Consider the following 72,089-nt stretch of genomic DNA (forward strand, 5'->3'; position numbering starts at 1 on the left):
GCTGGGTAATTTATAAAGAAAGAGGTTTATTTTGGCTCATGCTCCTGAAGGCTATACAGGAAGCTGGTAGCAGCATCTGCTCTTGCTGAGGGCCTCCCAGAGCTTCCAATCATGTGGGAAGGGGAAGGGGGAGCAGGGATGTCACACGGCAAGAGAGGAGCGAGAGAGAGAAGGGGGGGTAATACCAGGCTCTTTTAAACAACCAAGTCTCTTGGCATCTAATACTGTATATTGTTTTGTAAAGGAAAATTAAAAACAAAACAAAACAGATCTCTCATGAACTATCAGAGCAAGAATTCACTCACTGCCAAGGGGGTGGTGCTAAGACATTCATGAAGGATTCACCCCCATGACCCAAGCACCTGCCCCAGGCCTCACTTCCAACACTGGAGATCACATTTCAAGGTGAGATTTGGAGAAAATCATCCAAACCACATCAGTGACATCAGGCTGAAGAGGCCGTGCGCTCATCCCAGACTCGAGGTCAAACAGCTGACTGCAGCCTGGGGCACATCTGCCTCTGCGGAGTCAACATCACACCAAGAGAAGGAGGGATTAGGTCTCTAAACCCAAATCCACGCGCCTTTGCTGCACATTCTGGCCAGGGCCACCGCGTTTCAGACCCCAGACCCAGGCGGCACACTGCTTCCCACTCCACTACCCCTCCATTCAGTCAATTCATTCCTTTGCTGTTTACAGAATTTAAAAAACAGGGCCAGGAGCAGTGACTCACGCCTGTAATCCCAACACTTTGGGAGGCTGAGGTGGGCATGTCACCTGAGTCCAGGAGTTCAAGACCAGCCTGGCCAACCTGGCAAAACCCCATCTCTACTAAAAATGCAAAGATTAGCTGGGGTGTGGTGGTAGGCGCCTGTAATCCCAGCTACTCGGGAGGTTGAGGCACAAGAATCGCTTGAACCCAGAAGGCAGAGGTTGCAGCGAACCGAGATCGCCCCACTGCACTCCAGCCTGGGCAACAGAGCGAGACTCTGTCTCAAAAAATTAAAAAATATATCAAAAAAAAAAAAAAAAACAGAAACAAAAACAAAAATGAGTGGCCTCTCCTGGCAGGCTCTGTTATCTTTAAACTCGAAAAGCAGGTTGTGGTGGAGAGTGCAATGCAGGGCGTTGCCGGTGACCCCCAGAAGCCCTGTCTCTGGGCACGGTCACAGTCTCCAGCCTCCCATCCCTTCCTGCCCACACCTGTTCATCACCAGCTTCAACACCCAACCTCACGGAGCTTAGGCCTCCTTCCATATCCCTAGGAGGTGCACACACTGGGAATCTGCGCAGACACTCCCTGGTCAACTCGGCATCCGGCATAAAAGGATGGGCACCTAAAGGTTAAGAATATTTATCTTTGGGCAGAGAGCTTATGGATGCTTACATCTGTATTTTAAGAAAGACTAAAAACTAGTTTTGAAGCTGGAGCTTTTAAACGTTACCACGGAGTAAAAATTCAGGGAGACAGCAACAGTGACAGAAAAGAAAGGGCCGAGCATGGTGGCTCATGCCTGTAATCCCAGCACGTTGGGAGGCTGAGACAGGCAGATCACTTAAAGTCAGGAGATCGAGATGAGCCTGCTCAACATAGTGAAACCCCCTCTCTACTAAAAACACAAAAATTAGCCAGATGTGGTGGCACTCACCTGTAATCCCAGCTACTCGGGAGGTTGAGGCAGGAGAATCGCTAGAACCTGGGAGGCAGCGGCTGCAGTGAGCTGAGATTGTGCCACTGCACTCCAGCCTGGGCAACAGAGCGAGATACTATCTCAAAAAAAAAAAAAAAAAAGGAAAAGACACTTCCTACTCATTCCCAACCCCTTTCCTAAGAGGTGGGCCTCTCTCTCTCTCTCCAGATGCTCTGAATTCTGGCTACCCCAACTCTGAGTGAGTCCTGACGGTGCCCTCCTGGCTAAAAAACGCTAAAATGACCACTGCTTCCTGCAATTATCTCCAATCTCTCTCTCTGTGTGTGTGTGTGTGTGTGTGTGTGTGTACATATATATCTCAAAATACGTATATTTTTTGAGACAGGGTTTCACTCTGTCATCCAGAATAATTTTAAAATGCAAAGACAGCCCTTCCCAAAGAGGACATGCCACCTAGAGCGGACATGGTCTTCCTGCCCATGAAGAACCAGGAGTTACACTTGAAAAGTTTGGCTGGACGGGAAATTCAGAAATAAGTCATTAACTGGGACCAGCACTGGCGCAGTGGCTCATGCCTGTAATCCCAACACTTTGGGATGCCAAGGTGGGCGGATCACCTGAGGTCAGGAGTTCGAGACCAGCCTGGCCAAAATGGTGAAACTCTATCTCTACTAAAAGTACAAAAAAGTTAGCCAGGCATGGTGACAGGCGCCTGTAATCCCAACTACTTGGGAGGCGAGGCAGGAGAATCACTTGAACCCGGGAGGCAGGGGTTGCAGTGAGCCAAGACTGCGCCATTGCACTCCAGCCTAGGCAACAAGAACGAAACTCTGTCTCAAAAAAACAAAAGAACAAACAAACAAACAAAAAACAATAAGCCATTAACTGGTATTTCTCAAAATCTCCTTTTCTACCAGCACTGGGGCTCCTGAAACCTTCCAGAGGCCCTGGGCACTGTACCCAAGAGGAACCAGAAAGGGCATTTCAGGGTCTCCCAGAGCAAGGAGCACCTGGGAAATCTGGCAGAGCTATTCAAGGTCAAGAAAACACAGTTGTATTTCAATAGGAAAACAACTCACGAACACAACAAACAGTGGGAAATATAGACTGCTGAGAAACCTAGGGGCCAGGCAAAATTCTCAAACAAGCCAGGAAAGCAGGCCACGCGGGACCTTTCCCAGCCAGAAGATTCTTTAAAGGTCTTGTCAGTAGTTACAATCCCCAACGTGCTGTGTAAAGGAAGCAGGACACTGTCTGCAGAGCTGACTGCAAATTCCAGTGAATAATGACATGTATGACATTCTTGATCTATAATTTACCCTAGTAATCTCCAAATCAAAGACGGATTTTAAAGGAACAGAAAGATCACCATTTGTATTACTCTGTGAATTTAACAAAATTCAGAAATTTTTCCACCCAGAATGCTCTGCACGGAATGACTTTTCCACCCAGAATGCTCTGCACGGAATGAGGAGACAAGAAGTGTCTGCTCAGTTAACAAGTGAAATCAAGGTGAGTCTATTATCACCACCATGTTTCTGTTTGGGTAATACCATCTCCCTACAAATGGCTCAAAAACTATTCAATTCAAACCACTGACTCATCCATTCAAATAAGGATTCTGTGAGCATTTAAACTGCGCTGGAATTAACTAGAGATGGAGCTAGACAGAGTAAATGTGTTTGTTTTCATGGGACTCAAAACTGCCACCCTGGTAATTTCCTGCCTCCGGATCTGGTTGCTAGTTACACACGTGAGTTCATCCAAGCTGTATGCCGACAGGCCGTGCATGGTATGTGACTTACACTCCAACAAAACCCGTCCTCGAGAAAACTCCTTCACTCAGGTCTTTCCCAGCCAACCACCCCTCCTGTCCTATCAGGAATGGGAGGATTTGTCCCCCAAGCTCTGCTTCCTCTGATGGAAGAGCTTTGTCACATCTCTTAGTGGTCTGTGTTGTTCACGTATAGAAACCATACTGTACAGCGAGAGTCCTGCACAGCCTTACTCTGACAACACAAGTTGGAAATGCTGCAACACCAAGGCCCAGGACAGTGTGTGGATTATCACCAAGAGACCTCAGTCTGCAAGGGCCTTCAGGTCACACGGGCCTGTGCACAGCATCCTCTGGCGTCAGCCTCTGCATGGACACAAGGAGCACACAAGATACTCGCTCGCGGCAGCCCTGACTGCTATGAATTCAAGGCCCAGACATCACATAACATCTGCCTCCACCTTGCCTTCCACAGGGGAGTCCAAATATTTGGGGAGGTCACAGCCTCTTCAGGTTCAACATCCCGTCTCTTTCCCAGCTCCACACACACCCAGGGGGTTGCGGCAGGGGGCCCACCTGCGTCCTTCATGGAATGAGTTTGCAGAGGGCCAAGTGGGTGGTCTGGTCGGTGCAGAGTGCAGCAGGCTTCTCTCTGCCCTCTTCTGGATAACATGCCCGTATGGTGGGCTGAGGGCCCACCCTGTTCACGTGTAAGCACGCGCGCACGCACACACACGGTGGTGTTGACTTACACTCAGCCAACGGCCGACCTAAATCCTTACATTTACTGTTTTTTCCAGGAGGGGTTTTTTTCAGCCACTTCCCCAACCTGCATCTGACTCGCTCATGAAGCTCCTAAATCACCTTCCCACTCGAGCCCAACACCAAACCTGCTGCCAGAACCTGTCTAAACACACTTGACGGCTGCAATCCTGAAACCTGAGAATTTAACTGATTTCTCCAAGTAGGTTGGTTTGCCAATGCATGCAGGATTCACTGGGTTTTTAACAACTCACCTGTGCTCTCCAGGCCCTCCAATTAAACAGAAAGGGTGAGACTGCCTTTATTTCGGGTCCGCACAAAATAATAAGCCAACCCTGCAGCAGAAGGTAAGACAGTGGCGGATGGTAAAAGTCGGCATGTGATCGGTTTGAATGCATCTGTTGGTTTTTACCTGCAAGTTTTTCTAAAGGTAAAAGTACATTTAAGTAAAAATGGACTCAAATTTCTGTGGAGCCTTTTTAAGTACCTCTTCCCAACCCTAGATTGAATCACCTGTTCCCTGCAGATGATGAAGTAATGATCAAAATGAACGTGAACTCAAAGAGACAAAATACTAAGCCTCAGAACGCATTCAGGCTGCACAGTGGCCCCCAGAGATGCCCACAGACTCATTCCTGGAACGTGAGAGTATGTGGCTCCACGTGGCAAAGCCACTGTGTGGGTGTGATTAGGTGAAAGACTCTGAGATGGGGGTTTTGCGATGAGTCTGGATTACACAGGTGGGTCTAATGTAATCACAGGGTCCTTCCAGGAGGTCAGGGTCAGAGCAGGCCACGCAGCCACCGCGGCAGAGGCCAGAGCGATACAGAGCTAAGGCCAGGAAGGCAGTAGTCACCAAAGCAGGAAAAAGCAAGAAAATCGAGTCTACCCCAGAGCCTCCAAAAGGAGCACAGCCTTTGATTTCAGGCCTGTAAGGCCCATTTGGAGCTTCTGAGCTTCAGAACTGTAATAAATCTATGCTGTTTTAAGCCATTTAGTGTGTGGTAATTTGTTACAACAGCAATAAGAAACGAATCCACAGCCAAAAGAGGGAAAGACCAGAGCTAAAGAAAAATGTCAGAGCTACAAGAAATTCACGAGTCTCTATCAGAGAGTCAGAAAGAAGGCTGCAAGAAGCCAGGGGCAGCAGCAGAAGCACCGGACCTCAGAGGCTCGGGGGGGGACGCCTAAAAGGAGTTTTTTGGTTTCGGGTTTTCTTTAAAAAAAAAAGAGGTAATGGCTTAGCCGCAATACACTGGGTAACCACACAAGAGCCAACAGCCTCCAAGTTTCCACCGAGAAAAGCAATAAAAGCAGAGACCACGTGGCAATGGGAGAGGGAGGAGTGAGCAGCAAATAGGTACTCAGAGGTCATGGGTAACTCTGGGGAGGGTTAGCACTGCCGTAATCGAGTACCACGGACCAGGTGGCTCAAACAGCAGAAATGTATTCCCTCGCAGTTCTGGAAGCCAGAAGTTCAAAAAATCCAGGTGTCTGCAGGACCGTGCTCCTCATGAAGGCTGGGGGAGGGGATCCCTCCTTGCCTCTTCCTAGCACGGCTTGCTGCAGCCTCTGCCTCCATCGTGACATGGCCCTTCCTGCCTGTTGCTGTCGCAACCTCCCTCTTCTCAGATGAACACTGGTCACTGGATCAGGACCCACTCCAATCTAGTATGACCTCATCTTAACTAATTACAGGCAAAGACCCTGTCTCCAAGTGCGGCCACACACACAGCTACCAAGGTTAGGACTTGAACATCACCATTTTGGGGGACACATTTCAACCCACAACAGTCTTTCCTCAACCCTGTTCCTATAAGAACAAAGAGTGTAGAACTTAAATCACTCGCTCGTTAATGTAATTATTACATTCAATGACAGGCCTGGACGCAGGCCTTCCCAAGGCCTTCTTCCTTCACAGATTTCCATGCAAAAAAAAAAAAAGTGGCTTATTGAGGGTCATGCTTCATGTTCTTAGTGCGGCAAGGCTGGAAGACGGCCTGATGTCATGCTCTGCAGAAACCCCACGGTATCGTGAGCTACGTCTGCACGCTCCAGGAGGCTCTGCCACTACTGTGTTTTCAATCCTGATAACGCAATGTGGGCAATTCGACAATTAAAAACAGGCCCTGGCCAGGTGTGGTGGCTCATGCCCATAATCCCAGCACTCTGGGGGGCTGAGGCAGGAGGATCATTTAAGTCCAGGAGTTCAAAGACCAGCCTGGGCAGCAAAGTGAGACCTCATCTTTTTTTGTTGTTTTTTTTAAGACATGATCTCATTTTGTCACCCAGGCTGGAGTGCAGTGGTACAATCTTGGCTCACTGCAACCTCCGCCTCCTGGGTTCAAGCGATTCTGCCTCAGCCTCCTGAGTAGCGGGGATTACAGGCACACCACCACACCCAGCTAGTTTCTGTATTTTTAGTAGAGACGGGGTTTCACCGTGTTCGCCAGACTGGTCTCGAACTCCTGGCCTCAAGTCATCCACCTGCCTCAGCCTCCCAAACTGCTGAGATTACAGGCATGAGCCACCACACCAAGCCTCTGAGACCCCATCTTTACCAAAAAAAAAAAAAAAAATTAGCCAGGAATGGAGGTGCACGCTTGTGGCCCTAGCTACACGAGAGGCTGAGTATGAGGCTGAGTATGCTCTCTTCCTATCAGGCCAATAACCACCGGCCTGAAGCAGCCGCATAGCTTCAAATGAGTTTCTCTGGTAAGATCACCATGGCCAGGGTTCTGTGGCAGTGAGACTAACCCAGGCAGGGGACCCACACCTGATCCTGGCCCCCTTGGAGTTGCCCCAGAGCCCCTGGCTTCTGGCCTTTCCCTTTATGAGTCAAGGACAAATGAGGATTATTCTAGAAAATGCAGCTGGTCTGAAAGTGGCCAATTTACTAGGGAAAACTATTTCAACTTTAACACACAGGGGTCCTTGGCAGGTTACGAGCCAAATCCCCAACAACGTAAAATGAGTGGAAAGCAGCCCTACAAGTTTCCTCCCGATTCCGGAACATGCTCCATCAAAGGCTCACCAAAATCCTTGCCAGCGCTACCTCCTGGAATCAGTCAGTACTAGAAAGCACTTTAGGAAATGCGGCAGAAGGCTGTGATCCCGGGAGGCTAGGACGGGAGACACAAGTGTCAACTCCCGCTAACAGCAATGAGAGTCCAATAAGGACCACGAGCCACCGCGCTCTGACTTCTCCCGGGCTCCTTTGGCCATCGCTGCGGCAGCTAAATCCTTCCTTCTGAAGTACGTTCCGTGCTTTTGTTGTAAAACACTTCTAAGAAGTATTTATAGGTCCTCCCCCAAAGAATCCTTCTTTTATATCTGAGAAGCCCAAAATGTGGCAGCCCTTTAATCTCAAGGCACCAAACCTTACCACATAATCACACGCATGACCAACCAACCCCACCATCTGACTCAGCAGGGCTTCATCAATGCAATGAGCTCCATGATGCCTAACGGGACAGCCATGCTTCTCAATGAGGACTCATCAGCATTTAGGGCCAGTCACTTCTACACTGTGTGGCTCCTGTCCAGTACACTGCAAAGGCCAAGCAATCCTGGTCTCGGGCTTTAATGACAACCTGAATGCCAGCACACAAAGCCACACCACCTCTGCAGGCAGCACCACGCAGCTGGGTAGAAAGGCTCAGCACACTCCTGCACCTGCCAAAGGTCAGGCTCAAGCTGGGGCAAGAATGAGTCAAAACCACAATCATGCGCTCCAGGACTCACATCTGGGGACCAGGGGCCCCACGAGGATCCAGGGGTCTCTCTGCTCCTCGTACAGGGCAGACAGCCCCACAGCATCACTACAACTCCTGCCTGCTGCAATCATATCTTCCCTGGGTGGAAGGAACATTTCATATCTCCTAAAGACGGCGTTAACATGTTGGGTTGCTGAAGGACATCAACACTCAGGCCTTAAGAATTTCCTGGGGTCAACACAGAACAATAAAACCTCCCTGGGTGCTAATTCAACAATCATAGTCCAGTTTTCTTCTTCCAGGTTTCAAATTTTGACACCAATCACTGTGATGTTTGAGAACGATCATGTGACTGCAGGCTATCCATGGTAACCTTGTTATTTTCTTTCTTTCTTTTTTTTTGAAGATGGAGTCTCACTCTGTCGCCCAGGCTGCAGTGCAGTAGCACGATCTCAGCTCACTGCAACCTCCACTTCCCGGGTTCAAGCAATTCTCCGGCCTCAGCCTCTTGAGTAGCTGGGATTACAGGCACACACCACTATGCCCAGCTAATTTTTTGTAGTTTAGTAGAGACAGAATTTCACCGTGTTGCCCAGGCTGGTCTTGAACTCCTGAGTTCAGGCAATCTGCCCGCCTCGGCCTCCCAAAGTGCTGGGATTACAGGCATGAGCCACTGTACCCGCCTATTTTCTTTTTAAATGGCCTCTTGGAATATATTTCCACCAGTTTCACACTCAATCCATTAAAAAAAACAGAACAATATAAACAATCATATTCATGATCGAATTCTTATAAAGCTGGGGACAAAGACCGAGCCAGAAGTCCTGCACCTCCACTGAAGAGTGTGCAACCTCCAAGTCTCTATCTCTTTTTTTTTTTTTGAGACAGACTTTCACTATTGTCACCCAGGCTGGAGAGCAATGGTAGGGTCTGAGCTCACTGCAACCTCTGCCTCCCAGGTTCAAGCGCTTCTCCTGCCTCAGCCTCCCAAGTAGCTGGGATTCCAGGCACCCATCACCACGCCTGGCTTTTTTTTTTTTTTCTTGAGATGGGGTTTCACCATGTTGGCCAGGCTGGTCTCAAACTTCTGACCTCAGGTGATCTGCCCACCTAGGCCTCCCAAAGCAGTCTCTGTTTCTTAAGCCTCCACTCCACACCTCACGGATTATCATAAGGATCAGAGGATGCAATAATATATACAAAAGTGCTTTGTAAACTGTCAAGCCATGTGGTAAACACAGCAGTCACGAGTTATTCACCACACGAGGAGCAGGGCCACATTATGCCCTAAGGTCGAGAGCAAGAACCCACTGCTCAGAGACAGGATGATCACCTCTCACACCAGGTCAGGTAACATCCTCTCTAGATTTTTCTCTTTCCACCTTGAACTCAGGCTGTGTGATTTCATTCACTATTGCAATTGCTGACTGTCATCTAAGTGCCACTGTCAAAATATCAGAGGCCAAAGAAGTCAAGAAGAACTAAACACAAAAAGATAGCTATCATCAGGTAACAAAACCATTCTCAATAAACTCAGCTTCGAGAACTCCTGTACATGAAAATGCCCAGTCAGGCACAAGCAGCTGTGTTTTCAGATGTTAATGTCATTTATTCTAAGAGGGAAGCACTCTCAGATACACTCAACTCTACCTCTAGGAGACACTAGAATGGCGGAGTGGAAAGCGTGCCCTCCTCAACCGCTGTCTCCAACAAGCACCAAGGGAAAAGCCACCGCTGCCACTGTGAAGGAGATGCAAGAAAATGAAGAAATCAGCCCAACAACATGTAAGCGGCTGGCATGTCTTCATTCTCACCACTAATGGGGAGAACAGTATGGCGGTTCTTCACAAAGTCAGATACAATTACCTTTCCACCCAACCACTCAGCTCCTAAGGATGTACTCCAAAGAAGTGAAAATGGTAACTCAAGCAAATCCCTGTACATGCACGTTCATAGCTGCATGGTTCCCTGTAGCCAAAAGATGGACACAGCCCAAACGCCCATCAACAGATGAATGAACGAACAAAATGTGGTCCCTCCATACAGTGAAATATCATTCAGCTGTAGAAAGGAATGAAGCACCGATGCGTGCCACAACCTTCGATGAATCTCAAAAACATTACACTAAGGGAAAGAGCCCAGTCACAAAAGGTCACATGTTGTATGGTTCTGTTTATATGAAATGTCCAGAATGGGAAACCCACAGGAACAGAAGATGGTCAGTCATCAGGGGCTGGGGAGAGGGGGAAACGGGCAATGATGGCTAAAGAGTATGGGGTTTCCCCTCGGGAGTGATGAAACTGTTTTGGAACTAGACAGGGGTGGGTGGTTACATCACATGGCACATGCACTAAATGCCAGGTAAGTGTTCACTTTTAAACGGTGAACTTTATGTTATGTACATTTTGCCTCAATAATAATTTTTAATGACACCAAGAAGAGCCAAGTCACCCCCCTGGGATTGCAACCCACAACTGTATTGATCACGCCCAAGAAAGATTTGTTTTGTTTTTTAACAAAAAGGCTGGAGACCTCGGGGCATGGGAAGGACAGTGAAAGGTCACGTCACACCAGGAAGGACTAAAGCAAAAGTGTCGCCTGGTAAACGGTCAAGTACTGATGAGCTGCCTCAGAAAGTGGCCTGGCCGCCCCAGGATGCTACTGTGTGGCATCGGAGTGAGACCTTCAGGGGTTTCCAAGGTGCTTCCCATGCGGAGAAAACCGGAGCCCGGCTCTGCAGAAGCCAGCTGGGTGTAAATAGAAGTGCCTTTCAGTTCTGAAGCCCTCAGTGCGCAGGGGCTGACACAGTGCGCCCTTATACGAAAGTTTGACGACAGTAAACAAGCCACAGAAATGAGCGCTCCACGGTGACACACGCTGGGGAAGGCTGTTTCAGGATGATAATTTGGTTTCCTGGTTTTCTTTCCATGATGATTAAACTGGGTACCTTTTAACCGTAGCCAGTTATAAGAAAATCTTTAATTCTTCTAAGACTTAGACTAACAAGAGAAAGAAAGAGAAGTAATTCAAATTACGTATCTACATCCGTCTGTATGGCTGACAGCTAGAGGGGCAGGTAGACAAAGGTAAAATTTTGACCCTCAACAGTGAAAAACTATTGGGCTACACACAAATGTTTAAACAGCTTATTGTAAAAAAAAAAAAAAAAAAAAAATTTTTTTTTTTTGAGACTGAGTCTTATTCTATTGCCCAGGCTGGAGTGCAGTGGCACAATCTCGGCCCACTGCAACCTCCACCTCCCAGGTTCAAGTGATTCTCCTGCCTCAGCCTCCCAAGTAGCTGGGATTACAGGCACCCACCAACACGCCCAGCTAATTTTTGTATTTTTAGTAGAGATGAGGTTTCACCATGTTGGCCAGGCTAGTCTCGAACTCCTGACCTCAAGTGATCTGCCTGCCTCAGCCTCCCAAAGTGCTGGGGTGGCATAAGCCACTGCACCCAGCCTGTAATTTTTTAAACTACGGCAAAATACACATAAAATGCACCGTTCTGACCACTTTTAAGTGTGCAGCTCAGTGGCACTAAGTACCTTCACACTGTCACATGCTTACTATAATTTTTGAAGGTCTTAGTCACATCACTGACTTCTCCCAGAACACCTGGGGGCAGGTAAGGGGAATAGGCATCGTGGTTCTTGGGTCGTGGGTCGGAAAGGAGAGGTCAGATCCTTGTCCACAAAGGTGTGGGGCACAGTGCAGGTGGGACCCGTGGAGCTCAGGCTGACTCTGACGATGGCAGTTTCATGACCTGGGGGCTCAGCTCCAATGGTGGTGGCCAAGTCCTTTATAGCTCTACTGATCAGTGGTGGTCCCACAACTGAGGCCCCTCCGGAACTCTTCCCTCTGCTCCCAATCATGCTCGGACCCTCAGAGCAGCAGGCAGGATAACAGTGGTACCCAGCTCCTCACGAGGGGCAGTCCTGACGGCGGGGCCAGCACAAGCAGGTACCTGGATGGTGTCAGGTGCGATCCAGGCCCCTCCATGCAGACACTGCTCCCTTCTCTGCAGCAGGAGCCTCAACCAACAGCCCCGCTCAGACCAGGCTCAGTGTTTGGTTTTTTTCATCCATACAAAGGCGAACTATCAGGTCCCAGCGAGCAGACATGGGGCTTTTGTGCAGCGCTGAAGGAGGGATTACATTTCAGGAATAGCAAACCTACTCTCTCTCCCAGGGGAGGCCAGCAGACAAGCCTGTGCTGAATGCACTTTTTGTTTACTGGTTCAATCAGCCAAGCCTTCGAGGGGATGACGACACACACGTTCCACTCGGGGAATGTTCCGAATGCTCAGAGTTAACTGCCCAAACAAAACTAACCAGGGGAAGTGCCATGCAGTCAGGCAGCCACACAGCCATGCTCCGGGCAGCAAGGGACTCTCAGCTACCACCGACTCCAGCAAGCGACCAGGGACACAGGAGCTTCAGATCATTTCCAAACAAACACAGGACTCTGCTCCGAGCAGGCATTCAGTGAGAGGCAGCGTCTCATCTGGCAAAGGCTCTGGGCAGAAAGTCAAGAGAAAGGGGTTTAAATCAAAACCCTAAGGCCGTGGTGTCCAATACAGTAGTTCCAGCCACAGGTGCTACTGAGCATAAAACGTGGCCAAATTGAAATGTGTGATGAACGAAGGTTACACAGCACCACCCAAAGCATCAGTACCGAATAGGATTATAGCACACCTCGTCCACAAATTCCAGATAATTGCAATGAAAGGATAATATTTTGGATATGTTGGATTAAACAGAGTTTATTAAAATGAATTTCATCTGTTTCTTTTTATTTTTTCTAATGTAGCTAGTAGAAAATTTTAAATGACCTCTGTGGCTGGCATTCTACTTCCACTGGACAGAAGTACAAGGGGGTTCAAGAAAGTCTGATATTTCAGGACAACAGAAATGCTTTCCGGGGTGGAGACGCGGAAGTGGAGTTTGGCATTTGGGATATGGAGGGAAGATGGATACCTGTGGAAGGAGGGGAGGAAGCAGAACTGGCCACAGAGAGGCGGAACTGCCAGGCAAGCCTGAGGCCACCTCGCCAACCCAACAGGGAGCAATGGAGAGGCCACCAGAATTGTCCCATGATGGGTCCAGATGGTCCCACCCTTCTGCCCTTCACACCCTGGAAGAACAGTCACGGGAAGACGGTCTGATAGGATGGGCCCTTAAGCTGGGCATCTCTCCGTGAGGGGCTGCAGCTAATGATGCTCCCAGCAGCAGGGGCGACAGTCCTCCCTCAGAGGGGGCCCCGGCCAAGGCAACCCTCTCCTCTCCAGAGTTCCACCTTGTTGCCTGCGGGACTCGAACCTGCCCTCCACGGCCTCTGAGGTTCTAGCAGCCTTTAGGGCACAGCACGACCACTTGGGAACACTGCAGTCAACCAATACCTGCAACAAAGTTCTAAAAACCAGATGCAATAAGTCAACTCATAAAAATCAGGCAATGCTTCCAGCATACCGACAGTAGATATTCCCCAAGCACCACCTGCCTCGTGACCAGAACATACCATACTCGCCAAACTTCAGGGGAAACAGCAAGTGAGGACACAGCGCACTAAGAAGCACGTGCTGAGTACAACACACACAAAAATCATCAATGCATCAGCTCCGAGTGAACCAGGTTAACACCTCCGGGCCCCCAACACTTTTATAGAAAAGACTGGAGAGTAAAATGAATATGGCGACTGACGAACTGGACAAAGACTCACAGCACAGAGGCGACCAAAGCCCCCATCCTACCTTTGCCACTGGGGACCTGAGGCCCAGGGTTGCGCCAGGTATGGGCCCGGCCTCCTGCCTGGTGCCCTCCCAGCCTGGTGGCTCCTCCTGTTGCGGCCAGGCTCTGGGGAGCAGCAAATCACCCACAATTGGTCTCTGCCACAAAGCGGCTTATCGCAGGCTGTGCATGCACAGTGACACCCAGAGAGGCTTAGGTCCCTAGGACAAGAGAAAGGGACCCAAGAAGTTATGTGAGGGGACAACATGTCTTATAAAAATGCCGCTGTTTTTTTTATTTTTTTTTCCACATCATCTTTTGAAAACAGAAAAGAAGGTAATGTCTTATCTGATGTTGACAGGAGACAATTCAATGGAGACATACTTCCCTCCCCAATCTCAGGAAAGAGGTGGTTATTTTACAGAAAGAAAAAGGACATCAGAAACAAAAGAAAGACATATCTCCATTTACTTGAAAAGAAAAAAAGCTGAAAAGAACCTTTGCAATAAAAAAGTGCTATAATTTTAGGCATGCAAACTTGTGCATTCACACCTTTCCCTACGGCAGCCCTTTCTTCCAGGTTCCAGGAATAGAGCCGAGGGCGCATCTCTGGACACCAGTGTCCAACGCCTGGCCACCCACAAGCACAGCTCACAGGGGAGGCAGAGCAACAGGCCGAATGGGTATCTGAAGATATTGTTCAACAGTCTAGAATCACATTCGTCCTTAAAGGAGAAAGCCTTCAAGTTTCCTTGGCTCAGCTTTTCCCAAACTTCATGCACCACCTTTGTGGCTTCTGCCACATTCAAAGACCACCCAAACTATCAACTACTTCACCTCTTTTCAACTTTAAATTCTTTCAAACCTTAGGTTTATCCTAAGTATTAATATTTATGAACTCACACCTTTGGTGTCTTTTTAATACACATTAAAACATATACAAAGGCCGGGCGCGGTGGCTGACACCTGTAATCCCAGCACTTTGGGAGGCCGAGGTGGGCGGATCACGAGGTCAGGAGATCGAGACCATCCTGGCTAACACGGTGAAACCCCGTCTCTACTAAAAATACAAAAAAATGCCGGTCGTGGTGGCGGGCGCCTGTAGTCCCAGCTACTCAGGAGGCTGAGGCAGGAGAATGGCGGGAACCCGGGAGGCGGAGCTTGCAGTGAGCCGAGATCGCGCCACTGCACTCCAGCCTGGGCGACAGAGCGAGACTTTGCCTCAAAAAATAAAAAAAATTAAAACATATACAAATAATCAACAAACATCACATGTAATTTAGGAATTTAGGAAACACTCATTAAGCCAAGCTACATTTTGTACAACTATTGAGCAGCTGGAAAAATACCCACAAATCCAACCACCATCTCTTTATTCTCAATGTCATCTTTTTCTGGTTTGTTCTTTTTGTTTTTTTAGGCAGGATCTCACTCTGTCACCCAGGCTGGCATGCAGTGGTACAACAGTGGTTCACTGCAGCCTCAACTTCCCAAGCTCCAGCGATCATCCCACCTCAGTCTCCCATGTAGCTGGGACCATAGGTGTGTGCCTCCACGTCTGGCTGATTTTTGTATTTTTGGAAGAGTCGGGGCTTTGCCATGTTGCCTAGGCTGGTCTCGAACTCCTGAGCTCAGGTGATCCACTCGCCTCGGCCTCCCTAAGTGCTAGAATTACACGCGTGATCCACTGTGCCCAGACTCAACTAAGTTTAGATTCTAAACCAAAGGTCTCAGAAAATATTCAAAATTAGTTATTTGGTCTTGTGTGATTTTTTTTTTCTTTTTTTTTTCTCGTTCATTCCCTCCTGGTGTACTTGCTCCATTATTCCTCTTAATACATTCTCTTTAGAAAGCAAAAGGCCTTCCTTTTAGGGGTCAAATGTGCCTAGCTATTCATTAACTGTTACACAGAACCAAAAAGGACCTAAAAGAATACTGCTTGACTTTTTGAACAACCTGGTAAAAACTACCAAATCAAGGAAACCAAAGATTTCAGTGGTGGGAAGTGTTTAAAGAGATTTAAAGGTATAATCTGATCACAGCTATTAAAAGAGAAATTACACTGCCAAAAACGGCTCTTACCAGTGGCTGAGATTTACTTTATCAGATAATGCACCTCCACTAATTACATTTTGTTATACAGTTTATGCATTTAGCAAAGAAGAAAAAATGCTTCACACATACAATTAAATCAATCCATTGAGGCCTTTCCCGTAAGGTAAGGGAACATTTGCAGCTCTTCTGTTCGGAAGATTTTAATGCCTGATGGCAGGAGTGGGGGTGATCTCAGAGGCGTTTTTAGTATCCAAATGGTAAAACAACCTGAAAAGGTCCGTCCAGGCCCTGATGCTTCAGGTTCCAGAATGTATTCACAGCTGAATGCCCAGCTTGGGCTGCGTGCTGCTAACGAAGCTGATGACAACTTTTAGGTGATGTCCCTGCAGGCTGTGGACCTCAGACAGGACAGGCCCCAAGGCACCCAGGCCCTGCCCTCCTGACAAGCTAACAGCCAGGGTCTGGTGAAGCCAGCAGGCTCCTGGCCAACACAGGAAGGGAGGGGTCAATGAAAAGGTTGCGCAGACAGCAGGAGAAAGCTGAACAGAATGCCACCCCGCTGGGAGGCTCTGCCAGGAGCCAGCTCCAGCCATGAACACACGGGGTCTCCAGCCTCTCAGCTGGCCAGGCTCAGCACTGGGGCGAGGCAAGCATTTGGATTTAGGAATGCATGTTCCATGTGGTAACAGCTCTCCTGAGCAGCCACCCCTGACCTGACTCTCCAGATGAGCCGAGGCACACCTGCCAAGCCCACCCGCTGGTGACGGGGTGCACCCACGCCGCTTGCAGAGACCAGAATTCGGTCCTCCAGTGCCAGCAGTGTTGTTGCCACACTTTCTTCCATACGCTTCCTTCTAACTATAATTACCTCACTTAAATATCACACAAATCGATGAAATTGGAGCTTTAATAACAGTAACTATAATGACATCATCTGATTAAACATCATACACACTGACTAAATAAGAATTTAAATAAGAGGATTTTTTCCTCCGAAAATTAAGTTGAATGTCTTAATAAGTCTCAATGAAGACAAGTTGCTTTAAAAAAAAAAATGTAAGTGTAGGCAAGACAGTTTTAAAGATGGAGCAGCAGCCGGGTGCAGGGGCACACACCTGTAATCCCAGCACTGGGGGGGGACTGGGGGGGGCTAAGGTTAAAGGATCACATCAGCCCAGGAATTTGAGACCAGCCTGGGCAACAAAGTAAGACGCTGTCTCTATAAAGAAGTAAAAAAGTATCCTCCAGGTATGGTGGTGCACGCCTGTCGCCCAGCCACTCTAGGATCGCTTGAGCCCAAGGAGATCCAGGGTGTGGTGAGCTGTTTGTGCCACTGCACTGCAGCCTGGGTAACAGAGCGAGATACTATCTTAAAAAAAGAAAAAAGAAAAAAGAAAAAAAAGATGGAGCAGTGGGGGGAGTCTGACAGCAGCTCTCGTGCTGCTTCTCAATCACGTTCTAAAAGGAGTCTCAGGCAGAACGTCTGCTTGCCTGACCCCAACGCCAGAAGCTCCTGCAGCCGAGCTGGTCCTGTTCACGTGTGTAGCCTTGCTCGAGGCTGGGCACACACTGGGCACACAGTAGGTCCTCCTTCATGGGGCTGAAGTCAGTGTGATACACACAACAGCCTGCCAGAGCAGGAAGACTCTAGGGGCAGCTGCTGTGGCGTTCCAAATTGAGGGGTGACTTCTAGCCAAGGTGATGGGGAAGTTGGCCACTATTTTCTGGAGAGGTGAGATTTTAGCTGGGGCAGAAGCCCAGGCGCAGAGAAGTGGGCAGGAAGCCCCTATGAGAGGGACTTCAGAGATGAAAACAGCAAGGGCAGGGGTGACAGGACCTGTGGGGTGTGGTGCAAAGGACGCAGGAGGCAGGACTTCTAGAGGACAGAGGAGCACCCGCCGGGGAAGGGCGGTGGTGCCCAGTGGTGGAACCTGGCTGACGGATATCACTCCCATTGCCCGGAGAACTCCCCCACCAGTGCACAGCAACAGGGAGGTGCCACTCATGGGGCTCAGTCACTCCGTGCCTGGTGCCCTGCAGGGGAAGCCAAATGCACTCAAATGCCACTCCCGAAATTATGTGCATCCAGAAAGTCCTAAGTCACACAGCCATGCTGGGGTGCAAGAGGCTGTCAACAAGAGCCAGCTGACACACACAGGGCACGGCACGCAATCGCCCCCACCCTCAAGGGCTCTCAGTAACGCACCTGGTAATGCTTTCGTCATTGCATTTGCTAAGCAAAGCTCAATAACGTTCAGACCCAAATTAGAGGCTAAGCCCCGCCAAAGCCAGGAGCAGAGCTGTGAGCTTTGAAAATCAGGTAGGATGTTTTGAGAAGTTTCAATAAAGACGAGTTGCTTTAAAAACACACACACACACACACACACACACACACACACACAAGTGTGGGCAAGACAACTTTAAAGATGGAGCAGCAGCTGGATGTGGCAGCAAATGCCTGTAGTCCCAGCACTTTGGGAGGCCAAGATTGGAGGACTATTTGAGCCTAGGAGTTTAAGACCAGCCTGGGCAACAAAGTAAAACCCTTTCAGAGGGCCACTTTGTTGGGGAAGTGAAGCCCCTTTCCCTTCATTGAACACTGACTATATACTACAGTGTCTGCCTCTTCCCTTTCAGCAAGTCATCTCCCAGGTGAGTTGCCTTTAAAATGAAAATTCACAATTTCCCTGTAACACAAACAGCTACCCAGGCAATAAGTATTGGGAAAGAACCAAGGAAATGGGTTTAGATACAAAGGAAGTATAGGTGGTTAATATTTTAACCTTAGCTGAACAAGCACTGGCCAACAGAACTCTCAGCCGTGACAGAAACTTTTCATTATCTGTGTGGTCCAATAAGGCAGCCATCAGCAGCACATGGCTATCAGGCCTGGAAAATGTGGCTAGTGCACCCAAGGAACTGAATCTTTCATTTCATTTAAATTTAGCCACATGAGGCCTGTACTGGAGGATACACAGCTACAGCATATAGAGACAATCATTCATAAAATGCTTTACTATGCATAAGACACTGATATGGTGTGAATCCTGTCCTAATCCCAAACTTCATGTCGAACTGTAATCCCCAATGTTGGAGGTGCAGCCTGGTGGGAGGTGACTGGATCGTGGAGGTGGATCCTCCATGAACGGCTTAGCACCATCCCCTTGGTGCTGTTCTTGTGATACGGAGTTCTCACGAGATGTGGTTGTTTAAAAGTGTGTGGTACATCCCCCTACAACCCCCTCTTACTCCTACTCCAACCATGTGATACGCGGGCTCCCTATTCGCCTTCCGAGATGATTGTAAGTTCCCTGAGGCCACCCAGAAGCTGAGCAAATGCTGCCATGCTTGCTGTACAGCCTGCAGAACTGGGAGCCAGTTCAACCTGTTTTCTTTATAAATTACTCAGTCTCAGGTATTCCTTTATAGCAGTGTGAGAACAGATGAATGCAGATACCTAAGATTTCTCGAGCAGCAGTACTTGCCAGGCACCGGCCTAATCACCTACACGCACTGTCACACTGAATCCTGATAAAATGTTTTCAGATGTTTGCCATTATCTCCACTTCACAGAGGAAGAAACCGAGGCTCAAGGAAGCTGGAACCTAAATGGTCTTTGGATTTAAAAGAATCTTGGGACACCCAAAGAAACTTCATTTTAAAAAACTAGTCTCTAATGCCGAGGCCAAAGATGAGCACTAAAACAACCACCAAACACACCTAGCAAGTGATCAAAAGAACGCTCGATGAGTGCACTGCTTCTTCTCAAAGTCTCTGCAAAGACAGACAGGAATGGGAGGCTGCCTTTATATGGAATGTGCTTCCCACATTAAAAGGGACCCAAGCATATTTGTGTCATAAGTCTTTGTCCTCTTTTTAAGCAGGACTCTCACACACATTATAACTATAAGATAATGATCTGGCTTTAACATTCCTTTTGGTCAGCAACAAGGAGACCAGCATTAAGCAACCTGTTGTTTTCTTGAAAGGAACCTCCTGCCCCTACCTAGGCCCCACAAATAAATGGCTTCCTAGTGGAGGCGGAGGCTTGTAGGCGGCAACAGCTGCTGGTTGGAGGCTGCTCAAGCCTTCTCCACCGGGGCAGTAGCACCAATCATTGCTTTCGGAAGAAGAAATGTAACGACTTCTTCTCACGGAACTGGGCACAGCAAGTAAAGCAAAGGCTGCGGGGAAGCCTGGGAACTCACTGTGAAGAAAATGAAAATAATTTCCCTTTGATTCCCTCTTCAAAAAGAAAAACCCAAACTGAAAGAAACAGAGAGAAGGAAAGAAAAAGAGAACTGACAGAGTTAACAAAGACGACAGGCGGTGCAAATATTTTGGATCCCGGGCCAGTCACACCATGTTTTCCTTAGATATACAATTCTGGTTTTCATGTTCAACTCTATAAACATTCTAAATTTTTGCTGTTTTCACTAAGCAAGTAAAGAGACCACCAATCAGAAAAACAATAGCATCCACTTTCAGCTACTGATTAGCAATGGGGATTTGGGAGAACTCCAGAGAGCCTAAGAAATAAAAACTACCCAAGGCTCCGTCTTAGAACCTACAGGCTCCATACAAAGACCTGGATCTCCTGTGAGGGACAAAACCCAGAAAGGGTTTGGCAAAGGTGTAAGACTGCAAACCCTCACACAGGGGGCACAGTCCCTCCAGGGATGTCCGTCCCTTCGAATCCCCCGAACCTGTCCCCAGGAAGGTTTGCTCACAGACCATGCTCACGTGGGCAGAGGGCAGAATTCAGGGCTCAGAGGCATAAGAGGCCAGGTTCGTTTTCCATTTTGCCCTGTACTGCCTATAGAGCCACCAAAAGTCTCTCTGTGCCTTAGTTTCCCTATCTGTAAAACTGAATCCCGAAAACTACTTTGGAAGATTGCTGGGAAGATTTAAGGATAACATACACAAGGGGACACCTGGCCAGGAGAGGCATCCACTCGGGGTCATGTACTTACTCCAAGATCCTTTCTAACAATGTGAGGGAAACTGAATCATGGGTCGCCCAAAATGTCCATGTCCCAACACCCAGAACCTATGAATATCCTTATACGGCAAAAGGAACTTTGCTGGTGTGATTACATTAATGGCATTGAGGTGAGGGTGCCTTGGACTATCCAGGGGGGTTCAATGTAATCACAGGCATCCTTGTAAGAGGAAGCAGTAAAGTCAGGGGTCAACATGATGATGGTACAGAGGGACAGAGAGGTGGGAAGATGCTCCATCCACTGCCGCCTTTCAGGATGAAGGATGGACCCACAAGCCAAGGACTGCAGGTGGCTTCTGGATGCTAGAAAAGGGAATGAAATGGATTCTCCCTGCACCCTCTAGAAAGAACACAGCTTTGTGGATGCATTTAAGGACTTCTGACCTCAAAGAGAATGACGTGTGCTGTTTTCCACCACTAAATATGTCATAATCTGTTATAGCAGCAGTAAGAAACATCTGCAGTTGCTTCCTCTTACAACCGGCACTGAGCCAGCAGCGATCCACATCCTCCCCCAACACACACACAGCTTCTCTTTCCTGCCGTCTGGGTCTCGGTTCTGCTGTAAGTCCATGCTCATCCCACGCATGCTTGCCAGGTGCCCGCCACATGCTAAGTGCTGGTGGCTTTAGGACATGGCTTCACTTCATCAAGGAGCTTCAGTTTCTTTCTCCGTAAAACGGAGACAAACTCTGGTTCAATGGGTTGTTGCGTCAACAGAGTAAAAGAACGGGCGTCCACGCTCCACACTGCGCCTAGCCCACGGCAGGCAGCCCACAAACAGCAGCAGCTCAGATCCCACAGAGCTGCTCATCAACCTGCCAGCACCCCTTTGCCCTCAAGTTAGCTGGCAGAGCATCACCAAGCCCAGTAAGGAATGACGTCCATGTGGGCCTCGATCTGACAACCTGACACCTTCAGGGGCCTCCTTTCAGGCAGGCTGCAGCTCAGGATGCTGTCCAGGGGCCCTGAGGCCACTAGAGACATCACAAGGTCAGTGTGGAAATCCCCACTGAGTCTGGAGGGAACCAGAGACTGGAGGGAACTGGCAGTGACACCCAGCCCACAGCACAACTTCCCAGAGGGCATATACTTGGCATTTCTTAAATACCAGCAAGGATGCTGGCTCCAAAGCCACCTTCTGGAAATGCCTCAGTTCTGCCCCAGAGCATCCTCTAGTGCACAGCCCTCCTGTTCTCAAGGCCCTCCGCGTATTGAGAGGCCACTGTCACCTCCCCCTTTCCACCTTCATCTTTGTCCTTTCCTCTCTCCTCCCCCACTTCCCCTACAGGCCCAGACCCCTCGGCTTCCTCAGCCGCCCCCCACAGTGGACAATTCCCACCCTTCCCACCCCAAGGCCACCTTCCTCCTGGCCACCACCATCAGATGCTCCTGCCCTGCAGCCCCTTCTCCCCACCACTCCCCGGGCCTCTAAATAGTCCACCAGTCCCACAGTATGCGATGGGCTGGGAGGAAGCAGGTTGAAAACCTGGGGTTCACAGCTCCCCAGCTGCATACTGGCACAGACCTGAGACCCATGAAAAGACAGCTCCCATACAGATGAACAGCATAAGAACAGACACAGCGGGAGAAGCAAGGGCGCAGGTGTGAGTGGGGAGCTGTGGAACCTCTCCCAGGGACAGCGACTGGGGCCTGGACAGAAGGATGACCAGGTAGGTGCTCGAGCTAAATGACACTCAGGGCCCATCTCCCAGCTGAGGGCAGGGCCCACTGGGGCTCTGGAAGGGAAGGCCATGGGCCAGCTGAGGGCAGGACAGTCCTCTCCCGTGAACAAACACCGCTCTGCCTTTTCCCGTTCTCATGTCTGAACATCCTTCCAACTGAAACCGGGACAGGAAAGAAGAGAGGCAAAGACATCCGGCCCACACATCCAAGCTCTGTGCACACCCTCCGCCAAGGGCTGCCTGCTGGCCTGGGGGTGGGCACACTGGCAGTGTGCTCCCTTTAGGGGGACAGACCCGTGGGAGAGGTCCACACAGCCCCCACAACCAGGCTCAGGCCTGTACTGGGGTGAACAGTGTCCTCCCAAAGTTCACACCCACCCAGAAGACACACGCCGGGAAGAGGACACGTGATAACAGAAGCAGAGACCGGAGTGACGCAGCTGCAAGGGATGTCCAGGATTGCCAGGGGCCACCAGAAGCCAGAAGAGGCTAGGAGGAATCCTGCCCTAGCTTCTGGAGGGAGCACAGCTCTGGGCACACCTTGATCTTGGGCTTCAGGCCTCCAGAACTGTGAGAGAATGACGTTCTGTTGTTTTAAGCCACCTAGTTTGTGGCTGTTACGGCAGTCATGGGAAACTGACATAGGACCCCCTTCAGGCAGGGAAATCTAGGGTCCACTCATGTTAACCCTAACAACTTCCTGCCTGAATACACATACTGTGTTCCTCAAACAGCCTCTCCCTGGTCCCGGCTGGTCCTGCGGGGTGAGGAAGGTGCTCAGCATACAACATAAATACGACAGGCAGGAGACAGACCTGCCCACTCACAGCACTGGTCACCTAGTCCTCTGTTGAATAAAATAAAGTGCTGGCCAAAACTCACAGCACACTCATGATTTGTGCTTTTCACTGTTTATGAATGCTTATCTGGAAATTAAAAAACAAATCAGAAAATCAATATTGATCTCGAGTTAATAATAGCAGCTATGGATGCGGCAGTCCTTCAGTCTGCCGTTGACTTTGCAGTGCACTGAAAAATAATACAAGGCCGTGCGTGGCGGCTCACGTCTGTAATCCCAACACTTTGGGAGGCCAAGGCAGTCTGAAACCAGACTGACCAACATGGAGAAACCCCATCTGCACTAAAAATACAAAATTAGCCAGGCATGGTGGCACATGCCTGTAATCCCAGCTACTTGGGAGGCTGAGGGAGGAGAATTGCTTGAATCCCAGAGGCGGACGTTGCAGTGAGCCTAGATCACGTCATTGCACTCCAGCCTGGGCAAAAGAGTGAAACTCTATCTCAAAATAATAATAATAATAATAATAATAATACAATCGAGGAATGGACAAATGAAAGATGACACAAGCAGAGGAAAATATTGCTTATAGAATCTACACAGTGTACAAGTACTCACTATAAAACTATTTCCACTTTTCTGTATGAAAGTTTTCATAATGAAATGTTGTAAAACAATAGTTCAGTGGCAAAACATTCTTTAATAGTTTCTTAATATCTTAGGAGATTGAGGTGGACAAACTGCTCACCAGCCTGGGCAACATGGTAAAACCCGGTCTCTATCAAAATAAAAAATTAGCCAGGCATGGTGGCATGCACCTGTAGTCCCAGCGACTCAGGAGGCTGAGGTGGGAGAATGGTTTGAGCCTGGGAGGCCGAAGTTGCAGTGAGCAGAAATCATGCCACTGCACTCCAGCCTGGGTGACGGAGCCGACTCTGTCTCAAAAAAAAAAAAAAAATTCCAAAAAGTCTTTTAATGTCAATGACATGAGAAGCTTTCGGTATTGACGCTTTATAGCAGGCCTTTTAAGAGTATTTTCATCACAAATAACTAATGAGGTAAAGGGTCTTCACAATAACATTCATACACAGGAATCCCTGGTCAGTTCCTGTGAGCCCCGCCTCACCTTTCGTAGGTCACACTGTTAATTATGCTGGGTGGGCACGAGTGGTTAACTGCACAGGCAACACTGGAGACGAGAATCCTAAGATGAACCTGTTAAAATACCTGCTTCATTCCTATAAAACAGATACCACATAGCTAAGTGGGACCTCTTCACCTTGGTTTAAAATGCTGACAAGGGACAAAGAGCACCATGTGGCATGGGGCCAATGCCAGGCTCACACCTGGCCCTGCGAGGACGCTCCTGGCTCACACCTGGCCCTGCGAGGACGATCCTGGCTCACACCTGCCCCTGCGAGGACGATCCTGGCTCACACCTGGCCCTGCGAGGACGCTCCTGGCTCACACCTGGCCCTGCGAGGACGATCCTGGCTCACACCTGGCCCTGCGAGGACGATCCTGGCTCACACCTGGCCCTGCGAGGACGATCCTGGCTCACACCTGGCCCTGCGAGGACGATCCTGGCTCACACCTGGCCCTGCGAGGACGATCCTGGCTCACACCTGGCCCTGCGAGGACGATCCTGGCTCACACCTGGCCCTGCGAGGACGATCCTGGCTCACACCTGGCCCTGTGAGGACGATCCTGGCTCACACCTGGCCCTGCGAGGATGCTCCTGGTTCACACCTGGCCCTGCGAGGACGCTCCTGGCTCACACCTGGACCTGGATGGATGATCCTGGCTCACACCTGGCCCTGCGAGGACGCTCCTGGCTCACACCTGGACCTGGATGGATGATCCTGGCTCACACCTGGCCCTGCGAGGACGCGCCTGGCTCACACCTGCCCCTGCGAGGACGCTCCTGGCTCACACCTGGCCCTGTGAGGACGATCCTGGCTCACACGTGCCCCTGCGAGGACGATCCTGGCTCACACCTGGCCCTGCGAGGACGATCCTGGCTCACACCTGGCCCTGCGAGGACGATCCTGGCTCACACCTGGCCCTGCGAGGACGATCCTGGCTCACACCTGGCCCTGCGAGGACGATCCTGGCTCACACCTGGCCCTGCGAGGACGATCCTGGCTCACACCTGGCCCTGCGAGGATGCTCCTGGTTCACACCTGGCCCTGCGAGGACGCTCCTGGCTCACACCTGGACCTGGATGGATGATCCTGGCTCACACCTGGCCCTGCGAGGACGCTCCTGGCTCACACCTGGACCTGGATGGATGATCCTGGCTCACACCTGGCCCTGCGAGGACGCGCCTGGCTCACACCTGCCCCTGCGAGGATGCTCCTGGCTCACACCTGGACCTGGGTGGTGGTTCAGACTCACAGCTGGCTGTGGGTGGTGGTCTAGGCTCACACCTGGCCCTAGGAGGATGATCCTGGCTCACACTTGGCCGTGGGTGGTGGTTCAGGCTCACACCTTGGCCGTGGGTGCTGGTCCAGGATCACACCTGGCCCTGTGAGGATGATCCAGGCTCACACCTTGGCTGTGGGTGCTGGTCCAGGCTCACATCTGGCCATGGGTGGTGGTCCAGGCTCACATCTGGCCATGGGTGGTGGTCCAGGCTCACATCTGGCCATGGGTGGTGGTCCAGGCTCACATCTGGCCATGGGTGGTGGTCCAGGCTCACATCTGGCCATGGGTGGTGGTCCAGGCTCATACCTGGCCCCCTGGCAGGCTCAAGGCAGGCAAGCCCTTAACTACATGTGAACTGGATGAAAAGTAGAAGAACCTTAAATTTAGGAGTAGCACTTGAAGATATACTCAGAAGTATAGACAGCTCCATGGAATTTGCAGGGAGCTAGTCTCGGGTATTTGGCCTGAGCAACTAAAATCCTTCCCCCACCGAAGGTACCTGCAGGCCTCCCTGGCCTACTGTACGGCAGAAGGAATCAACTTCTGCAGCAAAGAACGCTCAGTAATAGTAACAGTATCCCTGGAGAGTGTGACTGCTCCAAAGGCAGGCTCAAGGCTGTCATGTAAGCCAGGTTTCTCAGTCCAAGGAAAGCAGCCCGGCTGTCACCCCTGGTCAGCAGTAGCCAGATCACTTTAGGATTAGATGGATAAAGGCCAGGGTCATGATCATAAACAGATTTTAAAAGGTTGTGTGGGCTAAAGAAAAAACGTTCATGAGAAAAGGTAATTGAAAAGAGGAAGACCTATTGACTGGTCCAGAGACATTTCCTCCAAACGCAGAGCCACGTACTCGCCACGACACACGCACTCTCCCACAAAGAGGCTCCGGGAGCATCTGAGGATGGGTTTGGGAATCACAGACCTGTCCATACCCACCACCCGGCTTCCCAGTGATAGCCACGTGACCTGGAGCAAGCTTCTTAACCTGCCGGAACCTCAGTGGCCCCACCTGTAAAAGAGGGTAACAGACCCACTTCACAGGGGTGTGACAAGGATTAAATCAAACAGTCCAATTCAGCAGCCAGCACAGAGCCTAGCATATACCAGACCCTCAAGAAACGCTCGCTTCCTTCTCTCTCTCCATGCAGAGGTCCCTTCCCAAGCCACAGCAAAGTTCATTAGAATCAAGAGAATACAGCAAATTCCTAGAACTTACCCAGAGAGCCAAAATCACCCTATCTAAGAACAGGACGATCACTTTCTGAACAATCCAAGTCCCCCGGCCCCCGGCTATAATTTACACAGGAGAACGTTATAAAACGACAACTTCCTGTCCAACTGTAAAAACAGCCCAGTGTGTGCTGGGGACCCTGGATCCAATTAACACATTACTTTCCTCCACAGAAGGAACCGAGGCAGCTTAGTTTCTGTGTGGGCGGAGGAAAGGGGGGCTGATTAGCGGAGCTCGGGAAGCTTCTCGGGGGGGGGTCACCTGGGCAAGAGGCATGGCAGTGTGAGCTCAAGTCACAGCCAGGAGAGGAGGGCATGGAGGCAGACACAAGAGCAGTGATAAAAGAACCAGACACAGCAAAGGGGGGAAGGATGGAAAGAAATGAAGTGCTGGGGACGCCCAGTGGGCCAGGGCTGGGGGGCACGGCCAAGGCCAGGCAGCTCAGGGGGTGCGAGGCATGAGAGATGCTGGAACTGCACGCCTCCCAAGGACAACAGACGTGCTGCATTCAGCATGAGGCAGGTCCTGTTTGCAGACTCCCCACAGGAGCCCCAGGCCAAAGTGACTGTACTTATTTTATTTTTATTATTTTTTGAGATAGGGTCTTCTTCTGTTGCCCCAGGCTGGTGTGCAGTGGCATGCTCCCAGCTCACTGCAATCTTGGCTTCCTGGGATCAAAAGATTCTCCCGCCTCAGCCTCCGCAATAGCTGGGACTACAGACGCACACCCTCATGCTGGGCTAATTTTTTTGTATTTTTTTTTTTTTTTAAAGAGACGAGGTTCTCCCTATGTTGTCCAGGCTGGTCTTAACCTCCTGGGCTCAATCAATCCTCCCACCTCAGCCTCCCAAAGTTATGGGATTACAGGCATGAGCCACAACACCAGCCAGTATCCCCATTTTAAAGATGAAAAACACAGAGGCATGGTGACTTGCCCAAGGTCGCCCAGCTGCAAAGGACCGGAGCCAGGACCGAACCGGAGCCGTTTGGCTCCAGAGGCCCTGTTCTTAAACAGGACTAAGGGTTTTCACAAAAGAAGGCATGTGGAGGAGGGTTTTGCGAAGGACTCAAAGATAGTCCTGAGTCTGCCAGGCCACCAGAAAGCGTGGGGCAGTGGAGAGAAGCTGGACTGCTGGGACTGGGGAGGCACCTTGGCGAGCTGACGGCAGGAAGGGAAAGCAGTCTCTTACACGCCGTGCTCAGAAACACGCGCCATCAGTGCTATTCAGGAACAGGGCGCTCTGCCCCAAAACGCACAAGAAGGAGCGGGCTTCGGGGAACCATCTCTCTCCAAGGTTAGTGCCAAGTGGTGCAAAAAAAGACACGCTTTCCACTCCTCACACCACAGAGGCAAAAAGTACAATCACATGCTATAATCACTTGATTGCAGTCATAATATGTTATGATTTGACTACACTGCTTATCAAGGCATGAGAAAATAAAGGTACAGTTTCAATCATACTTAATGTAACACAGGAATCAAAGAATTGCTTTAAATCATGGTGAACAGCCTTCAAAGTTAACTAAAAACTGACTGATTTCCTTTAGAAGATTGCTTGACATAATCTTTTACATGCAAAAGTATAACACTACACATACCCCAATCTCTCAGCTCAAATATTTCGCGATCATTTGTTAAGATGTGTGTTTTTGCTATTTTGACAATGTCAAGGTATGAGCTGGTTTGCTTTGGAGAAAAACCTCAAGATAGTCCATGGAAGAGCCATAAATCTAAGTTAAGTTAAAAGCCTTGAATTTTGTAAAACATGACAGAGGTCCAACTGGGAAGGGTATAAAGAAACCTATGTTTCAACTTGACTGGAAGTCACGGCTTTCCTCTACAAACAGAAGCAGCTTAGGCTCTGATCTGTCAACAGTTTTTAAATCAAAGGCCTTAGTTTCTGCCTTAAACACTAAGTCAATTACAGTTCTAATCCACAGAAGGTATGTAATGGGCCTCTATTTAAGTTTACAGATACTTTTTCCAAATACTGAATTAGCTTTGTAATCCTCTCAACATCCTCCCCAGCTAGGCAGACAGCAATAAGCCTCAAGAATACTTGCCTGGGGCTGGGACTGTCCAGGGTTAGCCCTAAACCTTAGAAGGAAGCCAGGTACACCCATCCGCAACCCTCCAGCCCTCCCCTTCTCCCAGCATCCCTCCAGGTCAGCAGCCAGAGGAAGCCAGAGATAAATGGTGTAACTATTAATAATTACACACCTGACCCAACGAGTAGGAATAAAGAAAAATTCTACCATGTCGGAAAGCCCTCCCAACCTCACCCCCAAGTCAGTGGAAGAGCTTAGCAAGCCCTCCTGCCCTTCCCCGCAGCCCCTGACCTACAAGGTTTCCAAAAGGTCATTTGTTTGTGGGCAGTTTAAAAGTGGGGATACCCTTCCCTAAGGAAATAACATTGGAAACAGCGACTAGGTCCATGGACAACTCACTGAAACCTCCCCATCCCACAGTGAAACCGAAACTCTGTGCTCACATAAACAGCACAGGTGAGGAAGCAGTGAGACTACGGAAGCCAACACAACAGAGAAGGCTAAATCGAGACCCTAGGCAGGGGTGCACCCAGCACCAGTCCTGGGAGACCTCGTCCCACACTCTCCCCTGCAGGAGCCACCGTCTCCTGCCGCAAGCCTTCTGTGCGTGGCCGAACAACCAGGCAGTGGCACCCACTCCAAAGAAACCCTCGCACCTTTATTGCCTGCACTGATATTCTGGACAACATTTTTTATGACTTTTCAAGGAGACATGAGAAACTGACAGAGGGCAGAGCATCTGGCTGTGACCTGAGGTTTCCTGGAGCATCGCTTGGCCTAGTGGAGAAGGCAACATCTGAGGTTTACAAGGCTGGAAAGGGGAGGTGCACTCATCTCCCACTGCCACGGTGACCACTCAGCTGACTGGCTACGAATGACGTGATTTCACTGTCTGACAGTTCTGAGGGTCACAAGTCCAACGTGGGTCTCACCAGGCTTACTCAGGTGTCAGCAGGGCTGTGTGCCCTTCAGGAGGCTCCAAGTTTCCTCACCTTTTCCAAAACTTTTAGACGCCATCCACAGTCTTTGGCTGGTAGCCTCCCTCCATCATCAAAGCCAACAGTGCTGCAACTCTCTCGCCCTCCTTCCACAGTCCCCTAACTCTCCTCTTTCACTTCCCTCTTCTACTTTTAAGTACTCTCATCATTTTGTTGAGCCCACAAGATCATCCATCTCAAGTTCTTAATCGTATCAGTAAAGTCCCTTTGGCCATGTGAGGTAACATCATCACAAGTTCTGGGGATTAGGGGACAGGCATCTTGGGGCCATTTTTCTATCTACCACAGTAGGGGAAGGGATGGGGAGGGGAAGGGGGAGGCAAGGAGGGAGGGATGGGGAGGGGGAGAGGGGAGAGGGGAAGGATGAGGGGAGGGGAGAGGGGCGGGGAAGCAGAAAGAGAGAAAGAAAGAAGAGCAATCAATCAATCAATTGATCTAAGCATGCTGATACAAAGACAGCCAAATACGCTGTGGAGGGGAAAACAACCTGTACAATATTAATAGAATTTCATTCTCCTTTTAAAAAATTGACAATTACCCCATCTTATAGCATATACAAAAAGTAAGTCAAAATCAAAGACCTAAATGTAAAATAAACCATCAGGAAACTGTCAGAAGAAAACATAAGGAGTATATTCTCATGACCTTGGATTAGGCAGTGATTTCTTAACTATGACACCAAAGTCCAAATAGCCAAAGAAAAAAAAAAACAGGTAAATTAGATTTCATTAAAATTAAAAGCTTTAGTACCTCAAAGAACAATATCAATAACATTAATGGACAAACCACAGAAAAAAAAAGAATATATTTGCAAATCATACATCTAATAAGTGTCTACTATCCAGAATCCATAAATAACTCCAAACACTCAACAATAAAAGACCCAATTTAAAAACAGTCAAAAGATTTCAATAGGTATTACTCCTAAGATATACAAATGGCTGATAAGCATATTTAAAAAAAAAAAAAAAAAAAAAAAAAAAAAAAAAAAAGGTCAACACCTTCAGCCACTAGGGAAATGCAAATCAAAACCACAGTGAGATACTACATCATACCCACCAAAATGCTAAATTTCAGGGGTATAGAAAATTTCTGGGAGGCCATAACATAACCACGTAACAGTGGTCATGTCTGGGGATCTGGATGAGGGATCATGAGGGATATCCTTCAGCTTTGTATCTCCTGTGCTAATTTTTCCTACACTGAGTACACATTACTTTCATAATGAAAAACTGACTTTCAACCTTAGAGAAGAAAGTTCACAATGAGAGATACTGACACTAACGTCAATCAACCCACTGGCATACGGCAAGCACCCACCAGCATCTGCAGGCGTGCTCATCACAGAGGCCTCTGGCTTGCCGCAGAGAAGCCCATCAAGTACAAAACATCAGCACCTGCTTCTCAGAACAACCTTCCAAACAGTCTTGGGATATCCAAATCACCCCTTCATTGTATTTTTATAAGGTCTAAGCTGGCAAGTTTCTAAAAAATCTTCAAGCCAGCTGTGGTGGCGGCTTAGGCCTATAATCCCAGCCCTTGGGGAAGCTGAGGCGAGAGGATCGCTTAAGCCCAGGAGTTCAAGATCAGCCTGGGCAACATGGCAAGACCCCATCTACACACACACAAAAATACAAAATATTAGTCAGGTGTAGTGGCGCATGCCTGTAGTCCCAGCTACCTAGGAGGCTGAGGTGGGAGAATTTCTAAGCCGAGGAGTTCAAGACCAGCCTGGGCAACATGGCAAGACCCCATCTACACACACAAAAAAATACAAAATATTAGTCGGGTGTAGTGGCGCATGCCTGCAGTCCCATTTACCCAGGAGGCTGAGGTGGGAGAATTTCTTGAGCCTGGGAGGCAAAGGCTGCAGTGAGCGGAGATCACACCACTGTACTCCAGCCTAGGACACAGAGCAAGACCCTATCTTAAAAAAAAAAAACAAAAAAAAAAAAAAACCTCAATGACATGTAATGAACTTTTTTTTTTCCTTATTAAGAACAGACATGTTTGAGGCTATGGTAATGATTTCACAGCACTCACATTTGTAGATGTTCTCCTTCTACCCACAGTACCTTGGGGCTCCTCAGGAAATCAATTTGCACAGTGTTTTTATGGCTGAGGGTATAACGGCATTATTGTAAGTTGCTGCGGCTGAAAGCGGTTGCATCTTTCTAATCGCACATTTCAAGGCAGAGTCCTTTGTGAGGAATGCGGTCCCCATCCCATAACATTGTTCCTATGGGAAAACCAGACTGAGCTTCCTGGAACTCAGTGTGGGGGAAAGTGGGCTGGCCTCTCTGGGGTCTTTTTATTTCTCCTGAAGGCTACAACGGGAGGGTAGAGGGGTTAAAGCAGAAAGGGAAAGGAAGTGGATGGAGACGTGAGAACATTCTGGAAAAGCTCTGAGTATTTTCAAGGGCTTGAGAGGTCAGATTTCAAAACATATGGCTTTCCTGGTCACACTTGATTCTTGGAATCAATCATACACATATCTCCCAGAGATGCTGGGAGACAGGGAAATCGGAACCAAGAAAGACACACAGAGGTCTCCAAAGCACAGAAGCCTGTCAGGGAAAGACAACAGGGGTGATGAGAAGGAGGTGACAGAAAAGAAAAGGAAGAGGTGACAGTACTCGAGGAGGAGAGCCTGGTCCATCTCCACTGAGCATCACACCCCCCATCTACACACAGCCCATGCAGAACCGAATAATTCCCATAAACGTGGGTCTGTATTGCATACCCTGCAGGGCCAGGCACAGAGCAAGGCCCCTTCCACACAGGGAAGGCTGCCAGCCTCCTACTCGCCATCCCCCTTCTCCACAGCCCGTGCCTGGTACTCTTCCCACTCACAGATGGACTCTGCCCCAGGTGTATCTGTCTCTAAAGACCACTTTGTTCGTCTAAACCTATCATTTTACAAACAGGCAGCCTCTGGAGGGGAGCTAACCTGTCCAGGACCTCACTCACATGGGGCAGGGCGCAAGGAAGCACCAATAGGTTCCTCAAACGTCATTTAAGCATCAGCAGTTAACTGTGGATCTAAAGTGTCTAACTTCCCCTTGTCGAAGTGTAGCCAAGTCCGTCGTTTTCATAAGGCTCGACCCCAGCACGTACCATGAAGGTGCACACAGCCACAGGGCGGGACCTGAAGTGCCCGCTCTGGGGTCAGGATGTCTGGGTGGACCACAGAAAGTTCCTCGACCCTCTGTGCCTCAGTTTCCTTATCCAGACAGTAGGGAAAGTTCTAGGACAGGACGCTGGAAGGATTAAGTGGGCTTCTTCAGGTTAAGCACTGAGAGTTATTGGCACAGAGAAAAAGGCCAATAAATGTTCACTGACATCATTTCTCATTTTCCATTTTTTATAAGTTCTCTTTATATAAGTTCTCAAAAGCCAGAATCTTTGGAATGAACTCAGACTTCATGCCTTTTACCAAATCAAGATGACTCCAGAGTCCGTCCCCAGCACCACCGTCTTCGGAGTGATTTCCCTTCCCAACGGTGACACGTGAACAAGCCTTTCCAGCTTCAATAAAATCAACACGTGGTGAGCAACAGCTTCCGAGGGGAATGGACTGGGATCCCATGAAAGAGCCGGGCTCTGGGCATCCCCACGACCAGCCCAGCTCGGTTCCAGCCTTCCCCTCTCATTCCAAGTGGCAGATGTTCCCAGGGCTTCACCTCCCAGGATCATGAATGGTGGTTCACGTCCCACAGGCTCTGCTATGGAAGCAAGCAGGAGGCAGATCCGGTCAGCAAGACAACCAGACCCACGGGCTCCAGAGCTCATCCCAGGACCCAGTCCCGTAAGTCCCCAGTCCCACGCCAGCTGGGAAGGCCAAGCCTGCCTTCAGGATCCGCCCCCGCAACCTCCAGAAAGCCCTGTGTTGCACAACAGAGGTACGCACTAAATGCTGTATCCTCAGAAAATGATCAAACCTGGATCTAAAATAAGCCAGCCCTCAGTCCAAACCTGACTTCTACATTGACAGTGAAGAGCAAAAGACCACACAAGCTTCGGTCAGGAATTTAGCCAAAAGACACTTCCAGTAACACATTCACTCCAGGGTAAATAAGCGCCACTTCTCAAATATACAATAGGCCACGCCTTTTAGATTCATGACCTTACGGTCTGAGAAGTTTAATAGTCATCTTACTGTACTTTCTAAGGCAGGAGACACATATAACTATCTTACATCCGTTTGTGTTAATTTACATGTAGTAGCATATTATTTACATGCACACAGGGGAGAGAGGGAACCAGAGTATTGGAAAGGAAGACCAGCTTCCACTGAACTCAGCAGAAGGCTCCGGATGCCTTCCCTCCCACCAGGTGCCTGGTTAGAGCAGAAAACAGATAAAAGGTTAGGCACTCATGGCCCTCTACTGAAATCCTTCTCTGGTTTGTGTCGCGTGAGTCCCCAAGACTGCCTTGTCCCATCCTGAAGACTTAGGTGTGGGCAGCCTGGACGAGACTGGCCTGGGCCTTGGGGTCGGTGTCTCTCCTCTCTCTTCTGTAGCCACTGAAGCAAAGGGTGAGCCTCAGAATGCAGACGGCAGGTGTAGGCCAAGGACAAAGGGGACCCAGGGGGTCACAGGCTTGTTCTTGGACCTGGACCTGGGGGCTGATCAGTGGCCTGGACAGAAAGGGTGCTCTGTGATCAGTCGAGGCACGAGGAGGCAGCTCTGAGGAGCTGCTGCAGGTGTGCAGGCCAGGCCCCACCAAGCTGGCTCCCTCCCACATGCACAACCCTTCTTCAGGTCTCAGTCTCCCCGTCCATCCTTCTGGAGGCTTCCGGAAGTCAAGCTGGAGGCATCGCTCTCCTGCAGGATGCTGTTTCTCCCTCACAGCTCCCAGGCAGCCCACAGGTAGAAACACAAGGACACAGCAGCCAGGTCTACATCGCTTTGCTTTTGAGGTCTAAGTATTGCTTTGCCTCGTTGTGTACCTGGCCCAGAGCAGGTGCCCCAAATATTCCTCAGCCAATGAACCAACCGACCAATCAATGCCCTGCACAAACCTGCAAACTCAAGTCTCACACACATGGCATGCCCCCAAATCAAGTCGCTATTGAACTTCTGTAACTCAGAAATGAGTGATGACCTCCAAAGTCTCCCCTCCTGAGCACTTCAGCCAACCAGGGCTTCACTACGGTCTGAATCACAGAGGGAGACTGACAAGGCCAAAGCAGAAGTTCAAACCATGGTTTGGGCCAACTTCCTTATATTCTGTCAAAAGGAATCTGATGAAAAGGCCCCAAGGCCTGAAGAGCTCACGCACAGCCCGGCCTCCAAACATGACTACCTCTTCCTGCTGCAGCACAGCTGGCGGCGGCGGAGGGAATGACATAAGCTGCCTTCGCTTGCAGCCAGTGACCCCCATGCCGGCCCCAGTCCAGCCCTGGATGTGCCTGGAGAGTGTGCCCCACATGCCTATTCCCTGAGCTCCACCCACCCACCTGCTCCAGGTTCACGTGTGTCACTGGCAGGGACCAGGCATCTATGAGCATCTTCCTGTGCACGTGGCCAGGCTTTGCAGACTGGACTGGGGACTGCCTTTACTCAGACACTAGAAATGGAGACCAGTGAACACAGAGACAGGGCAGGGTGGCAGGTTCTGGGTGGGGACGGCAAGAAGGATGGCACTGCAGAGCAGGCAAGCCTCTGGCTCCTTCAAGAGAGACTTCAGAAACATCCATCTGGCAACAAGAATCAGCAACCCCTGTGGTTCTGCCTAGGAGCATCCAGGCTGACTCTGGCGGCCGCACTGTCCTCACCCCAGCCCCACCCCACAATGCTGAGAAGCCAACTGCTCCACGACCTCTCAAGGACCCTCTAAAATTGAACTGGGTGGAGAAGAGGCATTGTTTGAAAAACCCAAGAAACAGTTCCGGCCAAGTGCTGTGGCTCACACCTGTAATCCTGGCAATTTGGGAGGCCGAGGTGGCTGAATCACCTAAGGTCAGGAGTTCAAGACCAACCTGGCCAACATGGTAAAACCCCGTCTCCACTAAAAACACAAAAATTAGCCAGGCATGGTGGCAGGCGCCTGTAATCCCAGCTACTCAGGAGGTTGAGGCAGGAAAATTGCTTGAACCCAGGAGGCAGTGAGCCAAGACTGTGCCACGGCACTCCAGACTGGGCAACAAGAGCAAAACTCTGTCTCAAAAAAAAAAAAGAAAAAGAAAAGAAACAGTTCCATGATTTTAAAAGGGAAAGGAAAGAGAAGAAAGAAACAGCTCCAACGGACATCAAGGCATTTTTCAAGGCACTTGGAACCTCCAACCACAGGCGTGTAAATGGACCATCCTCCCTAAAGCTGGAGTTTTGCTGCTGGTTTCCTGAAAGGCACTGGGAACAGCAGGCCCAGGTGCAGAGAGGGCTTCTGATTAACGGGCTGTAATACAGCAGCCTGACCTGGCGTCTTCTTTCCTTCCCAGGAAATCAATGCCCGAGCGCAGGTGCCCAACCTCTACCCTGGGGTTGTTAAGAGCTCACCCCTGGGCCCTAGGAGGGACCTCAAAACAAATGTCACTTGGCCCGGTCACATGCAAACTTCCCAAATAAGAAACCCAAATAAATGGTGCGGAGCATCTAAGCAGGCCACTCTGCTTCAGCGTGAGCACCGCAAGGCAGGCTGGACCACGCTAATTAAAATGAGATGCTCAAGATCAGAGTTCCTAATTACCTGCCAAATTAATGTGCTGTCTTACAGGCTCCTTCTCCTTCTCCCAAAAGCCCTACCTTAACCCAACCTTTCTATTTTTGGAGATCACTTTCCCCAGAGCCTTCTGCAGTCTCCCGCAGCGACTGGGTGGTATTGGTTACAAATAAGCTTCCCCAAATTTCTGGCCAGAGGTAAGTCACCGACAAAAGCCTTTGTCCACCCAGTAAGGGGTCCAGGAGGGCCGACCTCAGAGGGCTGGTCTCGGCACAGGCCCCACCACGGGGTGGGGTGGGAGGCGGAGGCAACCGTGCTTTGGGATCCTTGCATGGAAGTTCCTTTCACGCATCAAGTGAACCAACCCACTGTCAGGTGGAAATACGACTTCAACTGCTCAGCATGAGGAGTGCCGCTTACGAATGTCACATGTGCTCACAGGTGCCCTGAACGCTCCTCTCCTGCACCCCACCGTCACCTGCTTGAGACTCTGGCACTTGGCTCTCTCCAAATCCCGGACCCTGGAGGCAACGTTCCAAACGGTGGCTCCAGACGTAAACTGTACCTGGGTCACCAGGGACCAGGCTCCACTTCACGCACAAATGCCACACCCCCAAATGTGAGCCAGCAGGCCAGAGAGATGCGTGCACTTGCCTTCCTAATATCGACAATGGTGATTCCAGCTGGAGCAATTATTTACTAACTACTCACCATGTGCCAGTGACCTCGAATCAGTTCTTAACTAATCCTAGCAATACAACCATGTAGTTTTTAAAACTAACTGTGGGATTAAAGAAGAGGTATGTAAACAACTATGTTTTATTAAAACTTCACAGGAGCATCATGACCTGATCAAGACAAAACAACTCACGACTTCCTCTGACCCCCACTGCCTCCCAGATGTCCGCAGTCATCGCTCACCTCTTGATCTCAAACCCCTCCTCTTCCCCCAGCCCTTAATATAAAAAGCCTAAAATCTGTACTGACTTAAGACAGTACTTGAGACTGTTAGTTCACCATCTTCTTGGTTTTCAAATACCCCTGCTTTTTCTCCCACCAACCCTCGGCTCTCAAGTCCGGCTTTCGAGTGGTGAGTAGCTGATTCTGCATTCGGTTACAGTATTAATGCCAATTGCAGATGAAATAAAGCAGAGGCTCAGAGGAACCACCCAGCTAGTGAGTTGACTGAAAACTGAAACCCAGATGTGGCTGTCCCCATACCCTTCACTGTGTCACACACACAATCAGATACGTGTGTGGATGTATGTGTGTGAGAAGTTAGAGCCAAGACAGGCGCTGCCTCTCTGCACTCCTAGAGCCCACAACAAGGCCTCTGATGCTCTGCGGAGTCAGAACCCGGCTCAGCAGAGAGGGATGGGGCCCATCACACTCTCTGTCGGGCACTGCATTCTGCAGCTGGCTTTCTGAAACCCAGCTCTCTCAACTTTGGCCACTGTTCTCTTCTCACTCTTCAACTCTCTGAACTCTCCTGGTCTCCTTTTCCTCCATTCTCCAGGTTAAGCCTCTCTGCATCCCTCACCCACAATCCAGCTCCAAACCTCTGCCAGGTGTGTGTGCACCTGCCATCCCCCGCATCCCCAGTGCCTGGCCAATGGCAGCAGCATCCCCCTACACACATTATGGGTGAGCTCATGAGGGCAACCGAAGCCAGGTGTGAATGAAGGAGTAGCAGAAAAAATCCCACACTTCCCAGGAAGTCCATTCCCCAGTGCTCTGCACGGCACTCAAGCAGCCAATGGCTCTGCTTGACTGAGTTGGTCTTCCTGAGCTCCAACAATGCCAAGCCTTAAACACATAATGAAATCCCACTTGCATTATAAGGACACCAAGGCAGCACTCCAAACCTGGCTTCCTAAGCTATTTGCAGTTACTAAATGTCCCCGACAGAATTTCTTGGCGCCAATGTTTCTCTACTTCCTGCAGAAACTATTTCTCAACACCATCAATAAGCAGAACTGCAGGTGGTTCTCAGAAGCCCTGTCCAGAGTACTGCGGCCAGAGTTACGGGGCACTGAACAGCCAAGCACACACACTTCCTGCAGTCCCCTTCCAGCGGGTGGCAGGCACCAGAGAAAAAACGTTAGTTCTACAACTCCAACTAGAGTTATTTCAAGAAATCTTGCAAACTTCCTATCTTTTTAAGAGGGTAAAATCAACCAGGAGAAAGCTGGGATCACCCTCCTGGCTCCTCACAGCTGAAGGACAGCAGTGGCCGCCTCCAGCTTCACAGGAAGCTCCTGAGGCCCAGCCATGCTCAGTTTGTGTTCTCCAGAGGACCCCCTTTCTACACCTTCGGGACCTACCAGTCAAGGTGAAGAGCAAAGGTAACATTCAGAGAAAGCCTTTTAGGGTTTATCCTGCTTTGCCTAAAGATGCTCCACTCACAAATGCTTAGCAAACATCTTGCAGGAGAGAAACAGCGCCCATCTGCCACGTGCCTTGGAAGGAAAAACGTTTTAACTAGTCTCATAAAGGGTGCTGAGAATGTGTGCGGCTCAGGCTGGCAATGGTAGTTCATGCCTATAATCCCTGCACTTTGGGAGGCTGAGGTGGGTGTATCCCTTGAGCCCAGGAGTTAGAGACCAACCTGAGTATCAATGGGTGACACCTGTCTCTACAAAAAAAAAAAAAAAAAATTAGCCAGGTGTGGTGGGACCTATAGACCCAGCTACTTGGGAGGCTGAGCTGGGAGGACCACCTGAGCCTGGGAGGTTGAGGCTGCAGTGAGCTATGATCGGGTCACTGCACTTCAGCCTGAGTGACAGAGTGAGACCTTGTCTCAACAGAAAGAATTCGTCTAGCCCTTCTCTCCTCACCCTCCAAGAATCAACTCAAGAGATGCAGAGGCCTGGAAATCCTGATCCAAGAAGGCGTACAAGTGAGACATGAGGACCGTTCCCAGGTGGCCTAACCTCAGATGACATCAAGCAACCAACTCACACCACTGGGGGTGGCCAGGGAGGTGGGATGTCCCCGACCCCCACTTCTCTTCCTCAGAAGCAAACTCACTCTTAAGAAACACGATCTACGGCCAAGCGCGGTGGCTCACGCCTGTAATCCCAGCACTTTGAGAGGCCAGGGTGGGTGGATCACTTGAGACCAGGAGTTCAAGACCAGCCTGGCCAACATGATGAAACCCCATTTCTACTAAAATACAAACATGAGCTGGTTGTGGTGGTGCACGCCTGTAGTCCCAGCTATTCGGGAGGCTGAGGCAGGAGAATTGCTTGAACCCAGGAGGTGGAGGTGGCAGTGAGCTGAAACAGTGCCACTGCACTGCAGCCTGGGCAACAGAGTGAGACCCCATCTCAAAAAAAAAAAAATAAGATAAAAATAAATAAACACTATCTCATCAGCATGGACGAGCTCACTCCAGCCACAGGAAGGCTCTGCGATCGTCACCAAGTTCGGCATCGTGCGCGGAGATCCCCACGCCTCGGGTGTGGGCGCTGCTGATCCTGTGCTACGGTCCTGCTGGGCCCTCGGCACCTCTGCGGCAAGCACACCTGTCTGCGGCTCTCAGACTGAAGCCTGTGGACCCTCATCCACTCCAAGTCTGGAGTCAGCAGGTGTGCGGTGGGGCCCAAGAACTGGCATTCTAGCACACTCCGGGCAGGCACTGACACTGCTGTGAATGGCATTTGAGGTGAGGGAGGCAGAGCTGGGACCAGGACCTGAGAGCCCGTGTGCACGCTCAGCTGACTCCCAGTGACGAACAGCTATGAGAAGTCACTGACAGTGATTTTATAAAGAGCTCAAAGGCAAAGAAACACAGAGCCCCAGAGAAAGAGTGCCAGAGGGGACCCTAGCACAAGGCATGAACGTGGGGACTTGCCCTCCTCGCCAGTCGGGGCTGCGGAGAACACTGTGATGAGCAGGTGTCTCAGGCTGCCTGTGTGCTCGGTGATAATCTATCTGCTAAGACAGCCACGGGGGCTGGGAGTGTGCAGGCTGCACACAGGACGCTGGCTCTGCCCCACTCAGGGTCTAGTCCAGACATGGACATGCCACTCTATCTGTGAAGCAGCAACCCTACCCGTCCTTCCTGAAAATGTACAACACAAGGACATTTATCATGTTATACAGCTGCAGACCACGAAAGAGTTATGTGAGACTACCAGAGCCGAGGAGTAAGGCCCAGGTAGTTCCTCCACCGAGGGCCGCCTCACACCTGTGGTCACCCGCGAACATCCCCAGCCTCTCATCACCCTCCACCTGTGCAGGGCGAGTCCTCCCACTCACTCCACCAATCCCCATGCTCCCAGGGATGGAAGGCCACTGTGAGATGCAACCAGGGTGTTGTCTACACCTGTTTGCCAGAGTAAGAATCCTGAGAGGTGTCAACAGTTCTCCTATATAGACCGCGAGCTGCTAGGGGCACTCTTAAATTCATGTGAATGCCCAGAAATTATCAACACATTTGCCAGGTGCTAAAATGTGAACAGTATTAGGCTCATTTTTAAAAAATTAGATGGTGCAGGCCAGGCGCAGTGGCTCACGCCTATAATCCCAGCACTTTGGGAGGCTGAGGCGGGTGGATCACAACGTCAGGAGATCAAGACCATCCTGGCTAATATGGTGAAACCCCGTCTCTACTAAAAACACACAAAAAAATTAGCCGGGCGTGGTGGCAGGCACCTGTAGTCCCAGCTACTTGGGAGGCTGAGGCAGGAGAATAGCGTGAACCCAGGAGGCGGAGCTTGCAGTGAGCCAAGACCGCGCCACTGTACTCCAGCCTGGGCGACAGAGCGAGACTCCGTTAAAAAAAAAAAAAATAGATGGTGCAAAGCAGTTTTAAAGAAACAAAAGTAATCCAAAGGAACAAAAGCTGCCCACAGGCAGGCGGAAGACGGACGAGCAATGCAACTCCGTACATAAAAGGCTGCCAACACCACCTAGAACAGCAAGGCTGGGCTAAAGGCACAGGCTGGAAGCAAGGGTCTCATGCTGGCTGGTGAACACCCTACATCGCCTCCCAACCTCAACAGCATCTCTCCAAGTAGCTGAGGGTGCTCTCTCTGGGGTTCTCTGACAGGAGGGGGCTTAAGCAGTCTGCAACCCTGCATGCTGCCCTTCCCAGGTAAGAGCTGGCATCCCAGCAGGCTGCACTCGCCAGCTCTTCCCAGTCATCCCTGTCCTCCACGTTCCTCCCACCTTTGTCATCTACAGGAACCAGCCTCTTCTAGTTTGCATTCCTTAGAAATAAAAGGTCTGGAAAATCCCGCTGAACATGGCACACCATCCTCAAAGAACTAAGAGGTATAAAATCTAAGAAGAGGAAGCTTTGAATGATTTACAGTCATCAGCATGAGCTCCAAGTACCCTGGGGTTGTGTCTCTACAAGGAGAGCAGGTCCCAGTTTCTGCACAAGCTGCCCTGTAGTGCTTTCCACGCAGACTTGGACCACCTTGCCAGCAGGGCAGGTCCTCTCTAGGGCAGGGGTCCAGATGCATTTTCTGTAAGGACCAGGTGCAAACACAGCCAAAGGCAATATAAGCGAAAGGCTATGGCTGTGTTCCAATAACCCTCTATGTTAAAAAACGGGGCAGTGGCCTGAGTTGGCCGACCCATGTCCCAGAGCACCCCTGGTCAAACGCACGGGTACTCTTCTAATGAAGGGTGCACCCTCACATGCATAGATAACTCAGGTTCTGCTGCCAAATGAGTGGGCTGCAAAAATCTGTGCTTTGGGGTTTTCGAATTCCAGATAAGGGGCTGCAGGTCTTCATACATTGTGGCATTTCTTTTCTTTTTTTTTTTTTTTAAGATGGAGTTTCATGATTTTTGCCCATGCTGGAGTGCAATGGCACGATCTTTGCTCACTGCAACCTCTACCTCCTGGGTTCAAGTGATTCTCCTGCCTCAGTCTCCTGAGGAGCTAGGATTACAAGTGTATGCCACCATGCCTGGCTAATTTTGTATTTTTAGTAGAGATGGGGTTTCACCATGTTGGCCAGGCTGGTCTCGAACTCCTGACCTCAGGTGATCTGCCCATCTCCCAAAGTGCTGGGATTACAGGTGTGAGCCACCGCACCTGGCCCGTCGCTGCATCTCTGAAGGTAAGTTGGAGAGAGGTGAAACGAATCTGAAAGTGAAGGAAAAGGAAATGGGAGAAAGTGAGCCCATTCAGCAGCACCAGCCTGTACCGCATTTTACATGAGCGACACTACAGGAACAGGAGAGCAGTGCGGTGTGCAGGGCAGCTCTACCACTGCCGTTCCAAGGGAGATGAGATGCAGTCTGCTGAGTGCTTGACTCAGCTCTCTGCCCTAGAACAGGAACAGCAGAGCAATCACGCCGTTTGTTTTCTTGCTCTAAGATGGACACAGCGATTTCTCATGACACTGGGGCAGAAACAGCAGCCTGACGCCAACCCTTTGACTACAGCTTGGCTAACAAATATTGTACGTGTCACCACTATACCTGCATTCTCATGAAATAATTCAGAAACCACGTGCTAAACACAGACAGGCGTGGAATTTCACCGGGCTCTTTTCTGTTCAACCCACAGACACCGAGCATCTGACTGTTGCCTCTACTACCAAGTTCACCTTGGCATTTGCGAATTCAGCTTCTCACAGGAGCAAGGGGAAATAAGGCCAACCCCACAGTAGAAAGGACTCATGGCGGGGCACGGTGGCTCATGCCTGTAATCCCAGAACTTCAGGAGGCTGAGGAGGGCAGGCCATTTGAGGTCAGGAGTTTGAGACCAGCCTGGCCAACACGGCAAAACCTCGTCTCTACTAAAAACACAAAAATTAGTCGGGTGTGGTGGTCGGTGCCTGTAATCCCAGTATTTTGGTAGGCCAACGCAGGCAGATCACCAGAGGTCAGGAGTCTGAGACCAATCTGGCCAATATGGTGAAACTCCGTCTTTACTAAAAATACGAAAATTAGCCAGGCGTGGTGGTGCATGCCTGCAATCCCAGCTACTCTGGAGGCTGAGGCAGGAGAATCGCTTGAACCCGGGAGGCAGAGGTTGCAGTGAGCCGAGATCGCACCACCGCACTCCAATCTGGGTGACAAAGCGAGACTCCGTCTCAAAAAAACAAAAATAAGTCAATGTAAGCAGCATATTACTGCCCGGAGTTTTACTGAGGTGTTGGGAGAAAAAAAAGAATTAAAAACAGGTAAAGACTTGCTAAAGAGATTTCTTAAAGCCTTCAAGAATCAGAAAAAGAAAGTGTGTAACTCTGGACACGGGCCTCAAGTGGCTAGCTCATCTCCTTGGAGTTAATGGTGTCCCAAAGCCACTGTCTGTCCCCGCCCTGGTCTGTGTTGGAGCGTAGAGAGCATCTCTCCACCGTGGGGTCTTACCCTACGATCCTAACAGCATGGGGATTTTTTCCCTGTTAAACAGTCAAAGACTCCTAGATCTCTGTGGGGAAGGCTTTCTGCTGAAGCGGTTCACCTCCGCACAGCTTCACGGCTGCCACAGCAGGTCCCCACGGGTGGAGAGCCGAGTACTGCCAGTGAGCCGCCTGCACAGTCGGCTTCCACAAACTGCTTGGTTTTCCTTAACCTTCTTTTAACCTGCTTCAAGATGCACAGCAGCGTCTAGATAAAAATCTTTTCATTTTGTCAAAGAAGAAACTGATGACCACCGAGGTAAAGCAACTTGCTAACCAAGAAAGAGTACACTGAGAGGTCTCAGACTGACAGCTCCTTGTTCTGACCCACCCTGAGGTCATTCACGTGGTTCTGGACTCCAAACCTGCTGGTGAGAAGACAAGCCATTGTCATCACTCCCAAGGATGCCCCCACACCCCCATCACCACCCCAGCCATGTCTCCACACTCACACCCTCACCATCACCACTAGCTGCGAAGAAACCTGAACCCTGGATGGAAACCACCATTCACCTTGGAAGGGCCCCAGCCTGGCTTCCCAGCAGAGATCTGCGACAGACGTGCAGATTCCAGGCACGGCTCTGGGGCCATAATTCCTTCTCTTGTGAGGACGCCAGGAACCACCAGAAGTGCAACCTGGTTAACTTAAAATCTGGCTACTTCCAGACTACACTTCCACTTTTCTTGTCCCTTCTGCCTCTGAAAAAAGACTTTCAAGCCATCTATTTCTCTTTGTGGGATATAATCAAGGACCTGAAAAAGCAGGATGTCCCTATCAGGTGGCAACTGAGGGCCTGCTGGACGCTCAGACATGGGGTTCCTGTAGCTCCATCTTGGGCTCGGATGAACAATAGTCACATAAAATAAGAAATCAACTGAATTCTAGCAGAACAGCCGGATTGGTGTGGCCTGCTTTGATGAGAGCTGTCCTCCATCCCTGAATTTCTGCCCTCCCCTTCACAGACAGACTGTTGCAGTTCATTTGAAAGCACACAGCACAGCTGGGCACAGACGGAACCTAACTCACTCCTCACAGCAGGCGAGGGCTGAAGAATCTTAAAGAATGAGGAGGGTCTGGCCAAGGTGCCTACGGGCGAAGGGTGGGGAGCCATCCAGACAGAGGGGACCCTGCCTGCCTGCCTTCATGGTCAAGAGTCAGTCATTCAAGTACTCAGCAACGCCAACGATGCCTGGTGCTTCTTTGAGTACTCAGCAACGCCAACAATGCCTGGTGCTTCGCCAGATATCGGAGGTGTGTGGACAGTGGTCCTGGGCCTCGGCACTTTCAGCACCAGCAGAGCCAAGACAGAATCCAGCTCTGTCCAGCATAAAGCAACATCCCACAGGCTGGAAGAAGCATGTCATTGCAGGTGAGAGGACGGAAAGAGGACTCCAGCCAAGTAATCCGGGGGAGCACGGGAGCAATACGTGTTGATTTCCAGAGGCAGAATCTGTAGGGAGAGCTGCCAGGAAGGAACTCCACCAAGGGCAGTGACGCCCACGGCCCAGCGTCTTCAAAAAGAGCAAATGACTCTGGGAAACAGCAACGGAGTCGGAGTAACACTAACAATGTGCTAGAAGCAGAAAACCCCAGCTGCTACTACTTCCCCTGCAGGTGCAAGAGACCCAGAAGGTTCTGGCTCAGTCTCAAACTTCCTATAAGTAAACCTCTAAGTAAGGGCTCACACGCCAGCCCTGCAGAACTGTGACTAGGAGGGAGGCACTGTTCTCCTGAACCTTGTAACCCTGCAATAATCGTTCCTTCCTTTCCAGGGCTAAATACTCACACTCGGGCTGTACAGCTGAATTAAGCCGTGTTTCACCGATCACATTCTTGAACACTGAACACTATTTTCCACACGAGAAGGAGGTGATGGCCAAAATGATTTTACTCAATGGCACTATTATTAAGAAGTCCTTTGAACCTATGTGCCGTTATTTAGAACAACTTGTCCAGTGCCCATATCATGGGCCGCGTGGAGTCATATTTCCGCTAACAGACCATGATCTAAACAACAAAGCAGCAAGAACCATGGTAAGGGACGGAAGGCTGGGACAGAAGGTTCAGAAAATTGTCTAATTCTACTATATAGAGTGTAAAAGACTTATTGGTATGTCAAATGACCCCTTATCCCATGAGAATACTGCTGAACTCAAACCTGAATTTTAAAACTATTCAAAATTTAACTTAAAACCTTCCCCACCACACCAAGAATACTCGAGTATTGAGAAGACAGCAACGTGACCCAGCAGAAACAAAGCAAGTCTGAAATCTGAGAGGAAAGGTCCCCTCAAGTCAACATTCCAGCAGGAAGACAGATTTTCCCTCAACTGGAAATTCGAGTTTGACAGTTACAGTGTGGGAGGGCCTCAGGCGAAGGGCTGCCTGCGAGAGGCAGCATTGGTTTTGGGGGCCATCTACAATCCAGCAGGGGTACCCAGCAGGCCTCCCCACCTCCGCCTGGCCCAAGATGCACTGTCCCACCTCGGTGGACCACTGATGGGATAACACCTGGACGACTTCGTGCGTAACAGAGGAAGGGGCTCTGTGGTCAGCCCGGCTGGCTCCTCGCTTTGAGAAATGGATTTCCAGCGATGGAAGCCTCCTTCCAGCCACAGTGACCAGGGGAAGACTCAGATGTTCAGTCCAAGGGGACCGCTGAGGCCCCAAAGAGTATCCTTTCCTTCTAAAACTTACATGGTAGGAAACTCCTAGAGAGGAAGAAAGCCAGTGCCTGCGGGACTCAGAACCTCGTAAGCAACGCCAGGAGGCACAAACCCAGGCGGTGCGGTGCTTGCACAAATTTAACAAAAGGAAGTCCGCTGGCTCCCTTCTTGCCACACCACCTGACCCTCCCTGGCCCACTGGACAGGAGGAGACCCCTCCTGAAAGCCAGGGAAAGTCATATCTGAGCAATCTGTCACTCCTCATAAAGACATGCCGCCATTCACAAATGAAATGCCTTTTAAGCATCTGAGCATATTCAAGGTTAGCCTCATGAAAATGTCACCCCGAATCACTCTGCATTCAAACGTGTTTGTTTAAAGTGGGGGCAGGGGGTTACTAACAGCCAGCACACGAGGAACAGGGCACGGCCAGAGCCAACCTGAACTAGGCCACAGCAGTGGCCTGGGCACAGGCAGCAGAGAGAGAACTCTTCCTATTTGCAGCAAGCCCTTGGCCAGGTATCACCCTGGAACCATCCCGTGATTCCCTGACAAGTCTATGCTTCTAGAGGGCACGTGTTGCCTGGATACAGCCCCTAGGACCAGTGTGAGCTCGGATGGCTACCGCCCTGACGCCACCACTCCAAGGAGCTCTCGTGCTGTTCCTCCAGATGCACAGGCCTGAGGTGGTTTCAGCCCAGTCTCCCAGGCCTGCATGGAAGGGCTCCAGGAGACAGATCCTTGGAGAGCGAGGTCAACCCCCCACCTGCCTCACTGCTATCCCGGGCACTGTAATCAGGCACCAGTGCCACAGCTCCGGGCTGAGGAGAGGCCCAGGAAACGCCCCTGGCCAGCCACAGCCCTTGCTGCACACCTCAATCCAGCACAGTTCTTCGCAGCCAGGTAGACCAGGCCGAGCCCCAGCTTCTCCTCTGGATGCTCTGTCATGTCCTTCGTCCCCTGGTTAAGACTGAAACCAGCAGTTCTCCTCGTACACGGGGACACAGCCCATCAGCCAGAATTCCAGGCTCTGATTCAACTCTCTCCTGGAGATCATGCCCCATAGAAGTGGAAACTGAATACAGGGAAGCCACTAACTTTACCCTGAAGAACACGTACGTTCCGACTAGGTATTTCTTACTGATGCTGCCTGGCTCCGTCAAGTTCCCACTCAGAACCTGTGGGCGACACTGAGTCACTTTGGCTGCTGATGACTGATGATCTGACTACTGCCTGCATCCCAGCCGGGAAGCCCCGGGACACTCAACAGCCAACACCCAATGGGGGGCAGGGGGCGGGGGTTGAGGGGGGAGCAGGGTCTCACAATACCCAAGGAGGGAATGACTGTGGCTCCAGGCTCAACTTGCCAAACAGGTCCTGAAGAAAAGTCCGCCCTCAGCAAACAGGAAGTCGGGCTTCCAGGAGACCATCCCCAGGTCAGGAAAACAAGGACAAAAGCCCAATGCAACTGGACTCCTCCCCTTGGGTGATGCAATTCACACAGGTGAAAGTGAGATTTAGCGCCTGTTACGGGAGGGGCCTCAGTCCCAAGAGACACAAGGAGCAGTGTTGGGGGCTGAAGCACCACGGGGCCTGCAGGAGTCTCAAACGGCTCAGTACAAAAAACACATATATTTATATACATAGAGATTGATAAAGCAAATACAACAAACTAGTTTTTTAAAGTCTCCAAGAAAATCAACTTTTTAAGATCGTATTTGCAAACAATTCTCAGAACAGTCTATGTTTTGAAATGATTGTACATGTAAAATATGTATCATTTTATTAAGAATTTTTAATCTGAATGGACACATCAAAGATATGTATTAGTATCACATGGGTCAGGAGGATGTACAGATTTGGGATTTTTCCTTTGTAACAGTGAATAGGTATTATCAGACAGAGATGAGACTTGCTTGTTCGGTGATGGAGGCTGGGAGTTGATGAGCTCTTTTGATCCGGTAGAGATGGCGCTGTCTGAAGCTGCGGGAGGAAACGAGCTCCATTGATTGCTTCCTTTTCATCTGAGGATTCAATCCCGCTCATCCACACAAGGGCGGGCTCCCTGAAGGCCAAGGCCAAGACCCTGGCCCTGGCCCTTGTGCTCAGGCTGGGTCTCTGCTCACAAGGCTTCAAACACCTAACTCCGGGCTCTCTGACAACTGGCCCCCCCAGGGACCCACTGTCTGAACTGCACTTTGCTTCCTAGGTCCCGCTCTGAAGTCCAGTTGCAGTAAATGAAAGTGAAAATACAAAGCACACAAACAGTTCCAGCCTTGAGAGCAATAACCCTGCTTCCACAAAGGATAACAACTTCCATCCTGGAACAATCTGGTCATTCGCAACTTAGGTCCTTATCCATTTAATATGTCAAGATAATATCCAGTGACGGCAGAAAAAAATAAATAATGCAGCCATTAGAAAGAAGAACCAATGGAGGCCATACCGTGCAATTCATTAAATAGAACATTATATAGCAGTGAAAATGGATGAACTATAGCTACGTGCATTATCATGACTCATTACCAAAAATCATGTTTAGCCAACAAAGCAAGTCACAGAACCACCTACAGGTAAATTACATCTATATAAAGTTTACAGAAACAGGTAAAATTGAGCAATATATACTTTAGGGACATTACATACATAATGAGGTAGAGATTCAGATACAGATACAGGTATGTTAAGTGATAAAATTAAGAATGGAAAAAGGAAATAATGAACAGAAGATTTAGGAAGGGGGTTGGGGGGTAGAAGCAAAGTAAATGGAGAAGAGGCCCACAAGATGCTTCAAAGGTTTTGTAAAACATCTCCTCAGCCAGATGGCGGCCAGGCTGGCATTTTTATTATCCCTTAATCTGTACATTCAAGTTCATTCTTGTTTGTGTGAAGCAAATCTACATGTACTGATGAAAGTCCACGTGCCCAACAGTGATTATTAAACAGAGCTACTGCGTTTAACTGTTTTAGATGAGGAGATACAAGCTCATATAAGGGTAGAAAATTTCTGGAATATTCCAAAATCATTCGCTAGAGTTACTTTTGATGGTTATACTCCCTTTTTTAAAACTATAAGCAAATATTACTTGTATTAAAAAAAAAAATTCTAAGTCTACCCAGACTTTGTGTAAGCCATTGAACAACCACAAAGAGAGCCACGTTGGGTAAGAAGTGGCTGCAAACATCCCTCCAAACCTGTAACTTTTTGATTCCACGCCCCCAGAATACCAGAAGTCATATATTTATCCAACATGAAGTTTACGCACCAGCCCTGAAATGTTTCCTTCTCCCATTTTACACTGCCCGGCACAGAGAGTGAAGGGGCTACATGTCCCGCTCCTATCCCCACCATCTTCACCTGCCTTCTCCCTTCATAAGGGTCTCTTCATCCCATTTTAATTCAACAAGGATGTGCTCACCATTACTCTCTCCCAGGCACTGCAAGAGGAAGATTTTGTAAACATTTTCTCCAGCATTCCCCTCCAAAGAGAAAGCACCCAGGGAGGGAGCACAGCTTTCCAGCATCTTTAAAAACATCATTCATTTTGCATTTCTGATAACCAGACCCTTTTCTCTTTTTTGATTCTATTAATTTCTTTTCAAATTCTCTCCTCAATTAGGATAAAGAAATGGATTGAGGCTGGGTACAATGGCTCACGCCTATAATCCCAACACTTTGGGAGGCTGAGGCGGGTGGATCACCTGAGGTCAGGAGCTCAAGACCAGCCTGGCCAACAATGGCAAAACCCCATCTTGACTAAAAATACAAAAATTAGCCAGGCGTTGGTGGTTCGTGCCTGTAATCCCAGCTACTTGGGATGCTGAGGCATGAGAATTGCCTGAACTCAGGAAGCAGAGGTTGCAGTGAGCTGAGACTGCACCACTGCACTCCAGCCTGGGCAACAGAGTAAGACTGTCTCAAAAAAAAAGAAAAAGAAAAAAGAAAGAAAGAAAAGAAAAACAAATGGATTGAGAGGAACAAAATGAGATGGTGGTGTCCCCACCTGCCACTGTCCATCTGTCCATCCTGCCTACCCCTTCACCACCACCTTCCTAAGCAGGACACAGAGCAGTTCCCTGGGAGGGATGGGGCAGTCCAGAGACCTGTGGGCCTGAACGGAGGCCAGGACGACTGCGGTGGATGACCAGGTGAAGGCACTACATGCTTCCTTGCCCCAGACTGAAAGGGCTTGCTTTCCTATTCCCAAAACAAGTGCAAGGGAAATCTTCATGTCCTTTAGTTGCTCTTCATTTTCATTCCTATCCCTTCTGTCTCTCGTGTCCCCCACTGGCACCCAGAACTAACACCCCTGACCCCAGGCCCCACAGCAAGTCCTTACTGAAGCGTCTCTCCTGGAAGCCTCTCTTCTCAGAACAAATGGTTGATAAAAGAGAGGTGAGCTGATCTAGATTCCAGCTACCTCTGCCCCACAGCTCAGTATCTCTGAGGACACAGCAGCCACCTGCACTACCTCACACCTGGGTCTCCTCCCTCCCACCCTACAAGGGAAATATGGGAGAGGAGGTGGAAGAGAAAAAAAATACCAAAATAGACACAACCCGAAAAATAACCGCACAACAAGGAAGGAGGGAGCATGGCTTCCTGAAAAGGAGCAAGAACTGGAGGCAACAGGCCAGCACCCCTCACAAGGCAGCGCCAGGCAGGGATGAGACCCACGGCCCATCCCCATCCCTCAAAATGGGCATGGAGTTCAATCAGAAAGCTCCCTAAGAGATCCACTACCTGGCATGCGTCAAGACTGCAAAGCACTGTTGTCACTCTGTACCCTGCTGGTATCTCTAAGGCCATGACAATCCTGTGCATCACAAAAGTCCAGCTGCAGAAGGTAGCCTTCCTAGTACACATTTTCCTGGCAGGGGTTGCAGAAAAAGTCCTGATTCAATGCAATCGGATGTGTGCGGGGCAATCTCTGCGAGGCTGTACAAGGTCTTGAGACCAACGCAGATCACTATTTTAAATTAGGAAAAGGCAGGCAGGCACGGGTTCCCTTTCTCACCCTGAAAGCTTGCAATTAGCAATGTAGCTGCCACTTGGCTGTGAACAAGAAGGTATAATATAAAACTCTCCCTTTAAGAAAGTAGTGAGTGAAACATGACCGAGTTTTTCTTTCTGCCTCCCACTAGGAAAAAAAAATGGCTTTAAAATGCTATAAGAAAGTAATAACAGGTTCGAAAAGCCTTTTTCCACTTACTTGAAAAAACTTTTAAAATGCCACAATAAAGTAATAGTAAGCAAGCTTTCCCCACGCTGGAATTCCAAGTCTGGCTCCAGGATACTAAATCCTATCTTGAACAAAAAGGAACGCTCAAGGAAAGTAGGAAACACGGATGCGGAGATGGGAATAGGCGGCTCTACGAGATGAGTGAGGATGGTTCAGCCTCAACCAGAGGCAGAGGGAAGGCAGTCTCCGTGGCGGAGACTGGAGTTACCACCGGGTGATAATTTGCTCCACACCTGCAACAAGGAGGAGACAGCACGGCGTGCGGAAGTCTGTGCAGAGAACAGGACCCCAGGACTTAGGTCTCAGCCCCTTCCCCACCCTCGGTGTACAAGCATGCATACACACACACACACACACACACACACACAGTGGCTGAGGTTCTTCCTACACACACACACACACACACACACACACACACACAGTGGCTGAGGTTCTTCCTCCACAGCCTAGGAGAGGAGCAAGCATATTCTCCCACAGTCTGAGTAGAATCCAATGCATTTTGTGATCGCAAAATGCTAATCACATAAAAATAAGATGCTCTTTTTCCTTCAGCAGCCCCACGGACACAAGATGCCTCGGCCAGAAATGAACCTTGTCCTTGCCCTGGAAATTCCAATTTTACATTATAAGTCAGTAACATCCAATTCGTACAACCACAAACAGTGAAAGGCTCCAAATAAGCCTATACCCCTATTTCCTTTTCAGCAACATCACAGTATGGATTAGACTTCACAGCGATTCTCTGCATTTATCCTGGGAGAACAGGGTATAAGCTGCGATTTGGCTTTTATCTTGAATATGCAACAGTAATGGCTCTACCATGCATATTAGCAGCCTCAGAAAATATGAATTAACAGCTAACAAGAAACCTCTTAGTGCGGTTGGTACAAAATATCAGAAAAAGATGTCAAGCCTGCTATCAGGGGAAAGCACGCCAGTTATTCCGACGACCGAAGCACACAATCTAAAATGCGGCTGACTTAATGATGTGCAGAAAAATGGAGGGCGAGAGGGAGAGAAAAAAACCCACAAAACATATACAAGTGACTGCCAGCAGTGAGTCCCTCCAATCACTCGGTGACTTTAGCCTGAAAACTTCCATGACCCTCAGCCAACGGTATCCCAATTGCTGAGATAACTATTAGACAAGATTTGGAACTCAACAATGTGAACGTGAAAGCACTACAGGATCAATATTAATATTGATAACTAATAAGAAGAAACAAACAGATCATTTTCACATGGAGAGCTGCAAGCTTTAAGATTTCTCCTATTTTACACGTGCCCAGCAATGGGGCAGCCAAGACATGAACACAAGGGCATATTACTATGGTGCTGTCCTCTCCCCGCTGCCTGAGCAGTCAGAGCTCCCCCATCCTCATGACTCCCCAGCCTCCATGAGGCCCCACACCGCCTGGCCTCCCCGCCTGGCCTCCCCGCTTCCCTGAGCTGACGCCAGCCCTCTCCCTCAAGCTGTGTGCTTCCTCAAGGCCTCTGTCTTTCTCTCCCTTGGGCCTGGAAGCAGCATCCGCCCTTTCCCCTCCTGGCTCTGCAGCAGATGCCACCTTCCCAGCCAGGCTCCCAAGGTGCCCCTGGACCCACACACACATTCACAACACCCCCGCTCTCATTGTTTTCCATGCCACGTTTGCTAGCTGTGGTACCGTATGTTTTACTAAATTGTGCTTATTGTTTATATCCTCCACTCGTCCCCTAAAACATGAGCTCTGTGAAGATGCGTTTGAGTCTGTTTTGTTCATCACGGCATCCCCATCGCTGGACCTGGGCAGGCGCAGAGGAGCCGCTCATCAGGTGCCTGCCTCACTAGAGAGGAATGAATAAACACACACACAGATAGATGGACTCACGGAGGAGCTGGTCGGACTCCCGCACCTGCCCACAGCAGAGAACCAGGGAGCCATGGCCTGTCCAACTGCAGAGGGAGGGGAGAGGTGGAAGGAAGCCGCAGTCCCTGGAAACTAAGAAAAGATGAAACACGCCGTCCCCCAGCCACAGAAGTGAAAAACACTGACGTGTGAAGACTCAAGTGAATGCTCCCTCTCTCTTTGGTTCACCACTGCATTTGGGGACGCCAAACAGACTCAGAAACGCCTTCACAGACCTCATGTTTTCAGGGACGGGTGGAGGACAGAAGCAAGGGGTGTGTGTGTGTGTAGGATGCCACACACAAACCCGGGGGTCCTGTTGTGTGTGTGTGTGTGTGTGTGTGTGTGTGTGTGTGTGTAGGATGCCACACACAAACCCGGGGGTCCTGTTGTGTGTGTGTGTGTGTGTGTGTGTAGGATGCCACACACAAACCCGGGGGTCCTGTTGTGTGTGTGTGTGTGTGTGTGTGTGTGTAGGATGCCACACACAAACCCGGGGGTCCTGTTGTGTGTGTGTGTGTGTGTGTGAAGGATGCCACACACAAACCCAGGGGTCCTGTTGTGTGTGTGTGTGTGTGTGTGTGTGTAGGATGCCACACACAAACCCGGGGGTCCTGCTGTGTGTGTGTGTGTGTGTGTGTGTGAAGGATGCCACACACAAACCCGGGGGTCCTGTTGTGTGTGTGTGTGTGTGTAGGATGCCACACACAAACCTGGGGGTCCTGCTGTGTGTGTGTGTGTGTGTAGGATGTCACACACAAACCCAGGGGTCCTGTTGTGTGTGTGTGTGTGTGTGTGTGTGTGTGTGTGTGTGTGTAGGATGCCACACACAAACCCGGGGGTCCTGTTGTGTGTGTGTGTGTGTGTGTGTGTAGGATGTCACACACAAACCCAGGGGTCCTGGTGTGTGTGTGTGTGTGTGTGTGTGTGTGTGTGTGTGTGTGTGTGTGTAGGATGCCACACACAAACCCGGGGGTCCTGTTGTGTGTGTGTGTGTGTGTATGTAGGATGTCACACACAAACCCAGGGGTCCTTTTGTGTGTGTGTGTGTGTGTGTGTGTGTGTGTGTGTGTAGGATGCCACACACAAACCCTGGGGTCCTGCTGTGTGTGTGTATGATGCCACATACAAAGCCGGGGGTCCTTCTGTGTGTGTGTGTGTGTGTGTGTGTGTGTAGGATGCCACACACAAACCCTGGGGTGCTGCTGTGTGTGTGTGTGTGTATGTAGGATGCCACACACAAACCCGGGGTCCTTCTGTGTGTACGTGTGTAGGATGCCACACAAACCCTGGGGTCCTTCTGTGTGTGTGTGTGTGTGTGTGTGTGTGTGTAGGATGCCACAAACCCGGGGATCTTGCTCTGTGTGTGTGTGTGTATATGTGTGTAGGATGCCACAAACCCCGGGGTCCTGCTGTGTGTGTGTGTGTAGGATACCACACACAAACCCTCGGGTGCTGCTGTGTGTGTGTGTTTGTGTGTGTGTAGGATACCACACACAAACCCTCGGGTCCTGCTCTGTGTGTGTGTGTGTGTGTGTGTGTGTGTAGGATGCCACACACAAACCCCGGGGTCCTGCTGTGTGTGTGTGTGTGTATAGGATACCACACACAAACCCTCAGGTGCTGCTGTGTGTGTGTGTGTGTGTGTATATGTGTGTAGGATGCCACAAACCCTGGGGTCCTGCTGTGTGTGTGTATGTGTAGGATGCCACGCACAAACCCCGGGGTCCTGCTGTGTGTGTGTGTGTGTGTGTGTAGGATACCACACACAAACCCTCGGGTGCTGCTGTGTGTGTGTGTGTGTGTGTGTGTGTGTGTGTGTGTGTGTGTGTAGGATGCCACACAGAAACCCCGGGGTCCTGCTCTGTGTGTGTGTGTGTGTGTGTGTGTGTAGGATACCACACACAAACCCTCGGGTGCTGCTGTGTGTGTGTGTGTGTGTGTGTGTGTGTAGGATGCCACACAGAAACCCCGGGGTCCTGCTGTGTGTGTGTGTGTGTGTGTGTGTGTGTGTGTGTGTGTGTAGGATGCCACACAGAAACCCCGGGGTCCTGCTGTGTGTGTGTGTGTGTGTGTGTGTGTGTGTGTGTGTAGGATGCCACACAGAAACCCCGGGGTCCTGCTGTGAGTACTGCGAGGAAATCGTGAGAAAGCCACAAAGAAGGCAGCCCCTCCACCCCCACAGGGGTCTAGAGGAGGCACCACCAGGGGAACAGAAAGCCATCTTGGAAGCGTGAGTCTTAAAGGTGAGGCCGGCTCCAGGAGAGCAGGAAGCAGATGGGGCGAGGGGCCTTACGTCCACCAGACAAGGAAGGCAGGAAAGCCCCTGTGGCCGGAACCTGGAGAGCTTCAAAGGCCAGGCTACCTGCGCGCGGGCTTCCAATGGTGTCTGCCACTCCCAGAAGGTTCTGGAAAGCAGAGCCGCTGCCTGCCGGGCTATGCAGAGACTGAGCCCACTGCATGTCACACGCTCACTTATTAGGCATGAAAATACAAGTTTTGTGAAAGGCGGCAGAAAGGCTTTTCTATAGAAAATGAAAGTGAGTGGCTTGAATGGCAAAGAGCATTAAAGGGCTGGAGCTGGAGCGCAACGCGGGTGCCTGGCACAGCCCCGCCCGGCCCCCAGGGTCTTTGAGGAAACCTTTGGCCCCGCCACCGTTCCTTGCTACCTGCCGCGCAGAACAGAGAGAGGGGAGGATAAAGAGGACAGGGATTTCATTTCATGTGTTTTTTTAAATCCAAAATACTACCCTAAGATCAATTCCTCCTGCACCTCGATGGGAAAAAGAAAAGGGGCAGTGAAGTTCTAATTTCATTTAGTAGTAACTGACATAATGAGGGTCAGGCGCCGCGACCTCACACCCTCTTCAATAAACTTGCTCGTCACACGCAGTACTTCATTTTCTTGAACTCGGCTCTACCTGGAAGTTCGCACGCCCGCATTGAAAGAGACGTGCAGATGAAACGGGAGGCAGCGGCGAGGGCACTGTGAAAACTGCTCCGTCGGGTCCTCCGCTCCTGCAAAGGATGGGAGGCAACCTGGTGTGGGTGGCCCGGTGGAGAGAGGCTGACCTGGGCTGCCTGGCACATGCCCCTGCGGAAAAGTATTGGCCCTGGCGAGAATCCATTCACCTGCGGGGGCAGGTCCTTTTACATCTGCAGACACATGGGCTCCAACTCCAGCGAGGATACGGGAATGCGCGAGAGGCATTTGCAGGAAAAAAGCATCCTGGGCTGCTCCCTAAGAGCTGGTGTCTGCTTCCCACTGTCACTCGCTTGAGTGACACTATTTACAGAAAATGTCAATACTACAACTGATAACTCATCCAAAGACCCCTAAAGAGAGCAGGATGAGGCTGAAACAAGATACCCTGACAACTAAAGATGTAGACTGATACTACTCCCCAGGCACTGACGCCTGCACGGGCTGCCGTCGGCTCTTCCATGGATGACTGCCTTTGAATTTCCCCATGCCATGCTGAAAACGCACTACCACTATCCCTGTGTCCCTGCATGAGGAAACGGTGGCACCGTGTACCCCTGAGGCTTCAATGAAATGATTTGCACTGGGCACATATTATGATTAGACTGAGCAATATAATTTATAGATGAATATGTATATAAACAAACCTCTAAGCTTCAAGCACTGATCAAAGGTAAATGACCTTGAGGCTGAAACAGGTTATGGAGACAAAAATACTAACCCAACAATGAACTACCAAACGTGCATCTCCAAAAAACATTGAACCCGGTAAAACAGCACAGCCACCCTTGGGCACTGCAGGCAGGTGCCACGGTAATTTTTTTAGGTGTACATTTAATCCAATGAGTCCTCAGACGGACGCTGCTTTTTAAATAGTGGAAATGTCTGGCCGACCCCTATCATCACGGCAGCGACCTCTTATTAAACATGGACCGTGTGCGAGTGACGTGGCAGCAGGCACTGTATTTACTTCCCCAGTCCTCCCCTCTTCCCCACAATGAGTACACTATCGTCCCATTTGGCAAAGAACACCGACCATCTGGCAAGCCCTTGGCCTGAGCCACCAGGGGTCGGCAGGAGGGCACAATCCGAACACGCCACGCTGATTCTGAGACAAAAGGGCACGGAGAACACGCAGTGAGTACTCCTTCTGCACCAGAGGACCACGGTGGCATCAACAGAGAGTGAGTACTCCTTCTGCACCCAGAGGACTACTGTGGCATCAACAGAGATGGTGTTTGGAGGCTCCAATCAAGTGCTACAGAAATGTTGGTTGGGGGCTACCCATGTGGCTCCCCTGAAGCCCACTCCCTCCCTGGAGAAGTTCTTTGCACGAAGCATTGGTTTGGTTCAGCAGTTAAGCCACAATCAACATGGTTTAAGCAGCAAGCGCTTGTCCAGCTCACAGTCCAAACCAACCAACTCTCCTGACCATTATCCCCAAGTCCAAAATGGATGCTTGCAGCACAGAGGGGCCGGTGGGGAGGGATGCAACTCCTGGGAGCAGAGCTGAGGGGTGAAACCAGGGGACAGGAGCAGTAACAGCTCCTCACATATGAGAAAATCCCGACGCTGATTTCCTGCTGGCCTCCCAATGCCATTTTCTAAGCATTCCTTTTTATCAGAGCAAAACATGAAAGAACAAAGACCCAAAAAATATAATAAAGCCTGGCTGATGATTTTAAATACTGGAGTAGGATGCTTGCCATGTGTTTAATCTCAGCCAGAGTGTAATTTTGCTCAACATTCCAAGCAAAATCTTTGTTTTGATCCTTAGCATAAAATGCCACCCAGTTCCTAATTATCTGACATGCTTCTTTCTATACGATGGTAATTATAATATAGCAAACTAATGAGTAATGGATGTACACATTTCCCTGAGATTGTTCTCCACTTGTCTGATACAGAAAAATTAGTCATTAAGCTTTCTTACATAATTTCCCATTAAAATCTGCTTCATTTCCTGCCTGCCACAAACATTTGGATGTATCTTCATTAATTTTTTAAAAATTAAAGTCAAAACCTCTTTCATCAGAATGTGGCTGATGATGGTTTTTAGCGAGCTTGACCATTTCTGGTTTTTAATGAACTATTACTGGATTTTTAAAAGATGTTTTCTTAAAATAAAAACATCCACAGCAGAGCTGTAACTCCACACATCCGTGACTCTCCTAACTTAACGCGGTCATGACTCCTTCCACATCGACTCACTCCCCACTAAACATGGTTGTGGGTTTTTTTCCTTTATAAAAATCTATAGCAAGTTATTGATATTGACTGATTGATTTTTTTTCCCCCTTCAAACAAAAGCATGACTAGTCTGAAGCATCAATGACAGAATCAAACCAAGGAGAGCGAAAGCCACAATTTCCAACATACAAAAATAGCACTGGGTGGGTAACAAAGTAGCCCATGGCTGTTCAGTCACTGGTAAGGACCACGGCCAGCCATGCACCGGCTGCCAGGAGGGAATGGCACGGCTCACTGCCCACTGCAGCCACAGCCACGCTGCACCCACGTACCAAACAAAGGGTAAGCTGAGGCAGGCAGGAGCTCTTGGTTTTCTTTTCACTTCTTTTACAGCATTAACTTATGACATTTTTTATTTAAAGCATCCAAAGAGTGTTTTTAACAGAGTTTGAGATGAATCAATCTCAATACATCCATGATTAAATATCAAGCAAACATTAAAAAGAGTTTATGAAAAGCTGAGGACACAGAAAAATGTCGCTGTAGTAGTAGGAGAAAAACTAGACAAACCACTGCATATGTGACACATACACAACCCTCATAAAACACAAAGGTAGGGCAGGTGCAGTGGCTCATGCCTGTAATCCTAGCATTTTGGGAGGCAGAGGCAGGAGGATCGCTTAAGCCCAAGTCTGACACCATTCTGGGTGAAACCCCATCTCTACAAAAATACAAAAATCAGCTAGGTGTGATGGCGTGGGCCTGTAGTCCCAGGTATTTGGGAGGTGGAGGTGAGAGGATCACTTGAGCCAGGCAGGCAGAGGTTGCAGTGAGCTGAGATCACACCATTGTACTGCAGCCTGGGTAAGAGAGAGACCTTGTCTCAGGGAAAAAAAAAAAAAAAAAACAAAGGTAGAAAAAAAAACCATCCCCAAGAGTAACAGCAGGTACCTCCAGATGGACAAATTATAGGTGACCGTTTTCTTCTTCTTTATAGTCTTCCATAGTAGCATATAACACGCTGATACGGTTTTAAAAAGTTAAACTCATTTCCTGCAAAATCTACTTTTTGTGATCAACTCTACCTTTTCTCCTGTATTTTCGTTTTTAGAATTCTAAAACTTAAACAAGAGTCTGCCAGGTGTCCGATCTAATGGGGACAGCCACTTCATAGGGCTGGAGTCCCTGCTTGCAATTTAAAAGCAAAGCTAGGCCGGATGTGGTGGCTCACGCCTGTAATCCCAGCACTTTGGCAGACGCATGGATCACCTGAGGTCAGGAGTTCAAGACCAGCCTGACCAACACAGTGAAATCCCCGTCTCTCCTAAAAATACAAAAAATTAGCCAGGCATGGTGGCAGGCGCCTGTAATCCCAGCTACTCTGGGAGGCTGAGATGGGAGAATTGCTTGAACCCAGGAGGCAGAGGTTGCAGCGAGCCAAGATCGTGCCACTGTACTCCAGCCTGGGTGCCACAGCAAGACTCTGTCTCAAAAAAAAAAAAAAAAAAAAAAAAAAAAAAAAAAAAAAGGCAAAGCTACCAGAGAACCAAAGCTATCCCAATTCCCTTGTCCCATTGGATGTGGCACAAGCGAGGACACATGCACGAATCATTACCAAATTTCGAGGCCAAAGTGGCAGGTGACATGGGAGCGGGTCACTCATGAGCTACAGGACATGAAAAGACTGATGCAGAGACGAGGACAGGAAGCCACGGAGCAGGGCGGAAAGGATGGGCAGTGAACACTCAACACCATGGGTGACAGGGAGAATCCAGGAGCCAGAGTCTGCCCAGCTAGAAAAGCCATAGGAAGCAGTGAGACCTCTTCCATGCACGTGACCAGCAACGTGAGGCTGGCTGCAAAAGTGCCAGTCATCTCATGAACTGCAAGATGAAGCACTGCCTCCCAGCAAAAAGAGGAGCTCTAGCCAGTGAAGAAGAGCCCAGAGGTATCACTGGAGCAGGAGAATCCGCTGTGATCCCAAAGTTAGCCTCCTTGTGCTGAGTCTAGATTTGCGGACACGTGCATTAGCAGATCTGTGCTAAATACCCCAAATCTTTATTCAGCTACTGGTTTTCTCACTGTACTTCCTAAACTGAAGTGGAAGTCTGTGGAGACCGCCGAGAGCCTTTGGGTTGGCCAGTGCCCCCCTACCCTCACCCGGTGTTGACTGGCTCAGCCCCAAGGACAGCAGGTGTGCAGGGCCTCCCACAGTGAGGGAAGAGTCAGCCCTCAGGAGAAACACGGAGGAAGGAGACTGAGGTGGGCACACACCATCCTCCCCAAAGATGCCCAAGTCCTAACCCCCGGAACCCGCGACTGTGACTTTACATGATAAAGAGGCACTGTCACTGTGATTAAGTCAGGGATTTTAAGACAGGGAAATTATTCAAGATTATCCAGATGGGCCCAGTGTAATCACAGGGGTCCTTTTCAAATGAAAGAAGAAAGCAGAGGAGCTGGAGAAAGGGACATCAGGATGGAGTGGAGCGCGGAAGAAGGGATCGGAAGACGCCACGCAGCTAGTTTTGAAGACAGAGGAAGGGGCCATGAGCCAAGGAATGCGGGCAGCCTCTAGAAGCTGGAAAAGGCAAAGAAACAAATTCTCCCATAGAGCCTGCAGAAGGAATACAGCCCAACCAACACCTTGATATTAGGAGCTGACCTCCACAACTGTAACAGAATAAATGTGTGTTGTTTGAAGCCACTGCATCTGGGGTAACCTCGTACAGCTGCAATGGGAAACGGACACCGGGACCAAGATCACAAGGGCTCCCGTGAAAGCCCTTGTAACTACTACCTATCTAAAGCAAAAGCACAGTCTAAGGGGATATCACATGGCACATATGACAAGTCAACAGTACATCAAAATCTTTCAATCCTGAGTTCAGATACACCAAGACTGGGAATGAGCTCAGCCTCTGTAGCAGCTGGCTCTGGTCAGTTCGTGAACCTGCATTTGAGGTTAACTGCAGCTGTGGGATGATCACCATCTTGTAGTCCTATGGGGGGTTTTACTGTCACTGGTACAAGACTCCTCAGTACACTGGTACAAGACTTGTACAAAACCATACAGAAGCTTTAGACTGTAAAGCCTCCAACAAGCCTTATCATAACCTTTCAATCTCCAGAGGACAGGTAGTTGTCGAATCCCATCCTCATCACCCAACAAGGTGGACACTGCCTTTGCCCAGCCCAATTCTTGCACCAATCCAGCTCCGAGCCCTCCTCCCAACCACTCAGGCTGATGGGCCTGGGGCCTGGATTTCTGCCCACCCAGCTTCACTTTTCTCCTTGGCTGCCCAGCCACTGCTTCCAACATTCCCAACAGACCAGAGCTGAGGATTCACATGCAGACAAATGTGTGTACCTCACACGGGGGGTCATCGGTGGGGGCCAGGTTAATACAGTCATGAAATAACCTCAATGTGGGGGCTCACTGCTCCCTTCCAGGTCCTGGATTCTGTGATGTGGGGAGCATGAGCTCTCAAGCGCTCTGTATTAACTGGAGTCTCACGCTGACTGCACAGCTGTCCCCTGTCCCACAGACACTCCGCATGCTTGCGAGATCTGTACCTCCTGCCAGTTCAATCCCCATCCACAGGCTCTAAGATCAGGCACCCCTGGACACCAAACCTGGATTCGCCATTTGCCACTTTAATCCTTACAATGGCAATGACAGCATGGATTCAGTAAATTATTATAAGAGGTCACCAATGTACATAAGATACTTGGCAACAGTGGCTGTCCACTAAATTGTGGCTATGACAACCATCAGCACAAAGCAGCCTTCAGCATACACTGTAAGACTAGTTCCCCGGGAGGACTGAGATCAACTTTCCACCACAGGAAAGGACCGGCGCCAAGGCAACACTTGCACGGCCACAGGGGCTCTGTCACAATGCAGCTAGGAAAGTAACCAGACAGCAGAGGTGCGGCCTAGGGGCCACGGAGCTAGAGTCACGAGCAAGGGGACCTGGTGTTTTGTGGCTCTCAGAAACAACTGGCACCACAGAGAAGGAAAGAGAGAAGACACACAGCAGGAGAAATCAAGTAATAACCAATAGCCAGACGATGATCACAAAAATTCACCCCACTGGCTGGGGGCGGTGGCTCATGCGTGTCATCCCAGCACTTTGGGAAGTTGAGGTGGGTGGATCACCTGAGGTCAGGAGTTTGAGATCAGCCTGGCCAACATAGCAAAATCCCATCTCTACTAAAAATACAAGATTAGCCAGGCATGGTGGTGCATGACTGTAATCCCAGCTACTCGAGAGGCTGAGGCAGGAGAACCGCTTGCAACCTGGGAGGCAGAGGTTTCAGTGAGCCAAGATCACGCCACTGCAGTCCAGCCTGGGCAACAGAGTGAAACTCTGTCTCAAAACAAACAAACACTTAGCCCCACATACAAACGCACACAAGAGAAGGCTGGAGAGGTATGGTCTCCCAGAACTACTATACAAAACAAGCTGAGCAGACACTGTCTGTTGAGAAGCCAATCTTCCACTGACTAAAGGAAAATGACGATCTCTCTGACATCTCGCCATACGCAACTCCCACACTGTGCTTCGACTCTTCCCTGCATTTCTGTCATTTTTCCATCTCACTCTGTAATTCTAGATCCGAAATCAGCCAAAAGTCCATAATTAATATCCTTATAAAGCATAAGAAATAAAAATAAAACCGCCGGTGGGAGGGGAGGGGGCAGGGGATGGAGCCTGAGTGCACAGATGGTGGCTGGAGCAGGGCTTGCTGGGGTGAAAGAATTCGTGCGCTCCAGCAGCCTGGCATGGCTCAGGAATGCCAACCACGCGGCCAGGCTCCCCCTAAGATGCAAGGTCCTGAATGTGGGGGGATGGGGAAGGAGGTCCATTCTGCTTGGAGGGTAAATTGGTACAAACTTTCTGGAACAATATGCTATCATTGTTAAAAACAAATTTTTGACAGACCAATTTTTTACAGATCCAGGACAACATCACAAAGAGCCTAATGAGGTTATCATGAAAATATCCTCACTGCGTTGCTGAGAATAGTGAAAACTGAGAAACGACTTACGTGTCCAAAGAAGTGTGGTTAGTTAAGAAACATCTGTGTACTCGAGACGATACAGACAGAATTTGGTGAAGATGCGCTACTTATTATACTGCTAGGTGTGAAACGCAGGGCATAAGGCTTATGAATACCTTTATACAAAGGAGCCTCTCTGTTCTAAGGTGTGAACGGGAGCAAGTAAAGAACATCTGTAATGACAGACACAAGAATTAAAATATTGCGTCTTGAAATGCCAGGCTGTGAGCATTTTTTTCCGCCCTGTTTCTACTGTGAATAATCCTACAATGAACACAAATTATAGATGTTTAAAGTAGGCCAGGAGCGGTAGCTCACTCCGGTAATCTCAGCACTTTGGGAGGCCAAGATGGGCAGATGGCTTGAGCAAAAGAGTTCGAGACCAGCCTGGGCAACGTAGCGAGACCTTGTCTCCACAAAAAAATGCAAAAAAAAAAATATATATATATATATATATTAGCCAGGCACAATGGTGATGCCCGTGGTCCCAGACACTCAAGAGGCTGAGGTAGGCGGATCACTTGAACCTAGGGGGTCGAGGCTGCAGTGAGCCATGATCGTGCCCCTGCACTCTAGCCTAGGCAACAGAGTGAGACCATGTCTCAATCAATCAATAAGGTAAGTAAAGTCTGTTTCAAAATAATAGAACAGCCCTGACAGGCACAGGAATGGAGTATGATTTTTCCGGTGTTTTCCCCATTTATTAATAACTGCGTGATTTAGGTCAATTTAAGTGTGTAAGCAGCCCTGTCTCCACACTGAGACGCTTGCCTGGCCAGTGTCTTCATTCCGCTCCCTGAATCCTCCTCCTCTCATCACATGTCATCCACCATTTCTCATTTCCAGGGGATTTTGCAATATCCCATCCCTTATCTATTTCTACTGATTGCTGTATGTCATGGACAAAATATTAACTTGTCACAGGACAACTACTGGTTCATTTTTGCTTGATACAGCTTCACGGAAGACTCTGAGTTTGCCAGTGTTTCCATCTCAGAAGAAAAACAAGACTAGAATGTCTCCACCCCAAAAGTGTGGAGATAAATCCTTTCCAAAACAAAACCACCATATCTGGTCCACTATTTCATTCCATCTGTGGAAGTTTTCCTGTTTGTTTCTGGACACAACCCACCCACATATGATTTGAGAGAAAAGTTGGTATTTTGACTTTTAGGTTTATCATAAATCATAACTATTCTGAACCCGAAGAAGCAACAAGCACCTCAAATTTCCAACCTCAGGGTGGCAATGACCTTTTACTCATCACCCATGTTGTTCAGGTCCTCATCAGTATATCCCTTTGATATTAATGTATACACAGTAATTCTGTAAAGTTCTTATTACTTGTGAAAACCTTTTTTAATTTTTAAGGTTTTTTTTTTTTTTACTTCTCCAAATAATTCATTCCTTGTCACCCTAACTTATTCACTAGAGGCTTGTTAAATCTTTTTATGTAATGAGATTTCAAGAGGAATAGTCTACAATTTCAAATGATTTTCTAGGTGCAAAAATAAAAATCTAATTCACAGTCTCCAGTCTCCGAGTAAACAGGTATGAGTTATAAGCAAAGGGAAGTCACTGGAAGAGACAGGCCAAGACATCTGTGGTGCACCAAAGCCCTTCCCACACCCTCCCCCCTGGAAGACCACAGGACCAAGAGCACAGCTGGTCTGCAGGTTCCTGTCAATCAGGAGAACCCAGATATGCCTCTGAATTCATCTGGCTGAGTGGCCTTTACTTTGAAAAAAGCCATCCGGATACAACTGCCTCTCAGTTCTCCACTTTATAAATCAGTCCTCTCTCCTGTAATGGAGACATTTGCTTAAGATCACATCAATATCTCCAGTTTCCAAAGAGGCTCTGACATACAATACAAATTTAACATTAAACAGTTACTGCCCCAAAAGAGAGAAAGTAAATGAAAGTAATCAATCTCAATTTTCTGTGCTAAATTTCATGCCTGCCCCACGTACTAACCGTAAGAAATTTAACCCTGACATTTTAAGGTGACATTTTAAGGTGACATTCAGATACTGCAGACTAAGGAGGAACACACGATACATTTTAAAGCTTTTCTTAATTGAAAAATCCTATTTTGCAACAGAGACATTTTACCTAGAATCCGTAAAAAGAATTAGTTTTTCTAGAATTTAACAACCAGCTGGCAAGCAATATCCAACAACTGGCCCGAGAAGACACCTGTTCACTGAAGAGTTTCTCTCCTCGCCCCCACCCCCACTAATTATGTTCGGGTCCAAGACAAGCCAATGAGGTCCCTAAAAGAAAAGGGTGAGGTCCCTACAAGAGAGCGGTGATGTGTTACCGGCCATCAGGTTTTCTCTTGGACACAGGGTCCCTTCCTCGTGGGCAGCAGGAGCTGTTGTTAGGCATCCTCTCCAGCGGTAGCATGTTTTCCTACTCTACAGGAGGGAGCAGCTCATCCACGTGGGGAAGGCATGGTGGGCGGGCAGTGGTGGGGTGGGGGTTACACTTACCCATGGGGGCTGCGTGCAGCCCCGTGGCCTGTCTTCAAGGACGAGCAACTGCCCATCTGCATCCACTGCTCTCTCCAGATTCTCAGCTCAAAGGCTCTAAACTTGACCCCACCGTCAGGCTGTGCAAAAATACCGCATAGGACTGTACACTTTCACTCCCACCACACTGCAGCCTGCTAACCACCCTGTCCTGTTCCTGCCAAACCGGATGAGGAGGCAGGACTAAAAGTTACATCTCGGCCACAGTGGACCATGCTGTCCCCAGCCTCACTCTGGCGTGACCCTACTCGCTCTGGGCAGGACTTCTGATCAGAGCCCAAGTCCCTGGGTGTTGCTGGGTTCCAAGGGCAGCCAGATGCCGGGAGACAATGGCGGCCCACAGATGCCCGTGGTAAGAATACACATCAGCATTTCTGATGGAGCGTCTACAGTGACACAGCCCTTTCCACAGTCCCATGGAACTCAGCAAATGCCAGTCATCATCCCCACCGGAAGGACAGGGAAGCAAGGCACAATCCTACACCCTGGCCAGGTCACAGGGTAGTGAGTGAGCCATTTAACCCAAGGCCACCGCCCCCAGCCACATCCTTGCAGGGTCATCCCCACTGGAAGGGTGGGGAGGCAGGCTGCAATCCCATACCCTGGTCAGGTCACAGGGTGGTCGATGGGCCATTCAACCTGAGACCACCGTCCCCCTGCTACACCCATGCAGGGTAATCCCTCCTGGAAGGGCAGGGAAGCAGGGTGCAATCCCATACCCTGGTCAGGTCACACGGTGGTCCGTGGGCCTTTCAACCCAAGGCCACCTGACTGACCACTGGCCACCACCCCCCACCAGTACATGCAGCCTCCCCTGCAGACATCCATTCCCACCCCACTGCCTGACTGGTAACACCTGCCGTTTCATCCTTGGGTGAAACAAAGCCTTTCTCAAATCGGCTTTTCACAGTGAGGACCACTAAGGGCTGGGAGGGAGCCAAGCGGACAGCGTGCACCCGGACATGGGCACAGGAATCTGCACCAAGTAGCCAACCCTGCCAGGCACCATCCGTCAAGTCCTAGGCACTGGTAAGAAGTAGTTCCTCTCAAAATTCACAACAATCACCACGCGGCACAGGTGAGCAAAGCCTAGATCCCCACAGGGAAGGAAACGCTTTCTCCCCAAAAGCCTCCTGGGGCTCCAGCTGAAGAACTGCACCCTCACCCTGTTATGGGCTGAATGCGTGTGTCCCCCCGAATCCGTATGCTGAAGCCTTAAACCCCAGTGCGATGGCATGAGGAAGTGGGGCCTCTGGGAGGCGGTCAGGTTTAGATGAGGTCATGGCAGTGAGGAGCATGATGGGATCAGTGCCCTTACAGGAAGGGAAGAGACCAGCCTCTCTCTCTCTCTCCACCATGAGAGGCCACAGCGAGAAGGCAGTTGTCTGTAAGCCAGGAAGACAGCTCTCACCTGAGCCTGCCCTCACTGGCTCCCTCGTCTCGGACTCCCAGCCTCCAGAACTGCGAGACATAAACGACTATTGTTTAAGCCACTCAGTCTTCGGTGTTTTGTTACAGTAGCCCCAGCTAAGACATCCTGGTGGCATAATGTCACCCACAAGACATCCACCGTGCCAACTGCCAATCCCGGGAGATATCAGAAGGCTCTATCCTTCTCCTCTTCTGCCCACAGGTTGCCCAGAGATGCAGGTCAAATCGCTCTAACGGTACCAAACAGATATCACCATAAAGTTCAACTTTCCAGCTTACAGAGAAAATAGGCTCAGGCGCAAAGGCCAGGACGTCCTCCCTTCCTCTCATCTTGCTTGTCTTTCCCACTCCGCCATCTTCACACACCTTTCAGCCTCTCCCCTGCCTTGTGGCCAGCCTCTTCATCGGCATCACCCCGTCGCTGCAATCGCTCCCTCATCAGGGCCAGCATCCTCCAAGCACTCATCATACTCAAGTCTCTCCCATCCAAAAACCTGGCCTTCCTCATGGGCCGTCTCCCTTCCCTCCCCACCTTGGTTTCTCCAGGGTGTCTCCCATTCTCTTGTGTCCTCTCCTTCCTCACCAGCACCATCACCACCATCACACCTCCTGTGAACCATGAGATTGGTATTATCAAGACCCCACAGGCACAGAGAGGCTGAGCGTCTTACGGAGGAGAGGTACCTCGGAGCTGGTACAGACAGAAGCCCAGGAGGTCTAAGTCCAATGCGTCCACTCCTTACCACCTTTTTACCAAAACCAGTGACCTCTCCAAATCCTCAACAGACGTGACATTCTCGCCACTCCATCTGGACTCCCTGTACATAGCTCCAGCTTCTAACAGAGCCTGGCCTAAGGCGGGCATACGAACAATGTTTACTGACATTTAAGGAACTGCCAGGAAGCCTCATCACCCCTAAACAGACTCTAAGCCTCTTGAGGAAATGTTCTAGGTTTCTCAGAGCCCAGTCAGCCTCTAGGAATCAAAAAGACTGTACATCCTGATTACATCCGATGTATTCAAAAACCAAGCTGTGCCTCTCTGGCGAACATCCAGAAGTTTGACAACACCCTGTTGGGAAAGAGGCACTCACATATATTGCTGGTGGCACACTCATTATGGATGGGAATTTGGCAACCTTTAGCAAAACTACATGCACATTACCCTTTTGACTTAGCAATCCTCCTTTCTAGGCATCTATCCCAAAAATACATTGACAAGAAATAAGAAAAAGATAGATGTAGACTATACAGCACTATTTTTTAAATAGCAACACACACACACACATAAAACAAACAAAAACAAGAAACTGGCTCAATCCCAACGTCTATCAATAGGGGACCTGTTAATAAACTGGAAACAGTTTCACAATGAGGCCTGTTCTGGAACCCACGCTATGGAGTGGTTTCTAGAACATGCTCCTAAGTTAAAAAGGCAAATGAAAAACAGTGCATGGCAAGCTACATGTATCTAAGCAGGAGCTTATGTTAAGTACCCATACACATGGATTTGCTTATATTTAAAAGAGACGATATAAACAATACTTACTAAAAAACATTTATAGGTGAAGAGAAGAAAACAAGGCAAAAAACTGACAAAGATAGAGTCTCTGAATTTATCTTTAAGAATCAAAGCCAGGACTCTTAGAATTTCTTTTGATGATGTGACACTGGTTCCACATAAATATTTAACTAGTTACATAACTATTTCCCTAAAAATTGAAAATAAAGAAATGCATCTAAGTACATCTCCACCAGGATAGCAGAGTCACAGAGAAGACCAATTCCACATGACTTAAAACACAGTAACTGGAGTTCATCACCGAAAGTGAGGCAAACCCTAAAGATGAAAAGCACGTTGAACTCGTTCTGGTGGTCACACTGGTGGAAGTCGCGCTGGAGATGTCTTCTGAGAGTTATCTGGGGAAGCCCAAAGCAAATGAGGAATTATGTTCACATCCCTGAAAACCCTGACTGCTAGAGAGATGACCAGTGTAGCACCTGTGACTGCAGCATCTTTCCGGCTTTATCTTGCCCTGTGACATCAGAAATCTAGGAAGCCGTCAACGTCATGTCAAGAGAACACAGGAGGCTTCCTGAAACGCTGCCACACGCCGAAGATGGGATCACTGGAGCAACCGTAACAGCTTCCGTCGGAATGCACCACGTACGTTTCATCCAGAGAGTTCACAACGATCTAAAACTAATTAGTCAATTTTAACAGGAGTCTACTAAACCAAAACTTGCTATTTTTACAATTAGTAAATAAAGAGGGTTATCTTGCCTTTCCCACATGACCCGAATGGTACTCTTTATAGAATTATCTCATCTTAAACAAATAACAGCAAAAAAAAAAAAAAATGACAGGACTATAAAATCATCATTTTGCAACCTCTGACAAGCTAACTGGTCCAGACTGCCAACGTGGACAAAATGACAAATACAAGGTGGGATCCTCCTGATAAACCACACAGACCCGCCCAGGAAGGAGTCCAACCAAACCAAACAAAAGCGAAACACCTAAACAAGCCTCCAAACACCCACTAATTTATAGGAAAATACAGGAGACAAAGGAGCGTGCCAACTGACTCCAAGGGGAGGCAGTCAAAAAACTCCAGACCGGCAATGCTGGCTTCTGAACAAACACAGGCCCTGGGAAGGAGAGAAAGACGGTTGTGGAACCTACTCATTGGAGGAGTTTTGGAAGAAGTCTCCACCAACTGCAACATGCACACAGTATTTGATCCTGATTCAAACCGGCAAACGGAGGGGAAAAGTTATGCTAATCATGAGACAACGGGAAATGTGGGCACAGACTGGATATTTGACCATATTAAGGAACTGTTCATTTTCTAAAGTGTGGTAATGGTCATGTGTGCTTTTTTAAGTTCTCATTTTTTAGAGATAGATACTGAAATATTTATGGATGAAATGGCAGGGTGTCTGAAATTCACTTCAAAATAATATTCAGGCCAGGCGCAGTGACTCACGCCTGTAATCCCAGCGCACTGGGAGGCTGAGATGGGCGAAATCACCTGAGGTCAGGAGTTTGAGACCAGCCTGGACAACATGGTGAAATCCCATCACTACTAAAAACACAAAAAAATTAGCCAGGTGTGGTGGTGGGCACCTGTAATCCCAGCAAATCGGAAGGCTGAAGCAGAAGAATTGCTTGAACCCACGAGGTGAAGGTTGCAGTGAACCAAGATCATGCCACTGCACACCAGCCTGGGCAACAGAGCGAGACTCCGTCTCAAAAAACTAAATAAATAATGATAATAATAATAATAATGGTAGGTGGCAGGGTGTATACAGGATAGGTTAATTACTGAAGCTGGTTGAGTGTACACAGGAGATCATTACACTTATTCTACATACTTATATGTATTTGAATTTTTTGGTAAGCTCCAGAAAATTATACTTAGCTAAAAAAATTTAAGCCTAAATGTTTCTTGTGCCATTGTTCACTATGTACACACAACACATACACACGTACACACAAGAAAATATGTGTTATGTCAGTACACAGAAAATTCTGTATTTTCTTTTTTTTTTTTTTTGAGACGGAGTCTCATTCTGTCACCCAGACTGGAGTGCCTCAAGTGATCCTCCCACTATGGCCGGATCTCAGCTCATTGCAAGCTCCGCCTCCCGGGTTTACGCCATTCTCCTGCCTCAGCCTCCTGAGTAGCTGGGACTACAGGCGCCCGCCAGCACGCCCGGCTAGTTTTTTTTGTATTTTTTAGTAGAGATGGGGTTTCACCGTGTTAGCCAGGATGGTCTCGATCTCCTGACCTCGTGATCCGCCCGTCTCGGCCTCCCAAAGTGCTGGGATTACAGGCTTGAGCCACCGCGCCCGGCCAAAAATTCTGTATTTTCTATGCTTATCATTACACCTCCTTCCAGAGAGGCGAGAAATGAATTATCACTCAATACTCTTCAGTCTCAAATTCTGACACCTATATATCAGGAATTGTATCTTTAAATTGCTGGGAGGGTTAAACCAATTAATAAATATAAACTAGGGCCATGTGCGGTGGCTCATGCCTGTAACCCCAGCAACTCGGGAGGCCATAGTGGGAGGATCACTTGAGGCATTCAAGACCAGCCTGGACAACCGAGCAAGACCCTGCCTGTCTCTGCAAAAATAATAAAGAATTAGCCAGGTGTGGTG

At 49.4% G+C, this 72,089-nt stretch overlaps 1 long non-coding RNA gene across 2 annotated transcripts; it reads right to left on the reverse strand.

Moving 5' to 3' along the window:
* Window positions 1–22,060: 22,060 nt before the first annotated feature.
* LOC126932628 (uncharacterized) lies at window positions 22,061–25,456 on the reverse strand. 2 transcript variants are annotated; one of them, XR_007718247.1, is made up of 3 exons: window positions 25,391–25,456; window positions 25,174–25,297; window positions 22,061–24,863 (listed from the first exon to the last, which is right to left on the reverse strand). It is a non-coding gene; the product is annotated as an uncharacterized LOC126932628 (long non-coding RNA). The 2 variants fall into 2 exon arrangements; XR_007718246.1 differs by having other exon boundaries at window positions 25,174–25,328.
* Window positions 25,457–72,089: the final 46,633 nt, after the last annotated feature.

Source organism: Macaca thibetana, chromosome 12 (assembly GCF_024542745.1).
Source record: "Macaca thibetana thibetana isolate TM-01 chromosome 12, ASM2454274v1, whole genome shotgun sequence".
In the NCBI taxonomy this organism is placed as follows: domain Eukaryota; kingdom Metazoa; phylum Chordata; class Mammalia; order Primates; family Cercopithecidae; genus Macaca; species Macaca thibetana.